We start from the raw sequence: 72,089 nt of genomic DNA on the forward strand, positions 1-72,089 counted from the left end.
AGAAATGACATCTTAATAATATTGAATCTTTCTAGCCATGAATATAAAATCTTTCTTCATTTATTAGAACTTTGATTTTCTTGATCAGAGTTTACAGTTTTTGTGTATACATATATCCTGTACATATTTTGCTATATTTATACATAAATTATTTTATCTTTTTGCTAATGTAAATAAATGTATTGTGTTCTTAATTATAAATTTCAATAGTTTATTGCTGATTTTCAGGGAAACAATGAATATTTTATGTTAATTAATTTATAAGTAAATATAAATAAAATTTGTCAACATAAAATATATATTAAATTAAATAGATTTATATAAGTCAATATGTATTTATTAATACTTTTTAATATTTAATATTAATCTATTAAACTGGCTATTGATTAATAATACATTAATTTTATAGGTTATGTAATTAATATAATAGTATGTTGCATATAATTAATATCAGTTTATATGATTTATTAATATTAATATAACTTAATGCCAATAAATTATATTTTGCAACCTTGCTATAATTGCTTATTAGTTCCAACAATTTTTTGTTATTTCTCATTTCCAATATCTACTTATGAAGTTTATTGCTTGACCACTCCATATCCAAATGAAATCACAAATTCAAAGTGAATAGCAGCATAATTTCCCCCATTCATTTCAAATCAAGTTTGCCACTTTTACTGACAACACTCTCAAATGGGTTTTCACCTTCCATTCTAATTCAAGTTGTCTCTTTCTCTCAGTTAAACTGCTGGCTTTCACATCCACTCCCACTCCTATAAAACTATAGCATCTACCAAGCTCTGCTGGTGGTGGTGGGGTGTGTGTCAGTGGTTCCCAATGTGGGGCATATGTCCCACAGGGGGGCAATTTTATTTTTAAAGGGGGCAATTCAAGAATGAGTTATTAACAGTGAATTTTTTTGCATTTCTTATGGTTCTAGGGGCCTAATATACAGCATATAAATATATATTGTGACATATTTATGCATTTTAGTTCTCTATTATATGTTTTGAAACTTTATTTTCTATTTTTTTATAACTTCATATTATTATTATTATTTTAACAATTTCTTAGTGATTTCTTCCTCAGTACTTCAATTGTCATTTCATTCTTTTATTTTTCTCTTTCATGGATGCCATGTTCTTTGGAAGCTTGTCTAGACCAAGTTAATAGCCTTTTAGGCTTCCTCCATGTGAATAGGAGTTCACATTTTGAATATAAGATTTATATGTCACGGGGGGGGGGGACATCAGGATTTTAGAGATGCTTATGTGAGACGAGACATGGCCAAAAAAAGGTTGGGAACCACTGGTTTAGATTAATGCCAGGTATGAAGGTCACAGATTTCTACCATTTTTACCCAAAGTTCTAGCAGTTTTTACATAAAATAAATACTTCATAATTATTGTTTGTCTTTGGTCAACTTCTAAGGCCCTGATATGGTTATATTTTTGACAATTTTGTCCTGTTTCTACCTCTTTGGGGGGCGGGGTAGGATTTACTGATTTTTAATGGCTACTTTAAAAAATCTTGTCATTCTTGTTCTGCAGTATTAGAATAATTTATATTGATGTGGATTATTTTCGTTAATCCTGTTTTGGATTTTTTGGTCTTTTTGAACCTGAGAATCATTGTGTTTTATTGTTTCTGGAAATTTTTAGCCATTAATGTACTTTTTCTCTTTCTTAGAGATTTAATTGCTTTACTTTTTAGTTTGGGGACCATCTTGATTGAGATATTATCTGCTCTTTCCTGGTATTTTGTTCCGCCTTGATTTTCTATTATTTCCTAGGCTAGGAGTTGACAAATTATGGCCCCTGGACCAAATGTAGTCTGCTGTCTTTTTGTAAGTAAAGTCTTACTGAGAAAACATCCATGCTAATTTGTTTACATTAGTATCTATGGCTGCTTTTGCACTATAATAGCACAGTTGAGCATTTCTAATGGAGACTGTATGTCCCATTAATCCTAAAATATTTTCTATCTGATCTTTTATAGTAAACGTTTGCCCATTCTTATCTTAAACCTCCAATTTGGAGTATGTTCCACCTTCCCCACTACTTTTGTTTCACATTTAAACCCCTCTCTTATATTTACCTCCTCTTTGCCTAAGTGGCCTTCTTTCTTATCACTATTAATCTACCTTCCAGTTCACATATTCACATATTCAGTGTAATTTTATGATACTTGTGATATACTTTTAATTTCTTGAGTATAACAAAGACATAAAAATTATTATGTATTCCTGGTATAAAAATTCTAATTCTAAAATTCTTCAGTTATTGTTTCTCTTGGCTTTTGCTAACGGTGTCTTATTATTTGTGTTCAGTGATTTTTATTTGTGAGCTCATATTCCTTGGAAAGATTTACTTTTATTTTTATGTGAGGTTCAGGTTTAAAATGCATTTTTTTTCAGAGAGGATTTGCAATCTCCTTGTAAGCACCTGGAACACTATCAACTTGATGCCACTTTAAACTCAAAGTTTGCATCTTTTTATTTCTACAGTGGTTACCTGGTAAGGTTGAGCTTAGGCAGATGTTCTCTTTTTCCTATTTCTCTCCATTGAAAGCTGAGACAACCAAATATCTCTATTCACTCCCTATGAAATATGCATTTTTTACACTGATCCTCATTCTTGCTTTTGATCTATGTCTCTAATCTATGCCCCCACTCTGCTCTACTTCTAAGCTTTGTTTCTCCTCCCCTGTGTCTGACCATTGAAACCCAGATTCTGGGTCACAAGGAATAGGCAAATGCCCAAGGGTAAATGCCGGTACTTCTGTGGGTCTGAACTTTTATAAAATTTCTAATCTTTGCAAGAATTCCTTTATTTTTATAACAGTTCAGGTATACATAAAAAGTTAAATGTTTTCTTTTATCGTGCATTTTAGATATCCTGTATTAGAAGGCATTTCATTTAAAGTATAGTGCATTGTATTGTTTAAATGAAAAAACACAGTGTTAATTTAAGCCAATATATCACCTTTCCAAATTTATTTATATTTTCAGGTTGATTCCTAATTATAAAGAGACAGATTATATTTTAATGTAAGCATCTGTATGGAACTGTGAGGAAATGTATTAGAGAAGAATTCTTACATGGAAGTAGAAGACACTATACTTCATCAATCAAAATTTATTTTGTAAACATTTATTGTGACCTGATGTGGTCAGGCTTATATGCTAGCTGCAGTAGGGTATTTAAGAATATAAAGTCATAGTTCTTCATTGCATTATGTAATTACATTTAACATTTCCCAAGGACTCACAATGTGTACTTATTACTCTCAGAGCTTTATGTTCAATTCTCATAACAAATATATGAACTATTTAATTACTATGATTATTTTTAAATGAGAAAACTTGGGTAAAAGAGGTTAAATAATTAGGTAACTGATTCAAACCCTTGCAGTCTAAATGCAGAGCCCATGTCCTTAACTACTATATGATACTATATGATATGATCTATATATATAAAAGCCTAAGCGACTGAACGACCAAACAACCAGTCGACCGGTCACTATGAAGTGCACTGACCACCAGGGGGCAGACGCTCAATGCAGGAGCTTCCCCCTGGTGGTCAGTGTGCTCCCACAGCCAACCTCCCACGGTCCCTCCCCTTGGCTGACCAACCTCCCATGGTCCCTCCCTCTGGCTGGCCAGTCCCAATGACCCCAATTGGGGCCACCGGCCAAACTCCCATGCCCCTCCCTCCAGATGGCTGGCCCCAATGGCCCCGATTGGACCGGTCGGCCATCCTCCTGTGTCCCCTCCCCCGAAACATCCAATCTCCCATATCCCCTCCCTCTGGCCAACCTCCCACAGCCCCAATCGGCCACGATCACTGGCCAGGCCAAGGGACTCCACCCGTGCATGAATTCATGCACTGGGCCTCTAGTATTATATAATACAAGACGACGCTGTACTATATTATTACATGTAAAAAGCTTACAGTCTAGTAGAAAATAATAAATAAAAAGAATAAAGACAACAAAGAAATATTTGCTAAGTGTCATTATAACAGCATAGATAAGAGGATGTGCTGAGATGATCAAGGAAGCTTCATGGCAGATAGGAATTTTAGTTGTACTTAAAGCCAACCTTAACTGTGCTCGTTTAGATACATAAATTATGGTGTCAAATGATGTTTTTTTTTCTCTTTTTATAATAAATTGTTAACCTCATTTAATGGTACACTAAGAAATACACTGAGCCTACTGGAAAGTTTAAACCTTTATTATATCTTTATTATCAAGATGAAAGCATATCTTGCTTCTTTCCCCCTTGCAAACAGGAAAACAACACTTCCCAGAACACCTTGAAGTTACATTATAGCCTTAGAACTAGATTCCTTTCTGAAGAATGTGAGAGAAAGTTATGTTGCTATTTCTGGGCCTGGCCATAAACACCCCAAACAATCATACACACTTTCTCCCTTCCGCTGAGACTGGGGAAGCTACCAGATGAAAGAAACCATATAAAGCAGAACCCCCCAGAGGAGCCACCTGACTTTTATATAACTATGACATGAGCAATAAATAAATCGTTATTGTTTTAGGCTGCTGAGATTTTGAGGTTGCTTGTTATAGCAGTGAGTTTGAATTTCCCTGATGAACAAAATAGATAAGAATGCAGACTAGCAAAATCATTGCACAGTCCGTGATAGGGTATGTCTTAGGGACTTCAGGAGAGTGTGTCTGTAGTCCTCAGAATTTCCTTGGGCCTCAGCATTTCCTAGCTTTTACTCTGTTGGTTCTAGGGCTTTTCAAGAGTGACAATATTATTTATATAACAATCAAAAGAAAATGACCCTTGGTTAAGGACAGCTTTGATAATTGTATACTATTTTAGGGTCAACATTCAGCATAACAACAATATTATTATAATAGCTAATACTTATTAGCAATTTTTGTTCATTTTTATTCTATGTATTTTGTCTTATTTTGTTTAATTTTCAAAAAATATAAGATGGGTATGACTGTTACAAATTAGCAGGAGTTCAATGTGATTTTAACACCACTGAAAAAAATGCTTTGTGCCCCAAATCATTTTTAGATTCTTAGAAAAATATAGTGCATCTTCATATGTGAGGATATAACTTGGCCATATTTTAACAGCACCGATTTTTCCTAAAGTTTTGAGAATCTTTCCTGAAATACTAAAAAAACCCTTTTTCATCGGACATGCGATTTCTAAATGAAGCTCATGCGTTAGATGCTGTATTGATCTGATGGCAAACTGGTATAATTTATCATGGCCCATATGGAATTATGGGAAATTCTCTCTGTTCATACTTTCTGAATTTCATTGCATAACAGACTAATGATAGGGGAGATCTCATTTCAGTCTTTTGTTTCCAACAAGCAAATGCATGTAAATAAGCAATTACTTTTGAAGAAGTGTACTTTCTCCTACACTGTTTAGAGGAATGATTTGTTTATTTCAAACTGTAAACTCTATTTTATGCCTATAAAACAAATTACCTTTTGCAAGAATATGAGAACACATAGTTTTTCTAAGTTAGCTAGTAAAAAATGTCTCTATTGCCATAGTGTATTAAATAGGTTATTAAATTCCATTAACTTAAGCACATGCAAGTGCCCCTGGCTTAACAGGAACATTTCTACAGAAGCTATTTATCCAAAATCAAAATTGTCTTTTCTTGGTAGCCAGGAAACAAAGAGTCATGACCTTACACGAGGCAGGAAAAAATAAATGAACAAAGCTCATTTTCTATAAAACCATGTCATTAAGTCTGTACAATGTGTTGGCATCTCACCCACTGCTTCTCAAGAAAATATAACGGATGCCATTTTATGCACATTAGTTTCCCTGTTCTATTCTTCAGTGGGAGGAGTCTGCTGAATACTCTCAGACAATGACACATGCCCACATCCCATGGTTAACAGCATTATCTTGGGGACTGACCCTCAGTTTCACTATGAACACATCCATCTTTTCTTCTACTTTTAGATTTCTTCTTCAGCTTCTTCACCCACCTCCCCTTCCTTCCCCATATGGCCACCTTTGCTATGGCCAGTGGCCAAGTTTCCCTTCTCTCCTTACATTCCCGTACCAGCTTCTTTCTTTGCCTCATGTATAGAATTCACTGGACTTTCATCTTATCTACATAACTCCTGACTTATCTAAAACGTGATACCAAACATAGCAGGACATTCAAGATGCTAAGCAAAGACTGTCTACACACACAGAGCCACTCAAGTAAGCAGATGGCACAGAGCTTTCAATCAAATACAGCCAAGTCTTGCTATTTGCAGTAGTTATGGTCTATACTGAGTGGCCAGATTATTATGATCTCTGAACGCATAATAATCTGGCCACTCAGTATATATATACTAGAGGTCCGGTGCATGAATTTGTGCATGGTTGGGGTCCGGCCAGCCTGGCCAGGGGGAGGGGACATGGGCAGTTGGCCGGCCTGCCTACTGGTTGAACTCCTGGTAGAGGGGACAATTTGCATATTAGCCTTTTATTATATAAGATATATACTGAGTGGCCAGATTATTATGCGTTCAGAGATCATAATAATCTGGCCACTCAGTGTATAATATCCATGTGAACACTGAATTAGCAGCTACTTGAACCACTGCTCCCAGGGAAAATACAAGGTGCAGTTCATGAAAGCCTCTGGCCACAACATTTTCATCAGCTGATCAATGCATAACCTTGTTTTAGTTATGTTTCTGTTTAAAGACACCTGTCGTATGTGTATTGTTGATACAGTGACATGGAACTTGTGGCCAACAGCTACATAGTCATGCCTGAATGAAGCTTATCTAACACATATTTTTCTCTGTAAGGCCTTTGGTAGCCTTCTTATGCTTAAGACTGCTGGAGAGAACTTTTGCGCTTTGCTCGGGGGTCATTTTAAACAGTGAAGTCAACACACAGCACAAAAGTGTGAAAAACATGGCAGTAAATAGGCCATGAAAAGGACACTCATTTGCAGTATGAGCTGAAACAAGGAGGCAGCGTGTCACCTATTGGACCTCAGTGGGGACTGTGTGTGCATTTTGGACAACTCAAATTCTTCTCCGCTCAGTGTTTGTCTGTGAATGATCGATCGGGAAAGCACCACCAGTATTGATTTTGGGGCTACAAATAGGTTGTAGTGTGTAGGTGAACCTGCAAATATAGAATCCACAAATAACGAGGATTGACTGTATCTCAGTCATAACAATGTTATGGATCAGAATGCTATCAGTGACCAAAAAAGGTTCCAGCTTTAAAAGTTACATTTTCTACTGACTGAGGCAGATGGAAATCAATGACAGCTTAATCCAGCCAACATTTAAATTTTTGTTAAAACCACGTTTAAAAGCCTTAAATTATTTTGTCTCTACAGGGCACTTCCAAGTTCAGTTCATCATAATGGGCATTACATTCCCCTGAAATTTCTGACTTTCAAAAAAATTCCCAGGCCTGCAGAGTTCTAGCCACTAAACACAGAGTTCAGTATTGACTTCTGGGAAGTCCTTAGTTCAAAGGCATGGGGGGAGTGGGGGAGGGGGAAGAGGGGAAGGGAGGATTTTCCCCATGAATCCTGGAAGAAGAGATTCCTATCTTACCATCCAACACCTCGGTTTCCTATGGTTGAGAAATTCCTTTCTTGCTGCTCACTCTTCATTCTGCCTGATAGTTTTATGCAAAATAACAACTCATTGAGCCTTTGCTTCTTGGGTGAGTTTTAGGAGCATCAAGGAAGCCAGGGAGTGGGTGGCTGTGTCAAGGGTGGGCTTAGAGGAGAGCCTGCTTGGTGGCGTCTTCCAAAGGCCTGACTGGGGTTTCAAATGGTGAGGGTTGATTTGGAGCCATGATCCTGTGTTTTCCAGGCCTGGTTTTCTCTTTAGGATTTTCATTGTGCCCCCGTTTCAATGGGAGTTTAAAACCATGTTTCCCAGTCCTTTGTGCTGAAGAATCCTGAAATATTCTCAGAAGGTCAAAGGAGAGCTATGTCTCAGGGACTCCCAGCAGAATTGCACCTGGCACCACCTGTCTGCAGAAACCCCTCAGGCCTGGCTGCTTTAGATCCCAAAATGGAAATAAACTTTCAAAGTGTTTTTCAAGTTGCCTTTGGGTTTTGTTAAATGTAGAAATGGTTCTCTTTTCCTTGACTTTTTTTTTAGTCAAATGAAATGTCACTGTCAATTCTTTCTAGACATAGAATCATGCCATTGGAAGTTGGGGAAAGAAAGCCCGCATGGAACATCTACCCAGATGTTCCGGGAGAAATGCCGGCTTGGTGAAGCCTTTGTTCTGTGGCGGGGCTGCCATGGTTCTCACTCAGCTTAATGACTAAAAACACACTGACCGACAGTCCACACAGAACCACCAAGTACCAATTATTACTGAAGAAGGGAACTGCTTCGCTGAGAGGCGAAGGGCAGAGCATCAAGAGATGAGTTTAAAATTCCTTAAGTAGAGCGCTAAGTTGAGAGTTTCCTGGTCCCTGTAATTGGTTTCTTTTGCTGCAAGAGAAACTTCTTTGAATCCATTTTCTGCAATGTTAAAACAGAGGCAATCAGCAGTCTGTCCCTTCAGGATGTTGGGGGGTTCGTGTGTGTTTGTTGAAGACAATTGCCCAAGAGAAAGTACCTTTCCCGCACCTGGAGGTCCCGTAGGCAGTGTTACACATGCGATGCTACATGTAAAGCCTTTATTATTCACCTCTGCCTGGCTCACTAGCTGTGTGACCTTGGCCAAGTGGCTTGTCCTGCTAAGGCCATGTCTCCTCAACTGCAGATTAGGAGTTTATTACTGAAGTGCATTATTACACTAAATTGTCATAAGGTCTTAATAAGAGAATGGATTTACAGCCTTTCAGTGCTTTGCATTAAAGAAGTGATGATTTCTTATTTCTGCATCACAATCCCATCTTTTGGTCATTCTGCACTTCCGGTGCCTCCCCTCCCTGGCCAGCTGGAGCCCACATCCCAGGGAGGGAGTGTCTGGGATGACAGATGCCTCATGACCAGGAAAACCAGTCCAGGCCCAGGAAAACAGTAAAGCATGAGAGTGGGAAGAAGTTAGCAAAATGCAGTTTCTTTATTACAACTCAACTGGTTTTCAAGTTTCCATTTCTTTTCAGCAAATGTGTTTTCTTCCTCTCCTGGAACTAAGAACATATGTGCTGCCTAGCAGATGATTTCTGCAACTCTTAAAGTCAGGATTGGAGAAGGCTGACTCACATTTTTTTACACCGCACGTGTGAAATCTTTCAAGACTAGTTGGAGGGGGGAAGAGCCATGGGATTTTGGATGACGCTCTCAATTGCTTCAAAATTAAATCGGTAAAAAAGAATCAATCGATTATTTGCTTCTTTTTCTGGCCATTTTAAACTATTTTTTTAAAGCAGCATGAAGAGATGGGTTGAACAAAATGTAACAACATTAAAAGAACAGAAAGAAGGTAACCTGTGTCTAGTGTGTAGTTTTCCAGTCCTCTGAATTACTTGATCTTGCCGCTTCCCTTTGATGTAGGTTTCACCTGTGACAAGGGCAAAAGCTCCTGGGGATTGCATAGCCACCGAGACTTTAAATCGATTCTAAGCACTGAGATTTTTACAGTATACCACGTGACTTGTTTTTAAAAATAAAAGATTCATACAGTTTAGCTTTCATTAGAACTAAAGTAACAAAGTCTGAGAATCTAGAACAATTCCTGCTGCAATAATAGGGTTGAAGAAATGTCTCTTCAGGTATCTCTGTAACTGATCTGTAACAGATCGAGCAGACGACAGGAGTTCTTTCACTAGATATACAGTCCCTAAAGTTCATGCAGAAAACACCAGATCAAGAACTTACCAATGCGATATGTTGTACCAGGTGTCAGAGGTCAAGTCTGACTGTCTATGGATAAGACCCCAACAGGGCACCCACACAGACAGACTCATTCAGTGTCCCTGAGTCATCTTTCAAAGAAAGTATTTTACACCTATAGAAATTAAACAAGTCCAACAAGGGTCCTTTATTGCTCCTAATAGACTTGAGAAAGTATTTCCTTGAAGTGCTTTCTTCATCACACATTCTAGGGAACACTCTTAGCCTGTGTGATCAGTGGTAGTTCTAGAAGCCAGAGGGGGGCTGGGTGGGTGAGGAAATGGAAATGCAAAGAAGCAGCTGCAATCACAGACTGAGGGCAATCTTTGAGAGCAAAGCTCCCCAGCTCACAAAGCAAAAGAGCTCCAATGACTCCTGCCACAGAGGCCGAAGGAGGAGATAGGAACCAGGAACACTAACTACAGGCTAAGTGATAGTTCTGCTTCATTCCAGAGCTCAGTTCAAACCCTGGGCTCACTACCTGATGACTGCGTGACCTTGAGCAAAGCACTTAAACTTTGTGCAGTCCCAGTTCCCTGGGTGTATTTGGGGATAACGACACCTCCTTGTTTCTAGTTGGGAGGATTGAAAGATATCACATACATTGCGGGACACACAGCAGACACTGAATAAATAATTATTATTATTTTGTATCGTTGTGATTATCCACAATCCTACTATTGTTAACTTCACCAATGCTGTAATTTGAAACATATTTATTCCATACATTCTAGGGAACTTCTGCAAAACCTGTTTTTCAAATATTTTATCTAGTTGGGCTTTAAAAAAATTCCTGTATCTCTTCTGCTCTGTTTATCAAAGGCTCTCCATAATGCTTACCCAAGGGTAAATCAATTACACAGGATACTGTTCTGCCTTCTATTATTCTTCTTGAACCACATTCCATGTGGTAATGGGCCAATTTCTTTACTACTTCTTCTCTCCTACTATATTCCATACCCTAACAAGATGCCATTTATGTTTCAACCTTTCTTTGAAAGTAAGTTTTCATCTCTACTGTTTAAAAAAGCTACTTATAGTTGAAAATTCTTTTAGTGCTCTCCAACTCCGATCCACGAAACAAAATAGTAATGGGGGGAATTATTAGTGCTTTTGCCCGAGTCCTCCTGGTGAGCACGATGCCTTTATAATGAAGAATGCATTCATAAACAGTTGACTCTTTGATCGCTGGCTGCTTGTACAAGTCTAAAAAGAAAGGCATTCCAGTCCACACCACACAAAGAGGAGCACGGGTTATTTATGGGAGCCCACTGACTGCTTTAGCCTGGCTCTTTCAAGATCCAAATACACACAGCATTTAGACTGCCAAACCGGCTCCCTCCCCTTGTGGTGTCTAATGGGGCCATAGTGTAGGAATGTCTGATCTCTGGTTTCTCCCTGGGGTGAGAAAGGTAGTTAGTTTGGCAGAGAGACAGATACAACAGTATTTATAGAGACACTAGAAAATCAACTCCATATGTCTACAGAGGGACATCGGAGTAAATCGCCGGGAACTAAGAGGACTCCTGAACTCCCTTCTGAGCCGGTTCAGCTTCTGGCTGAGAGTAAACAGGACCTACTCACCAGCTCTGAGGCTGCACGGACTCCAGCATCCACATGCCCTCTTTCATCTGATGGTGTTCCACTAGCACTGTCCCTTCAACCACAGAGGGAAACATTGTCTTTGGTTCCTTGAATTCAGAAACTGTTTTGCAAGTCTGACTCCCGCCTTATTCATTGAACTTCCTGTGTCACAGCTAGTGTAAGCCTAAAGCCATAAATTCCCTATTCTGAGGTTGTTGAAGCTAAGTTTGATGAGTTCTTAGTGATATTGGATCATGATGTTCTTAGGTGTTCTGCAGTATGGCTGAGTGTTGATTTACATTGCCCATTAAAGCAAAATCAAAGTTGAATAAAGACTGTGCTAGGACAGAATCTATTGCCTTTCCTACTTTCCTCTGGAAACTGTGGTACATATACACAATGGAATACTACGCTGCTGTAAAAAGGAAGGAACTCCTACCATTTGCAACAGCATGGATGGACCTGGAGAGCATTATGCTAAGAGAAATAAGTCAGTTGGAGAAAGATAAATATCACGTGATCTCACTCATTTGTGGAATATAATGAACAACATAAACTGATGAATAAAAACAGATCCAGAGACAGAGAACCATCGATCAGACTGTCAAACCTCAGAGGGAAGGCAGGGGAGGGTGAGGGGGAAGGGGAGAGATCAACCAAAGGACTTGTATGTATGCATATAAGCATAACCAATGGACACAGACACTAGGGGAGTGAGGGCATGAGCATGGGGTAGGGGGGCAATGGGTGGATAAGGACACATATGTAATACCTTAATCAATAAACAAAATTTTTAAAAAAGGAAAAAAAAAAAGACTGTGCTAGGACAAGATCTATCTGCTGTCTTTCCTACTTTCTACTGGATCAAATAGCAAAATTTTACAGAGTGGTGTCAGAATCTGAGGGCTGTATGAGAACCTCTGTAACGGGAGAAAACTCAAAATTGATATCACTTTTATTAGTGTAAAATATCAAACTGATGGATTTACAATCAGAATTTAGGCTAAATGAATACAACTAAAGCCAGGGGACAACTTGGTCATTCCATCATTCCAAACACTCAGGTCCACTTACACAGGATGCTTTGGGCAAAGCAAAAGGGCCTCACTGAAACTGGCAAATTTATTTTGCTACTTTTGGGGGATCCTGACTTTGATCAAAGTCACATTACTGGACAGGCCTAAAAGGGACTCTTGTTTTTTATTCAATCTATTCATTACATAGACACAGCCTCATCAGATACCTATACAGGTCCACGGATTATTTGTCAAAAGTTCAAGTTTTTTGAGCATTCTCTTATTGTTTAGTCATTATGATGACTACAAGCCATAGGCCAGACACAAAGACAGGCCTATAAGTAAATATAAAACACTGCCTGAAAATAACGCATATGTCGATGGCGCTACCTGCAAGCTCAAAGAAAGAAGGGCAAAACAAGAAACAAACACAAACAAATAAATAAATAGTAAAACAGGTGCATATCAGTACAAATAGACATCGGGGGACCTCAGACATTTTATTCTACCGGGTTCAGGGAGGGATATAACAGAAGCCAAGTTGTATAGATAGGTCTTTAGCTCATAACTCATTCACTGTCAAGATGATGAATGCTCATTTTATGATTTAATAAAAGGTAAACATTACCTAAAAAGAACATGAGAAGGAGTACTCACAGTTAAGTAGTGCAGCCTCTGGGGTGATGGAAGGGGCTCTGAATTGAGGCTCGAGCTCTGCCTCCAGGACACAGAGAGCACAGTGCAATCAGTACAAACTCAGGACCTCAGTCTCTCCATCTGAAAAATACAAATAATAATGTCACTGTTTCCACCAAGTGACTGTTAACGGAGTAATTAAAAATTCCTGCTGGTTGAACAAAGAGTGAAAAAATATGTATATGATGTGTATGTAGCACAGAATGCCTTGTGAACACACATACACCTTTGTACAAGATACCCAATATTAGAGGTTTTAACTCCCAGTTTTCCACAAAATACGATTTGGTCACAGCAAAGGAAGGTAAACACACTAAATCGCATTGCCCATGAAAACAAGAGCGAGCGTATGTAGTTGGGGGTGGAAGGAAATCAGGAGGGGCCAGTGAGCAGCAGAGAGGCTGGATGAGAGGCTGACCCACCTCCAGCTCACCTCTCTGCTCCTTTGGCTGGGCACTGACCAGTCAGCCGCGATTGCTGTCCCACTTGAAGAGATTCCTAGACCCCATTAGCCATACCAAATGGGAAATAACCATGAGACTGAAGACGTGAGTTGCCCAACATAAAGATTTTGACATTATGGATGAGGCCAAGAGGCACCTCCTCTGTGGAGAAAGATTCCAAGATCACGGAGAAGACCCATCATATTGAACTTGACATTGCTACTTTTACAGGATTCCAGGGCAGGAGGAATAGGGAAACTGAGCAGGAAAGTTAAAATAAGGCCCAACAGCGTGGGCAATTTGCAGCCAGCTTGTAACTAACAAGCCATTATCTTCCTCAGCCAAGGACACAGAGCAAATGGTTAAAAAAAACCTCTCTAAGGAGAGAATGCAGAAAGGGAGGGGGAAAGGAGAAAGGGGGAAAATGGCCGTTTTACTCCCTAAGCAGAGAAGCCAGCAGTCTCAGGGCTTGGTAAGATAAAGTGCCAGGTGCTTCTCATGACTTCTGGGAAGGCTACAGCAAAGTAAAAAAAAAAAAAGGGGGGGGGGGGGCTTGAGAATTAACCTGTACCAAAATAGTCAGCAGAGGAATTTAGAGGCCTATAGACAGGAGGTTATATAATGCCTCCGACCCCCACCCAAACTGCTCTTCAGATTAGCTGAGAGCCCGTCTGCACTTCATAAGCCAGAGGTATAGGTTTGCTTGCTTCGCTTTTTCAGTAAAGGTGCGTGCTTTTATTGCTTTAATAAATTTGCTTTTCACAACACAGTCAAGGTCTCTCGTATAAATTCATTTATATGAGAAGACAAGGATTGAGGTTGGGAAGAGCCCTCTCCTACTGACGCAGGGGGCTGTCTGGTAACACCTCTCTGGTGTCGGTGAGTGGTGCCTCCTCCTACAGTCAGCAGATGGGCACACTGCCGGAAACTGGAGCGTTTAGCTGATGTCGGTGATTTGAGTGTATACAGAATAGTTCAGACCTTTAGAAAACTTCCCTCAGTGGAAGTAATCAGGGATGGTGAACCTTTTTTTCTGCCAAGGGCCATTTGGATATTTATAACATCAATTCCCTACAAAATTATCAACTTAAAAATTAGCCTGCTATATTTGGTGAAACATTTAATTAACTCATCCCTAATGCCTTGGCAGGGCCAGACCGAGTGATTTCTCAGCCTTTGGGCTAGACATTCCCCGCCCCTGGTTTATATCGACCCTTCTTAAGATCCAGGGAAACACATTTCTAAGTGAAACAAAAATCATGGGTGAAACCATGAAAAAAAAAGTCATATACCACAATTAAAATGCGTCACAAAACACATTAGTGAGTGTTGACCCTAAAATAGCCTAAAATTTGAACTGTGCCACAATTAAAATATATCACGAACGTATTATTGAGTTTGATTCTGACATAGTCACATTATTAAACTTTTAAAATATTGGCTATCTTCCTATAATATTGATTATTTCTTGTGCTGAGTTCAATTAGTTATGAATGCAATTTAGTGAGACTAATCCCCCCAGCTATGCTAATCTATATTCCAGGTTTAATGATGATTCTACGACTACTTCACTGTGAGACTATGCACATTCCTATTTGCTCTGGGTTCTTCCTTCGCTTAATGCTGTGACAACCTTTCCTCCATTCGCCACACTAAGTTAGGCTGGCTATTGAATGACACAAACATTATGAAATGCTGAAAATTGAAAGTCACTATATCATCTCCATGGCACTTTAATAAGGCACTCTACTAAGCCCATTAATATTACTTTTAATCCTAACAACAACTCCCTGAGAAAGCTAAAATCAACTTCTATTACTCAAAAGGAAAGAGAGTCTCCAGATTAAAAATAATATTTCTAGCAAGTAGTAGACTCAGGATTTGAACCCAGATAGTATAACTTTAAGGTCTGGGATCCTTCTGCTTACCTAAATTATCAACCATGCCAAGGAATGATAATTTTACTAAATAAAATATTTTTGGCACAGCTTCTTGATTGTTTTGTTAATAATAAAGGCAATAAATAGCTTATACTGAGTGCAAGGCATTGCTCCCAACATACTAGGTCACGTAATCATCATGACAACCCTCTGAGGGGGGCATTATCAGCCTCATTTTACAGATGAGCAGGCTGAAGCTTACAGAGGTTAAATAACTTGTCCAAGAATCACATTGTAAGTGGCAGAGCCCGATCCCAAACCCATGTCAGCCTCACACCATAGCCCATTCTGCCAATGGCTACTCTGTTTCTGTATGTGTAATAGCTAGTGATTCTGTGTGAATATATTTACTATTTGGGACAAAAAATCCCAAGCTGTTCCACCATCTGCCCCTTTTCCTTGAGTCCCATCATCCAACCACCCATTCTGGACTATCCTGACACCACACCAGCTTCCCAGTCACATCTAGTTCTGAGGTTTACAGCCCTACCTTCCTGCAGGATTGGCCCAATTCCATTCCTGTTCCAAGCATCTGTATTAGTCTTCTCTGCTCCTCTTCCCAAAAATCTTTGCCCCATGGCTGCCATTTCACTCTCTTCTTTTCCCTTTCTACTTGTATTACCAAATATGAGAGAAAAGAAGGGCAATATGTGAATATTATATATGAGAAATCAGGCAAATTGTGTGTGCAAAGAGCAGATAATGAAACAGGAAAGTAATAGACATCCTGAATTATTTGTTGGTCACTGGGTTTTGTTAAGAAGTAATCCTATCTAATAAAAGAATAATATGCAAATTGACAGTACCTCAACTACACCCACAAGCCACGCCCACCAGCCAATCAGGAGTGAGTATGCAAATTAACCCAACCAAGGTGGCTGCGGCCATGGAGTGAGCAGGAGGCTTGGGTTTCCCTGGCAATGGAGGAAGCCAAGCTTTCCACCTGCCCTGGCCTGCCTTGGCCTCTGCTCAAGGCTACAAAGTTTCAATGATAGAAGATAAGTAAATCCCAACAAAAATGGTGGCAGCCACGGAGCTGGAGAGAGCAGGAGGCTTGAGTTGCCCCTGGTGATGGAGGAAGCCAACCTTCTGTAGCCCTCGCCTGCCTTGGCCTCCGCTGAAGGCTACAAAATTTCAATTATAGAAGATAAGTAAATCCCAACAAAAATGGCAGCAGCCACAGAGCGATCAGGAGGCTTGGCTCCACTCAAGGCTACAAAGTTTCAATTATAGAAGATAAATAAATCCCAGATACCAGGGCCTCCACTTGGGTTGCCGGGGGGCGTGGCCAGCCTGCAAACCACCACAGGCCCCTCACCCAGGCTGCCCCATGCCCTAAGGGAACCCCCACCCTGATCTGGGACACCCTTCAGGGCAACCCAGCCAGCCCCCACCCGTGTACCAGGCCTCTATCCTATCTAATCCTCCTATTTAATAAAAGAATAATATGCAAATTGACTGTCACTCCAACACACAAGATGGCTGCCCCCATGTGGTCAAAGATGACTGATCCCATGTGGACACAAGATGGCCGCCACAAGATGGCCAGCAGGGGAGGGCAGTTGGGAGGGACCAGGTCTGTAAGGGAGGGCAGTTGTGGGTGATCAGGCCAGCAGGGGAATGCAGTTGGGAGGGACCAGGCCTGCAAGGGAGGGGAGTTAGGGGTGACCAGGTTGGCAGAGGAGGGAAGTTGGGGGTGACCGGGCCTGCAGGGGAGGGCAGTTAGGGGCAAACAGGCTGGCAGGGGAGCAGTTAGGCATCAAGCAGGCTGGAAGGTGAGTGGTTAGGAGGTGATCAGGCTGGCAGGCAGGCAAGTGGTTAGGGGCAATCAGGATGGCAGGCAGGCTAGCAGTTGGGAGCCAGCAGTCCTGGATTGTGAGAGGGATGTCTGACTGACCGTTTAGGCCTGATCCTACCTGGATCTGTTTAGGCCCAAGTAGGATTGGGCCTAAACTGGCAGTTGGACATCCCTCGAGGGGTCCCAGATTGGAGAGGTGCAGGCTGTGCTGAGGGACACCCCCCTCCCCCCGTGCACAAATTTTGTGCACTGGGCCTCTAGTAATAATAATAATATAATGACAATAACAACAACAATAATATAATCCATTGCTTGGATAGCTTTGTAGAAAAGTTTTCTAGGGTCAAATCCAGTGAATTAAAATTAATTAGGATAGGTAATTAAAAAGTAAATTATACTATATTTTCAAATATATATAATTATATTACTTTTACACAGAATAACTTCTGTTACACTACTAAAAATGGGCAAGTGTAAGTCCTTAAATGAGTACCTTAAAAGTTAAAAAGTAACGGATTATCTTTTTTTTCATTTTAAACAAGAAGTTTATTTAAACAACAAGACACTTGACTTGAAGGGAAAACTATCCAGGATTTATTTTTTAGAGTAATTTATCTCTATTTAAAAACAGATTGCCCTACCTGTAACAGCAATCTGTCTTTAAGTAGGGGTAGGAATAGGGAAACTGAGATTTTAATTCTCAGTTTTCCACAAAATACAATTTAGGCAAAAAAAAAATTATAAAATTGTCCTTGGTTTACAATGATAAATGAAAAGCATTAAAATTCTCCAATCAAACAAGGTATGCAAGAATTTTTATGTTGTTCTTCTTTTGTTACCAGTGAGAGCAAAATAACTTACTGGAATATAAAGATAAGAGCTGAATGAGCATGCCACTAACGGAGAAAGGGTGTGTTTTCACAGAACCAGTATTTTTCCCCATCCCATCTCCATTTGATATCAATCAAAACATACCATTGGCCATTTAGTTAAAAAATGCAAGTGCTTGTGCACGTACATCAGTTACTTTACGTACAATAAAGGACTGGGGAAGGGGAAAATGAAAGAACAGATAAAACTATACTGTAGCAGTCAGAAGTGTTGAAACCAAATTGCAGTTTTCTAACTGAGAATGTCTTCTTGGTCTGGAGGAACAGAGTTCAGGAGTAAAGTAGCAGGCTCCCTTTTTAGTAGACCTCTCCCATCTGCTGCTGGAACACATCAATTCCTCCAGTTCCAACTGTGCAGGTGTGTCTGTTTCATTGATTGGCTGCCGGTCAAATGGGAATCTGATCTGCCTCATGACAAACCCTGTGGCTCACAATGGGCTTTCCTTAGTTTACTAAGTGGTGTGTGCCTCTTAACCTTAAACTGCACCACAGAAGCATCCTAACCTGCCACCTTCAGATTAATATGATCGTTGTTCTCAGTCTTGACTCCTTCCTCGGTCTTGCATAGGCCTTGGTGAGCGCCGGCCAGAGTCTCCTGAGCTGCCGCTTCACAAAAGAGGTACCAGGTCTGCACCAAACTAACACACAGCAGCACCTGGGCGGGGCGGGAGGCAGTGGTGGAGGAGGGAGAGCTAAGTGAATATCTTAAAGGTACTCTTTGTTATCTGAAAATCTTATCTTCAAATAAAATAAAAAGGCCCCTGAAATATTGTGAATATTGCGACACAGTTGGTAAGATTCTGGAAGAGAGAGTTTACTTATAAATGTTAACTTTAAACCAGCTGAACTCCAAATTATTTCAAAATTTAAAGACTTTGAGATAAGAAGGATATAAAAACTACCAAGTCTCAATGAATGAAATTTTACTGTTCCACTACTGCAAGTTACCATTAGTAGTAGAATTATGGAAAACATCCTGTGATTCAAAGTGACATATTAATCATCAAATAGTTATTGTGTACCAATGCAATCTTTATAAGAAAAGCAATCGTGCAAACTTGCCCCTTTTTGCAACAGAATTTTTCCCTCTGGTCCACTGATTACCGATCAAATTTTCTCATTTGAGAAATCCAAACTGGCTGCACAATTAGACAGAATACGGGAATGTAAGATGTGATTTCTCCTAAATGTGAAATATATGATGACATTCAGAGTTAAAGAAATACTATTTTAAAAGTCTAAAGGGCAGAGGTTTTGTTAATTTAGTTTCTATTAAACAAAGCATTTAAACTCTTTGCTAGTCATTGCTGGTTTAATCGGAAGCAAGGGATATGGGAAGCTAAAGAAGTGACATCATCCCCCATAGCATGCATGTGGGATTCCTCAATGCCTGATGCCAACTCTATATAAAGATATGCTTTTACTGAGCTGGATTAAAGAAGCATACAATGCTAGAAATTATTGCAGTATATTAACTATGCTTTACAACAATGTTATGAGCGCTAGGGTAATCTTAATAAATCAGCAGAGGAGACATGGAATTTTTATTAGCCAGAGTCTTCTCATACATTTTTCATCTATATTGAATATGGGGAGAGGAGGTCGTGGGGGTAGCTGTCCAAAATTCAAGGCCCCTGTCCCTTGTTGGGAAATTCTCTCCCATGTACAGGCTCATTGAGTAAACCTGTCCACTCATGCTCCAATCCAAAGGAGCTGAAGGAGTCAGGTCTCCCTCAGGTCTTTTCCTCTCCTTCCACCCATCACTCTCAGCAGTCCTGGAAGCTAGGGTCCTGGCAGGTGACCTGGGCCCCTCTCTAAAGCCCAAGGGAAAGACTCAGAGACAATGGGATAGTTAACATTAGTGGAGGTGGCAAAGGATGGCAGCGGCCTTGCCCCGGTCACATTGCTCCTGCTCCTTCAATGTCAGAGCCCACCTAGCTCTGCCCTTGGTCCTTGGCTCGCCTCAGCTGCTCAAAGTCTGAGCCCTAAGTTTCCTAGCCCAGGTCAGCTTCTGTCTGTTGCAATTAGTATCTCTCCACAGAGCAAACGCACAGCCTTCATCTTGCTCATTAGAATCTTTCTGTTCAAATCAACCAACTGATTAAAACAAAGCAAACACTTCCAAATACACATACAATGATGCACTTTATCTGTATCCTCATTTTAAGGTGCAATGCAATGTTTCTTATCAATTGTTTAATATTAGTAGCCAGAGAAAAGTAAAAAAAAAAAAGGGGGGGGGGGCGGTCAGAATATACCTATGACTATTTCAGTGATAGAGGTATTTGAAGAAATCCTATCTAATAATAGACAAATATGCAAATTGACCACACCTCCGACACACCCACAAGCCACAGCCCACAAGCCACGCCCACCATCCAATCAGAGAAAGTATGCAAATTAACCCAAACCAAGATGGCTACAGCCACAGAGAGCAAGGTTTCCTAGGTAACAGAGGAAGCCAAGGTTTCCACCTGCCCTTGCCAGGCCTAAGCCTCCACTCAAGCTACAAAGTTTCAATTACAGAAGGTAAACAAATTCAAACAAATGGCGGCAGAATGGAGCTTGAGAGAGCAGGCCAGGGTTGCCGCCGGCAACAGGGGAAGCAAAGCTTTCTGCACACCCTGGCCGGGCCCACCCGCTTAAGGCAACAAAGTTTTAATTATAATCCCAACACAAATGGCTGCTGGCCTCGGAGGGAGCCCCAGGCTTGGATCCGCTCCAGGCTACAAAGTTTCAATTGTAAAAGGAAAATATATTCCAGATACCAGGGCCTCCACTTGGGTTTCCAGGGGGCATGGCCAGCCTGCAAACCACCACAGGCTCCTCACTCAGGCCGCCCCACACCCCAAGGGAACCCCCACCTGATCCTGGATGCCCTTCAGGGCAAACCAGCTGGCCCCCACCCCTGTACCAGGCCTCTATCCTATCTAATAAAAGAATAATAAGCAGATTGATCATCACTGCAACACACAATATAGCTGCCCCCATGTGGTCAAAGATCCTGCCCCCATGTGGACACAAGATGGCCACCACAAGATGGCCAGCAGGACAGGGCAGTTGGGAGGCACCCGGCCTGCAAGGGAGGGCAGTTGAGAGGGACCAGGCCTGCAAGGGAGGGCAGTTGGAGGTGATCAGCCCTGCAGGAGAGGGCAGTTAGGGGTGACCAGGCCGGCAGAGGAGGGAAGTTGGGGGCAAACAGGCTGGCAGCAGAGTGGTTAGGGGGTGATCAGGCTGGCATGCAGAAGCGGTTAGGGGCAATCAGGAAGGCAGGCAGGCAAGCAGTTGGGAGCCAGCAGTCCTGGATTGTGAGAGGGATGTCCGACTGCCCGTTTAGGCCTGATCCCTGGGATCGGGCCTAAACGGGCAGTCGGACATCCCTCGAGGGGTCCCAGATTGGAGAGGGTACAGGCTGGGCTAAGGGACAACCCCCCTCTGTGCACGAATTTCATGCACCGGGCCTCTAGTCTATAATAATAAAAGTGTAATATGCTAATTAGACTGGACGTCCTTCCTGATGACCTTCTGGATGAAGCCGAGGCTGCAAGGGAAGCCTGTGTCCCTGTGCCTGCCGGTGGCTAGAGGGAAGCCCGGGGCCTGGGTGCCAGAGGGAAGCCAGTGCCGGCAGCTGGGGGAAGGAAGGCCTACTCTTGCACAAATTTTGTGCATTGGGCCTCTACTCAAATGAGATAGATGCAATATCGCATTTTGGAATGCATATGTAAATATACTGCCTGTTGCACTGTAACTTAGTCAATGTCTACCTTTTCTTTTCCACATATTTCTAGAGTCTAAATAAGGAACCCTAGTCAAACCTTAAATCTTGAACTCCCACTCAGCTCTGAATTGTTTTTAAGTAGCACACATTCCCTATTAGACTCATGCTTGTGTTTTTGCTTACAGAATAAAAGGATTTTCAATGTAATGTGAAAGCCCTCTACTTATTTTTTGTTGATCTACAGGATCATTGAGACCTTTTATAAGGGTCCATTCCCCAGCCAATTCTTCCCTATTGTTCAGAATTATATTCAGAACACACTGTCATGGAATCCTAACTGGCCTTTCAACTGTATCAAACATGGTTGGAAGACTGAAGAGTATGAGCAAACACATTAGGTTTGTCCTAAGGCAAGTTTTCCTCTGGTTGTTGGCCCCTGTGCTTGTCTAAAACACATGGAATCTATACAGGGATCACAGGGCTCTCCTCCCGCCTGCCTCCCATGCCATGCAATTGGCACAGGGAGGAAGAGAGCCGTGGGAAAGAGAAACAGGTTCATGGAAATAAGCTCTCGGGATGGGGGGGAGCGTGGATGTGGGACCACCGATGCCTGAGGTTATAGATTGAGATCAGGTCATCTCTTGTGGTTCTTTTCTGTTTTGAGGTCTGATTTTATTGAATTAACATTTCAAAAAGAAAGGTATTTTAGGATAGGGCCAGACTGCAAAGAACATGAAAGTCGGGAAGTGGATCACAAAGGAAGAAAAGCACCAGGGAAAGTACATTTGTTTGAAGATTTGGGTAAGTTGAAAGCTTTAAAAAAATACTAATGAACTTCCTCATGTTTGAAGGCAAAGAAGAAAAAGTCAATGGAGGGTAAAATTGAGAATAGTTGAAGTTCCTGGGGAGAATTGGCATGGACAATTCTAAAAAGAAAGAAAGAAAGAAAGAAAGAAAGAAAGAAAGAAAGAAAGAAAGAAAGAAAGAAAGAACGAAAGAAAGAAAGAAAGAAAGAGAGAACCACCTACTCCCCTCCTTCTTCCTGGTTTCAGAGAACCATGGACCAAAACAGTCAATGTCCACAAGAGTGGTCACTCCAGGTATAGGCATGGCTTTCCCTCCTCCATCCTCCACCAGTCCCTGTATCACCTTGTTATTATATTGGCACTGGAGGAAGAGAGAGGCAGGAAGAAGAAATAGGGCCCCAGAAACAGGTTCTCTGTAAGAAAACACGTGGCCACTGAGGCCTGTGCCTTTAATCCCCTCCAGAACACCACACAACGCTCAGTGCAGTCCTGTGAAGTCGGTGTACTGGTATCTGGGATTAGATGTAAAGTGTATGTTTGACTTCTGAGGAAGAAAATGAATTTTCACTGTAGAAAATATTTCATATAGAAAATATTATCCAGAAGCCTGCCAGCTTGAGCCTCTCCCTTATAACTACCTACCACAAATTATTTTTGTAATAAAAATGAGCTCCCAGAACAAACTAATTACATGGGAGAACAACTTACACTTTACTGCAATTTCCACAATGTATTTTTTTCATCAAATATGAGTTAGCCAAAGTAATTAGAAAAAATGATTAGCAGAGCTCTTTATTGAATACAGATCCAGGTTGTTAAAAAAAATAAATAAACCATTTCTTTTGAAAATGGTTTTAAATCTACATTTTCTTTCAAGCAATAATCTATTTTCCCTTCAACAGTACCTTTTTGGGGACATGGGGTATTCTGAGAGAATATAACTTTTCTTCTGAAATACGACCAAGTTCTTTTTTCACGATGGAACTTTCTGCAGATTGGTAGAGAAAGTTGTGAAATGTGGCTGCTGCTTCTTCCTAAAAGGGCACTGGAGAACAAAGCACCAAATTCCCAGTACAGCTCATCTATAGGTCAGGGATTCGCTTCTCAATTTGAAAAAGCTTAGACCACTCAGCTGTGCTGTTTCCAATTCTCAAGTTACACCAGACTTCTAAGAAATAACAGTAGGTTGTGAAGGCTTTTGAATCCACTCTTTATACCTTTACATTTTAAAATATTTTGGATGCTTAGCAGTAAACAAGAATAAAATCCTTCTGACTGAAATTGCATTTTCCCATGTGATCTATTTAGATTTAGTTGGAAATTCCACAATCTAAATGCACAAACTAGTTTCACTCTTCATTCTTTTGTATTCTGAACACTCAAGCTTATAGCAAAATTTGACTGTTAAAAAAAATCCCCCCAAAACAACAAAGAGGAAAGTTAAAATTTTCTTTTTGAATGTATTAAATTTTAATTTCATGTGCAAATTGAGGTATAATTGGTTAGAATTACTTCCTATTATTTCATGATTATTTTATTATTTAGATCTTCATGGAAAATGTAGTTTCTAAGCACTTTAGTGTGGCTATTAGCAGTTTCAGCTGATTTTTCCCCTACATTTCCTTGTACAAACATTTATTGTGTGGCTACTTTGTGTCAGAAACTGTGCCAGTTGTTGGGTATACAATGAAAAAGAAAATAGCCTACTATATCCTAAGAAACCAGAAATACCAATCAGAAAGGACATATGCACACTTATGTTCATAGCAGCACAATTTACCATAGCTAAGATTTGGAAACAGCCTAAGTGCCCATCAGCAGATGAGTGGCTTAAAAAACTGTGGTACATCTACACAATGGAATACTATGCCACTATAAAAAAGAAGGAACTTTTACCATTTGCAACAGCATAGATGGAACTGGAGAGCATTATGCTAAGCGAAATAAGCCAGTCGGAAAAAGATAAATATCACATTACCTCACTCATATGTGGAATATAATGATCAACATAATTTGATGAACAAGAATAGATCCAGAGACAAATGGCAAGGGAGGGGGGTGGTTAGAGAGCAACCAAAGGACTTGTATGCATGCATATTAGCATAACCAATGGACACAGACACAGGGGATGTGGGGACTTGCCTGGGCTGGGAATGGCTTTGGGGGGAAGGGTCAAGCGGGGAACAGGGAGACATATGTAAAACTTCGAACAATAAATAAATTAAAAAGAAAAAGAAAATAGCTTGATTCCTGCTTTTATGCTACTATCTAGTGAGGAGAAATTCATCTCCAGAGGTCTGGTCCAATGCTCTCGTTCTCTTGTAGACTGTCTACTTCCTACATAAAACAGCCCCCTCAAATCCGACACCTTTCCAGTCACTCTGAGGCAAGAAGGGAGTAAACACAACTGCAGTCATTTGATTTTACCAGTCCTTGCTCCTGATGAACATGCTATACAGGTAAAGCACTTTCAGGGCTTTGATCTGACAGTGCCTCTGCTTCCCCTAAAGGTAAGAAGAGCTGGTGACGTTCTGCGAGCTTCTGAACACATTCAGAGGCTGGATGTAGGTTAAAGAGGGAGGCATAGGGCTCTTCTATAAAACAGGACACATGCCCTTTGCTAGGGGTTTGCACCAGTCTTGCAATACCAAAAATATTCCCCTCGTTTGTGCCATTAATCACAGCCTCCCAGTGAGACGGACCATTTTATTACTTCTAGTTTACTGCAGAGAAATAAGAATCAAGAGGTTAAGGGACTTTTCCAAAGTCAATAATAGATCTGGAACCAAGATGCACACTCCACCTTATGCTTAACTTTGCCAAAAAATCAGGGTCCAATTTTGCTGTTTAACTAATTAGAAGTTAGGCACATTAGGCAAGAAGGCAGCACCTCATCCATAATAGGCATTATTTCATTTCTGTTTCAATCTAAAAGCTCAATGTTCCTCCAAACTTCTCAACACTTTTATGAGGAAGTGCCTGAATTGTCATTTCAACCTGTATCTATTCCCATGTATAATATGTGTGCAAAATTTCCCTGAAAATATTACTTGGGAACTAATGAAAACTTTAGAAAAAGTGGGAAATGCTCTCTTAATAATGAAGAAGCCAGTTAGCCTGATTTTGTTAAATATATAGACATGCAAACACACACATACACACACACACACACACACACACACACACACACCATAATAAACTGTAATGGAAAGGATAAAGTAGAAAATCAGCATAATCTGAGATTATGAAGATGTCAGGTTCCTTAAACTGTGCTGCTTCCCAAAATGAGTTTATTGTGTTTCTTCTTTCCATTTTATAAATTGACCATTTTTTTTTCTAAAAGCTAATAGAGTGCCAGGGAACTGCCTCTTCTGTTATTTTATCTTTATCCCCAGGGAGACCGTAAGCTCCCTGAGGGTAGGAGCCATCTAATTCCCAGGACAATGCTGGACACATAGCCAGAGATGAACAAAAAAGCTAAAAACTAATGAGTGTGAATCCATCTCTGATGTACCATGCTGCCTTTGTATACTTTTAAATTTTAATAACATGGATTCGTTGCAACGCTTTAAAAGACACAGGAAAGCAAGTTTTCTATTTTACAGCTTAGAGCAGGTGCATTATATAATTTTAAATAATGCATTCTTATTTCAGATGGTGAAACCAGTGAAAGATGGCCATTTCAGATGAGAAAATGAATGGTGAAATACTCCCAGTAAAATTAAGTTTGGTATTGGTTATAAGGGGGAAACTCTAACCTACTCTTAATGCTGCTTTCAGATTTACTAAACATTCCTACAGCTTTAAAGTTTAAATGCCGCCTAAGGGTTTTCTTGAAATTCCTGTACAAGGAAAGGAAAGTTTATGTGGTTTGGATTTGAGTTTAGTGAAGACTGAAATGATGAGTAATGGACACAGTCATACTGCCCCCAGGTGGTGTCATGTTCAACTATGCTCAGAAACTTTTATCAATCTTTGAGTAAAACCCAGAGAGATCTTTGGCTTCCATAGCAACACCTTCAAGCAAGGCTCCTGAGTTTAGACTTATAAATGTAGTCTCCTCTCCCCATCAACTTTCATATATTGTCTCTGTCCTGGGAGGGAAGTAAGCTGCTTCCAAGGGGGATGTTATGATTCCAGTTGAGAGCTCAGCAACCCTGCCAGCCCAGGTGTGAGATGGTGTTGAGCAGTGAGATTGTCCAAGGTCCTAAAATCAGCACAAAGGAAGTTTCCTATCATCAGCCATACCTAATCCCCATGCCTCAAACTCCAACATACCCACACTCCCAACCTGGGTATCATATGGCAGCTCTAATATCATTAAAGTCTTGTCTTGCTTTAATAGTCATGAATTTGTGGCTTAGATACCAGGAAAGACTTTTCAACATGAGGATTTTTCTAGGCCAGAATGGGTTAGGAATACAGCATAGTCATGACTGGGGTAGTATGAAGGGAACTGGTTATGTCACTGAAAGTTCTTACTTTCCCTCTAGGAACCCCCAAATCTCATGAACTGGAGGGAGCAATTGTTAAAACTTGGTGTGTGACCCCATCCATTGGATGGGAGAAGGAGGGCTTTGAATCTCAGAAACATTTATTTGTTCTCCTGAATGCCTAGGAGCCTGGGCTGATATCCAGATACTTAGAAGGCTAAACCCCAACCAGCATTTCTTTTAAAAAGTCTGTCTTACTTTGACTTTCCTAAAGTGTCGCAAACAAGTAGCATCTGGCCTCTGTGTACCCCGCACCTCTTGCTAAATGGCTCCAGGCCCAGCACTAGTGGCAGCCAGTCTCAGTTCAGAGCTTCGCCTCTCCTGGGCAATTCCAGGAGTCATCTGCAGATCGCTTTGTAGCTCATGCCAGGTGGCCCTTGGCAGGACACAGGCGGTGTTGACCTTAGCCTGCACATCCCAAATGGTTCCAGAGACAGCTTCAGACCATGCCGAAGCACCATGCAGCCACCTTCATGAGACTCAAAGACATACTCAGGGGGTACCTGAGCCCTGCTGAAGTGAGTTTGGCTCTGTGTGGGGTCGGTCTCTGCACAGCAGATCCTCCATGGTGGCCAAGGCCAGTCCTTGCATCTGATTTGCCTGAAGTATATTCCTCCCATTGATGTGCCACCAGCAATCAAGACTCAATTACAACTGGAGGGTTCACATAGCCCACACCAGGCTAGGGCAGCACACCCAGCTCAGGTAACCACGGAGGCTGTACCACTGGGCCTTATAGGACACCAATTACATAAGGTTATTCAACCAAGCCTACAAGATGTAGCAGCTCTACCTAATAAATAGAAAAAACACAGGGAGGCAGCCAAAACAAGGAGACAAAGAAACATGTCCCAAATGAAAAAACAGAGTGAAACTCCAGAAAAATAACAAAATAAAATGGAGATAAGCAATGTACCAGATGCAGAGTTCAAAACACAGAGTATAAGGATGGTCAATGATCTCAATGAGAACTTCAACAAAGAGATAGGAAACATAAAAGTGGAAATAGAAAACATAAAAAAGAACCAATTTGAAATGAAGAATTCACTAACTGAAATTAAGAATACATTATAGAGAATCAACAGTAGAGTAGATGAAGCAGAGGAACAAATCAGTGATTTGGAAGGTAAGGAAGCAGAAAACACCCAATTGGAATAGCAAAAAAAAAAAAAAAAAATCAAAAATCAAATCTTAAGGAACCTAATCTTTGTACACAGATGGACCCTTCCTATGCATACCCAGGCTCAGTAGATGCAGCCATAAACAGTGAATAGCATGGTAGCTCCATACAGGTAACCCAAAGCCTGTTACACACAATGTTTGACATTGACTTGTACCTAGACCCTGCCCAGGTGAACCCAGAACCAACACAATGAGTGGTAAACTACAGATTACACCAGATATTGACCCAAGTAATCACACTAGTGGCACACTCCAAGGGAAATTCTGGCTGGCACAGACTCTGCTCGGAACACCTCTGCCTCAGGGGAAGCCCCTGCATAGTGACACATACATAGTGATCCAGGTTTATCCTTATATTCAGCCAGCATGAAGGGTTAATTCCACCCATGAAAGGGCCAACAGCATTCAAGACCCAACTACCACAGGAGGGTGCACATAATACACAAGAAACATTCCTGGAGCAAGCTCAGGTGATCTGAAAGATTTTGTTGCTGAGCCCAACAAGATACATACATCATAAAGCCCTCATAACAAGTTCAGGAGTCATAGCAGTTCTATCTAGTACACAGAGACATAATTGGAAGACAAAAAAATATTCCCCAAATGAAAGAACAATACCCAGAGAAAGAATTAAATGAAATGGAAGCAACCAAGATGCAGAGTTTAAAACAATAGATATAAGGATGATCAAGAACCTTAGGGGAAGAATGGATGATCTCAGAGATAACTTAAACAAAATGATAGTAAGAATTAAAAAGGACATAGAAACCATAAAAAAAGAACCAGTCAGAAATGAAGAATATAATATCTTAAGTAAAAAATATACTAGAAAGAATAAATAGCATGTTATATAAAGAAGAAGATTGTATCAGCAATTTAGAGGTCAAGATAAGATAATTTTTAAAAAAATGAGAAAAGTAAAAAAGAAAAGAGAATTTTAAAAAATAAGAAAAGTTTCAAGGACCTCTGAGACAACATCAAGTGTAATAACATCCACATTACAGGGGTACCAGCAGGTGAAGAAAGTGAGCAAGAGATAGAGAACTTGTTTAAGGAAATAATGCAGAAAAATTCCCTAACCCAGTGAAGAAAAAAGTCACACAAGCTCAGGAAGTATAGAGTCCCATTCAAGATGAACCTAAAGAGACCCTCACCAAGACACATCATAATTAAAATGTCAAAGGATAAAGAGAAAGAATCTTTATAGCAGTAAGAGAAATACAGTTTGTTACCTATAAGGGGCCTCCAATAAGGCTGTCAGATGATATCTCAACAGAAACACTTCAGGTCAGAAGAGAGTGGCATGAAATATTCAAAGTCATGAAAAGCAAGAACCTACAATCAAGACTACTCTATCCAGAAAGGCTATCATTAAAAATTAAAAACAAAATAAAGAGATTCCCAGACGTAAAACAAACAAACAAAAAAGGCTAAAGGAGTTTATTTCCATCAAACCAGTATTGCAAGAAATGGTAAAGGGCCTGCTTTAAGAAGAAGAATAAAAAAAGAAATAATGTGAGAGAGGAACATAGGTATAAAGAATAAAGTATCAATAAATAAGTACCTATCAATAATAACCTTAAAAGTAAATGGATTAAGTGCCCTGATGAAAAGACAAGGGGTTGCTGAATAGAAAACAAAAACAAAAACATGACCCATATATATGCTAGCTAGAAGAAACCCACTGCAGAATGAAAGATACACAAAGACTGAAAGTGAACAGATGGGAAAAATATTCTATGCAAATAAAGACAACACAAAACAAAACAAAAACAACCTGGGAAAGCAATACTTATATCAGACAAAAGAGACTTCAAAACAAAGGCCATAACAAGAGACAAAGAGGGTCACTACATAACACTAATGGGATCAATTCAACAAAAACATATAACCTTTGTAAACATAAATGAACCCAACATAGAAGCATCTAAATATATAAGAAAATCTTGGTGGACTTTAAGGGAGAGATTGACAGCAATACAATTATAGTAGGGGAATTTAACACCCAACTGACATCAATAGATAAATCTTTCACACACAAAATCAACAAGGCAACAGTGACCTTGAATGACACATGGGATTGGATGGATTTAATTGATAATTACAGAACATTTTATCCCAAAGCAGAAGGATATACATTCTTTTCAAGTGTACATGAAACATTCTCAAATATAGACCACATGTTAGGAAATAAAAGGTCTTCATAAATTCAAGAAGATTGAAATCAGATCAACCATCTTTAATGACCAAAATAATATGAAACTAGAAATCAATTACAATTAAAAAATGGGAAAAAATTCAAACACGTGGAGTCTAAATAACATATTATTAAACAATTAATGAATTAAAAATGATATCAAGAGTGAAATAAAAAGTAACCTGGAAACAAATGAAAATGAGAAGACAATAACCCCAAATCTATGGGGCATAGCAAAAGCAGTAATGAAAGGGAAGTTCATAGCATTACAGGCTTACCACAAGAAGCAAGAAAAATCTCAAGTAAACAATTTAACTCCACACCTAAAAGTAAACAATCTAACTCTATAACAGACAAAACTCAGATTAAACTGAAGGAAAGAAATAATAAAGATTAGAATGGAAATAAATGACACAGAGACTAAAAACAAACAAACAAAAAAACAACAAAAGATCAATGAAACCAATAACTGTTTCTTTGAAAAGATAAACAAGATTTACAACCTTTAACCAGACTCATCAAGAAGAAAAGAATACCCATATAGTAAATAAATTCAGAATTGAAAGAGGAGAAGTAACAACGGACACCAGAGAAATACAAAGGATTGTAAGAAAATACTATGAACAACTATGTACCAACAAATTGGACAACCTGAACAAAATGGATAAAATCCTAGAAACATACAATCTTCCAAAACTGAATTTGGAAGAATCACAAAACCTGAATAGACCAGTTACAACTAATGAAATTTAATCAATAATCAAAAATTCCCAGCAAACAAAATTCCTGAACTAGATGACTTGGCAGGAGAATTTTACCAAACATTCAAAGAAGAAATAATACGTATCTTTATCAAACTATTCCAAAAATTCAATAAGAGGAAAGAATCCCAAGCTTTATATTTTTTTTACAAGGCCAGCATTATCCTAATTCCAAAACCAGATAAAGACACTACAAAGAAAGAAAATTACAGGCCAATATCCCTGATGAATATAGATGCTAAAATTCTTTAAAAATATTAGCAAATCAGATCCAGCAATACATTAAAAAGATCATACACCATAACCAAGTGGGATTTAGCCTGGGGGTGCAATATTCACAAGTCAATAAATGTGATAATCACACAAACAAAATGAAGGATAAAAATCACATGATCATATCAATAGATGAAGAAAAAAACCATCAATAAAATCTACCACCCATTTTTTTTATTGATTTTTAAAAATATATATATTTTATTGATTTTTTACAGAGAGGAAGAGAGAGGGATAGAGAGTTAGAAACATTGATGAGAGAAACATCGATCAGCTGCCTCTTGCACACCCCCTACTGGGAATGTGCCCACAACCAAGTTACATGCCCTTGACCAGAATTGAACCTGGGACCCTTGAGTCCGCAGGCTGACGCTCTATCCACTGAGCCAAACCGGTTTCGGCATACCACACATTTTTTTATAAAATCTCTTACAAAATGGGAATAGAGAGATCAGACCTCAACATAATAAAGGCCATGTATGACAAACCCACAGTCAACATCATACTCAATGGCCAAAAACTAAAAGTGTTTCCTTTAAGATCAGAAACATGACAGAAATGTTTGCTTTTACCACTCTTATTCAACATAGTACTGGAAGTACTAGGCATAGCAATCAGACAAAAAATTTAAAAAATAAAAGGCATTCAAGTTGGAAAGGAGCTGAAGTAAAACTTATTATTTGCAGATTACATGATATTACATATAGAAAACCCTGAACATTCCACCAAAAAACTACTAGCTCTAATAAATAAATTCGGCAAAGTAACAGGACACAAAATTAATATTCAGAAATCAGTGACATTTTTATATACCAATAATGAACTATTAGAAAGAGAAAGTAAGTAAACAATCCCATTTACTATTGCAACAAAAAAATAATGTACTTAAGAATAAATCTACCCAAGGAGGTAAAAGACCTATACTTGGAAAATTATAAGATACTGAAGAAAAAAACTGAGAAAGATACAAATAAGAGGAAGCATATACCATATTCGTGGATAGAAAAAATTAATATCATTAAAATGTCCACACTACCTAAAGCTATCTAAAGATTCAATGCAATTCCTATTAAAATACCAATGTCATATTTCCCAGATCAAGAACAAATATTCCAATAATTTATATGGAACTAAAAAAGACCCTGAATAGCTTCAGCAATCTTGAGAAAGAAAAACGAAGTTGGAGGAATCACACTACATGATATCAAGCTACACTACAAGGCCATTTTAATCAAAACAGGATGGAAATGACATAAGATCAATGATCAAAACAGAGAACACAAAAATAAATCCACACCTTTATACTGTCCTAATATTTGACAAATGAGGCAAAAACATAGAATGGGGTAAAGACAGTCTATTCAATAAATGGTGTTGGGAAAACTAAACAGATAATGCAAAAAAAATCAAACTAGACTACCTTCTTACATCATACACAAGAATTAAATCAAAATAGATCGAAGACTTAAACATGTCATGAAACCATAAAATCCTAGAAGAAAACATAGGCTGTAAAATTTTAGACATTTCTTGTAGCAATATTTTTGTTGATATATCTCCTCAGCAAGGAAAAAGTAAACAAATGGGAGTACTTCAAACTAAAAACTTTAGCACAACAACAACAACAAAAAATCATCAACAAAATGAAAAAGGAACCCACTGAATGGAAGAACAAATTTGCCAATGAGAATCTGATAAGGAGTTAATTTCTTAAATATATAAAGAACTTAGGCTACTCAGCATCAAGGAGACAGATAATCCAATTAAAAATGAGCAAAAGACCTGAATAGACACTTCTCCAAAGGGAACTACAGATGGCCAATTGACATGAAAAAATGCTCAACATCAATCATCAGAGAGATGTAAATTAAAACCACAGTGAGATATCACCTTGCAACTGTCGAAATAGCTATCATCAGTACATTAACAACAAGTGCCAGCCAGGGTATGGAGAAAAGGGAACCCTAGTACACTATTAGTGGGCATGCAGACTGGTGCAGCCCCTGTGAAAACAGTATGGAATTTCCTTAAAAAATCAAAATGGAACTGCCATTTGATCAAGTGATCTTACTTCTGGGAATATATTCAAAGAAACCCAAAACACTAATTCAAAAGAATATATGCACCCCTATGTTCATAGGAGCATTATTTACAATAGCCAAGATTTGGAAGCAGCCCAAGTGTCCATCTATAATAATAAAAGCATAATATGCTAATTAGACCAGACATCCTTCCAGATGTCCTTCCGGACAACCTTCCGGATGAAGCTGGACCTGGTGCCGGCAGCCGGGGGAAGGAAGGCAGGCCTATTCTTGCACAAATTTTGTGCATCAGGCCTCTAGTCAGTAAATGAATGGATAAAAAAAGCTGTGGTACATTTACATTATGGAATACTACTTAGATGTTAGAAAGAAAGAAAGAAAGAAAGAAAGAAAGAAAGAAAGAAAGAAAGAAAGAAAGAAAGAAAGAAAGAAAGAAAGAAAGAGAAAGAAAGAAAGAAAGAAAGAAAGAAAGAAAGAAAGAAAGAAAGAAAGAAAGAAAGAAAGAAAGAAAATCTTACCTTTTGTGACAGTATGAATGGACCTGGAGAGTATTATGCTAAATAATATGAGCTGGTCAGAGAAAGACAAATATCATATGATCTCACTTATATGTGAATGCTAATGAACAAAATAAACTGGCAAACAAAATGGAAACAGGCATGGATACATGGATGGAACATGACTGACAGCTAGCTGTCAGAGGGAATGGGGAGGCTGGTTGAAAGAAGATGAAGGGATTAAGCAAATAGGAAATGGACAACAGGGAGGGGTGGAATGGAGATGGAAAGAGATTTTGCTTGGGGCAACGGGCTCATGTTATATTGTGCAGGTGATGTTTTGTTGAGTTGTACACTTGTTTTGTGAACCAATGTCACCCCAAGAAATTCAATAAAAAATAAAAGAAAAAAGAATTTAAAAAATGAGGATAATGTAGGGAGCCTCTGGGACAACTTCAAATATACCAGCATTTCCATCATGGGGGTTCCAGCAGCAGAAGAGAGCAAGGAATTGAAAAACCTGTGTGAAAAAATTATGACTGAAAGCTTCCTTAGCCTGGTGAAGGAAATAGACAAACAAGACCAGGAAGTGCAGAGTCTCAAACAAGATGAACCCAAAGAGGCCCATACCAAGACACATCATAATTAAAATGCCAAAGGTTAAAGTCAAAGAGAGAATCCTAAAAGCAGCAAGAGAAAAGCAGTTAGTTATCCACAAGGGATGCTCCATCTCACAATCTCAAAGCCCATAAAGCTGAAGTTATGGAGTAGAGCAGTTCTGTCATCACGGTTCTTGTGGAAGAAAATGATGAAATGGTCAGCGTGCAGCTGCTCCTCAGTGAACTCAAGAACTGGGAATCTGTCTTTGCTCCCCTCCAACAGAGCACCACCTGGGATCTCCAGGTAGAGGCAACTGCAGATTAGCACCACTCTCCAGTTACCATGTTTGGCATCCATCTGGACTTTGAGAATTCTCCTCTTGTTATTAGACATTAGATCCTCTGCTACATTCAGCCTATCCTATATAATAAAAGCCTAATATGCTAAGTGTCCAGTTGTCCGGTCATCCATTCAACCAATCAAAGCATAATATGCTAATCATATGCTAAGGCTGCTCAACTGCTCACTATGATGTGCACTAACCATCAGGGGGCAGACAGTGGACTGGTCAACCAGATGTGCACTGACCACTAGGGGGTAGATGCTCCAACTGGTAGGTTAGCTTGCTGCTGGGGTCCAGCCAATCAGGACTGAGTGAGACAGGCTGAACATGCCCTGGAGCCCTCCCACATTTCCTCCCAGGCTGGCCAATCTCTGTTGTCCCTCCCTGGCCCTGATCATGCACCAGTGGGTCCTTTGGCCTGGCCTGCGCCCTCTCACTATCTGTTACCCCTCGGGAGATGTTGGAGAGCCAGTTTTGGCCAGATCCCGCTCAACGCAGGAGCTGCCCCCTGGTGGTCAGTGCGCTCCCACAGGGGGAGCTCCGCTCAGCCAGAACCCGGGCTCACAGCTGGCAGGTGCAGTTGTGGTGGCAGGCACTAAGGATGTCCAACTGCCTGAGCAGGCCTAAGCTGTCAGTCGGACATCCCCAGAGGGCTCCTGGACTGCGAGAGGGTGCAGGCCAGGCTGAGATACCCTCCCCCCGAGTACACAAATTTCGTGCACCGGGCCTCTAGTTATTAGAGTAAAATAAATTAGCTGAAAGATTGTGACCCTTCTGACTACTCCTTTGCCCACCTGGGACCTGGGTGAGGGACATCTGAGGAGCACCACTGAGGCCCTGGACCCAGGTTACCAAGTGAGACCCTGGAACTCTTCAGAAAAGACATTGGCTTGATGAGGGGCAGGGTGCGGCTGGCATGGATGGTGGCACTAGGTTTATTCTCTGTCTTCTCTCTGGACAAGTGGTGGCTGTTGAAGATCTGCCTCAGGGAGGATTTCACCATCCTGCTGCTGGAGTCCAAAGTCAGGAAAACCTCTGCTGTGCCTCTCCATGCTGCCTCCACTGCCTCCCCTACTTGCTGTTGGCTTTAAATGCAAATGGATTAAATGCTCCAATCAAAAGCATAGGTGGCTGAAAAGATAATTAAATAGACCCTTACATATGCTGCCTAAAAGAGACTCACTTCAGATGGAGATAAACACAGATTGAAAGTAAAGGATGGAAAAAGGTATTTCATGAAATTGGAAACAAACAAAAAACTGGGGTAGCAATACTTGTACCAGACAAAATAATTTTTTAAAAAATGGCTATAACAAGAGACAAAGAAGGACCAGCAATTCCACTTCTGAGTATTTGTCTGAAGAAACCCAAAACACTAATTCCAAAAGATATATACATCCATATGTTTATTGCAGCATTATTTACAATAGCCAGGATATGGAAGCAACTTAAGTGCCCATCAATAGATAAATGGAAAAAAGAAGTTGTATATATATATATATATATATATATATATATATATATATATATATATATATATATATATATATACCACATATAATGGAATATGATACAGTCATAAAAAAATGAAATCTTGGCATGTGCAATAGCATAGATGAACCTAGAAGGTATTGTGCTGAGTGAAATAGTCAAACAGAGGAAGAAAAATGCCATATGGTTTCATTTATATATGGAATCTAACAAAACAAAATAAATGAACAAGTAGACCAGAACATACAGTTGCCAGGTGGAAAGGGGGTTGAGGGGATTTAGAAGTAAAAATTGGTAATTACGGAATAGTCATGGGATATAAAGTACAGCACAAGGAATATAGTAAAAAATATTGTAGTAATGATGTATGGTGTCAGATGGGTACTAGATTTATCGAGGTGGTCACTTCATAAGTTATATAAATGTCAATCATGGGTTGTACATCTGAAACTAATATAATATTGTATGCCAATTGTAATTTAAAATGAAAATATGTTTCTAAAGCAAAAAAAAAAAAAATTAAATAAATAAAAGTAAAGAGGGCTGTTTTAGACAGGCAAACTCTTGAACTCTGGTGCATTTGAAATGGCTAGATGGCCACCTGATCACCAGAGGTTTGCAAGGACCATAAAGGGATTCCTGAGCCTTGTTATTTATTCAACTTACATAGGTGGGGATGAAAATAAAGCTATCAGAGTGCCTATGTCCATGGGGAAAATTGATCACAAGGAGGTTCTCAAATGACAAATAAATACGGCGAAGTTAAGCTGACATTGCTGATCCCGTTGCCCTGCAGTGTTGATTCAGTTGAATTGGGCTGGTTAAGTGGGTTTACCCTCCCTTCACCGCTCCCCCTCACCCTCCGCCCCTCCCGCCCCCCGTCTTGCACTCCATGTGTGTCCATTCTGGAACTGCAAGCACCAAGGAGTAGGACACCCTGTATCACCTTGCTGCACCCCCCAAACAGACTCTCTGGTCCATTTGTAGGAGTCAATAGGGATGCCCAGCTTGACAGTGAATAATAGGGAACAATGGGACCCCATGATAACTCATTTTCTGACATCAAAGGATCCTCCTAGATCATTGGCTGGGCCATGCTCTTTCTTATTACAATATGAGGGACTCCAAGAACAAGTGATGGAACTTGGTTCTCTTGACCTTTGTTATCTGCCAAATAAACATATCACATATGGACCATCCCTTATCCCAGGGGGTCCTCAACCTCAGATCCTTCCATCTGAATATTCAAAGTGATTTCCTTTAGTTTATCTCCCTTCATCAGCCTCCATCACTTTCCTGTTTCCCTCAGGTCTTATTTGGACCTTTAAGAGATTGCACCTCCTTCTAGATTAGTCACACAGAATATTGATAGATCTACTGAGCATCTCATTTTTATTTCCCTGTTGTTCTGTCAGATCCATTACATTTTTAGTTTCTTTCATTTTTGAATATACTTCTGAATACATATTTGCTAAAACCATTTTCTCAATGAAATTGCAATAAAAACATAAATCCACAGGGTGCACACAACCCAAAGCACTCCAGTTTGTTTCAGTGTTGTGGTTTGGAGAGTTTTCTTTATACTGTTGCAGAGCTCGGAAAATAATTTTATCAGAGGAGTTTCTCATAAAAAGATGGGGTATTTAGAAATCAGGCAACTTGGCTCCATGTCATTGTCTTAATGGACCACAAGGCAATTTACCTCTACTTTCCACCATGAATAGGTTATTTACTTACCAGGATTGTAATAAGTGGGATTCTTGTACTTAAGGACATAAATATAAAGTACTTGATCCTAGTATTCAAATCCCTGTAAAACATACTTTTAAAACTATTCCTCACCATGAATCCTTACGCCCCCAAAAGACTATTTTTTTCTTTCCGATCCTGCTATATATGAGGTTTATTACCAACCTAAAGTGTGTATGCATGCTGCTCCCTCCCTAGAATGCAGTTTCTTATCTCCTTCATACATCCATAACCTGTTCACATTTCCTGGTCCAGCTCAAGTCCAGGACAGTGTGCAGATGTCACCCCCTTGGCTGAACTACAGAACTGACTCCTCACACACACAGCACATGTCTGTCCCTTCCCTTCTCCACCCTTCTGTTTACCTCCTACTTAAACTGTAAGCTTTTATAGGACCTTGCCTTGTACTTATATATTCCCATTAAGCACTGAGCCCAGGGATATGCATATCTTGGGTGCTTAGTAAACAGACAATGGACTGCATAAAAACTAATGTAAGTCAATGTAAACAGGGTTTCAGGAAAATAGCTTCCCAGCACAAAGCTGAGCTGTTTGTGGTTCTAAAAGCTGTTCAGGTAGTCACTGGGTTGCAGGTCCTGATTTTTACTTTTCTGTAGACATGCAGGCTGGGTTTGCAAAGCACAACTAAAAGACCCGAGTATTTTGGTAATCCGATCAACATACACAGCACAACTTGACAACTCTGGTTCTAAACCGAGTTTAAGCAGGGAGAAGGGCTTCCGTTTCTCCCTTTGCTTTCCATGTGCAGACAAAGTCATATTAACTCTTGATTTTCCAGGGGTAGGTTCTCAACTGTATGATCACTTTATCTCATTTGCCTGCAATTTCCTCATTTATAAAAGGAGAGACCTGGAATATTAGATTGTTCTCTAAGATTCCTTCAGCATCCTGCATTCTTATAATATGCCACTTCCATTCTTTCTTCTCTGGTTTTTTAAACCCCTTCATCAGTTTAGTGCCCATTAACACCCATTGCTACCAGGTAAAGAAGGCAGTCATTTTATGTGTTCATCAGGACCTCTTGTAATAATGGAATAGAGCAGCAATTAAAAATAATTAAAAACCCAGTTCCTTAGCTTTTAATTTGATCATGGCTCTGTCATTCTCCTACAGTAACTTAGCTTTTACAAAACTAGTGGTATGTTAAACGGGCATGCCTCCTTTGGGAGAAAAAAAAAACACTCAGAAGAACTAAAGTGCACACTTTTCTTAAACATATTTTTGATAACCTCTTTTTATCAACACTCTCAGATATGACTCATCATTAGAAGACAGAAGTGGTAGCCATAGAAACTGAATTGAAAAATAATATGGATTTTTTTGATTGACTATAAATAAATGAGGTCACTTCATTTAACTTTTTAATTTATTGATTTTAGATAGAGGAAGGGAGAGAGAGAAACATCGATTTGTTGTTCCACCTAGTTATGCATTCTCTGGTTGATTCTTGTATATGCCCTAACTGGGTATCAAACCCACAACCATGGCTTACTGGGAGGATGCTCTAACCAGCTGAGCTACCTGGCCAGGGCCGAGGTCACCCCATTTTTAAAAAAAGGCTATTAATATCTTAATATTAAAGGAGATTCTATTGATAATTACTGAAAATATATGAAAATGATTTCTGAAGGCTTTAATGAAAGAACTAGAAAAGAGAAAGATTTAAACAGAATTTCCCAATAAAAAGATGAAAATTCAGTCCCTTGACTTCTAGTGCGCTTTTTATAGCACCTGTTCAGTAGTCAAATATGTAACATGATTCACTTTTGAGATTAAGAGACAATATATTTAGTCAAATAGTTCTTCTCTCCTCTTTGTATTGCTTATAACCAATGAATTAGTCTCAATAAAGATACTTTTGCAACATGCCCAACTCCTAGTTTTTCTAAATTTCCTTATATATGATGTAATGAGAAGTGTGACATAGGATCAACTTACTTTCACAGCGTGTACTCACTGTTTCTATTGTGTGCCAGTACTAACGGAGGCATCTAACATTCATTTACTGGTTTAGCCCCTGCTACAGTCCTAGCAGGTGGGTGTGACCACCCCTTTCCTGTTGATTAGGAACTGAGGCTCAACAAGGTTGAGTAATGGCAGTGACTCGTGTGTGTGCAACAGAATTAGATCCCCCTGAACCTTAGCGTTGTCTTCTCAGGTCTGTAAGATGAAGAGGGTGTGAGCTACTTGTTAAGTAAGCTACATTTATCTGAAGGTAGATCTGACACCAAGTTTCTTCCTATTTCAGGGCAGGGCCTTCCTGACTAACAATCCCTAATTAAAAATGTAAGAAATACACTTTCAAGTTGATTCATCTCCAATTTCTTTAAACACAGCCTCCTCCAAAAGTAAGTGGGGAAAATTCTCTCCTGAGGGTGAAATTGGGAAGGGAGGTACTTGCAATTATCTCTAGGGAAGAATATGGAGATATTAAAAAGTATTGACATTATAGTAAATTTTATATTCAGAAAAAGGTTTAAAGGTCTATTGTTTTCATAGTACAAATTCTAGAAAGTTGAGCTCTGGAAATTCTTCATGGCTGGTGGATCTTGGACTCCACTGACTGCACGAGAGCTGAGCCAATAGCTGTATTCTGGTTGTGTCTTTGGACAAGTCTCTAGCCCTATCTGTTTTCAAATATGGAAAATGAACCGATTTGGATATTTGATTTCTAAGGCTTTTTCTAATGATAAACTTGTGTGCCTTCATGCCACATCATTTTCTCTAGTAGACCCAAGAAAATAGCTTAAGTTTCAAGGAAAGTTAGTTCTATTTTACTCACACTCACATACACACACACACACACACACACACACACACACACACATACACTGCATCCATTTTCATCTGATGAATATAATTGCAACATTTATGTCTTCCTTACAACTTTGGCATAATATTTAAATTAAATAATTAGTGATGGTTAATACATTGCTTATTTTTGCAAGGCTAGGGTACAATATATTTTGTGGATGCAATCTAAGGTTTCTGCTACAATCACTAGAAGTTGTATTGCTTATGACTTAGATTGTGCTGATATTTCCAGAAGAGTTAATGAAGTAGAAAATGTTTCAGAAATTAAAATAAAAATTAATGGAAATTTTATTTTCATTAATCACATCAGCAAAATCAGTGTTTTATATTAAGCAATTATATAACAAGATTCTAAATTATGTTCCCAAAAATTTCTGTGTAAAATATTTCCATATGGTAAGAGTCTGTAAAATTTTATAACACATTCACAAATCACTGTGACAAAAAGACTGGCTTTAATTTCTTAAAGTCAATTGCATTTTTCCAATATAATTTTATGATTTTATTTCTTCATGTCTTGAAACACATATGCATTCTTAAAAAAATAAAAAACAGATACATAGTCATCAACATAAATAAACAGATTATATAGTTCTCGTGTATACATTTTTTAAACCTAAACTGAAACCTAGAGTGAAGCCTCTACTCTTAGTCAGTATTACAACACTCATGTTATTTCTCTTGAGGTACTTTTTATAGTTTGTGTGCATTTTGTAATGTATGTGGTCTTTGTTTGACTCTCCAACTATAAAGTAGGTTGGTTAAGGAAAACAAAGCCTCTCCAGGTATTCCAAGCAGAAACGGATATAAATAAGTGAGTGCAATGGTTACAAAAATATTGAAAGGGTGGGAAGAGAACAATGAAAGTTTGCCAGTAGCTTTTAGAGAGTTGGGAACTTTCTGGAACCACAGAATATTATTGGTGATCATCAGAGCTGCAGAAAGCACCCAAATCAGTGATTATAGCAACATCTAGAGCTGCTGGAAAATCTCACATCAGCTGAAGCCCAGACACCTGTCCTTGGAGTAACAATTTGGCTTCTATTTTTCAAATTTTGTGAAAATGAATCTCATTGGCAGAATAGAATCTGAAACCCTCCTGACAACGGATTCTCGGAAATGAGTTCTCAGGCTTCCAGCCCTTGTGATAGTGAGTGACCCACGGAAGGGAGTGAGTGCTGCTGGGGTCCTACAGATAATTCACACAAGCTCCAGAAAGGAAGGAGCTAAGCTGCTTTCATTTATCCTCACAGTAATTCACAAGCTTTTTGGCCTCAGGATCCTTTATACTCTATTTTTTTTTTTTTTGAGGATACCAGTGAGAACTTTTGTTTTTGTGGGTCATATCTATCAATATTTACCATAATAGAAATTAAAATTGTGACCATTTAACAGTGTTAATGCATTAATTTATTTTAAAATAGCAATAGTAAAATCATTATATATTAACAGAAATGTGACATTTCTTATGAAAAATGACTATTTTTAAAAATGGAACAAAAAATAGTGAGAATAGTGGCATTCTTTTTACACTTTTGGAAATCTTTTTAATGTTTAGCATAATAGAATATAACTTAATTGTCTTCCATTATGAGAAAATATTAAGGATAAGAGGTATATAGGCAAATAACTTTTCAGTATTATTATGGAAATACTTTGTCCCTTGAGGACCACTTTAAAATTTCTCAGGATTACTTAGTCCCTAGAACATACTTTATCATATCCTTATGTGTTATCATATCCTTAGCCACTATCATCATCATCTGAAACATGACAGATGTATAAAAGATATATGTTGAATGGATTAATGAGTAAAACAACATTTTATTCTTGTATTGTTTTTTACAATGCATGTAGCGAACAATCTGTACTTATTTTCAAAGGAATATTTCCTGTTTCATTCATTCTCGATCCACACTGAGAATTTTGTTGCTGGAAGACGGGAAACAAACATGTGAGGCCACATTTTAGAAGTGACATATTTGATTCAGATCAAATTAAGGCAAAATTGTGAATTGGATGAAGTATTCAGTATTCCCTTGTTCTCTGTCAGAGAATCAGAAAATCCTAATTGAAAGTGACCTGCAAGTTGATCATCCCTCCCAATGCTTGAGGCACACTTTTATGAAGCTTCACTTTCCAAATAGGACAATATGTGCCCCTGAGGGGCACTTGGTAAATTGTCAAGAATATTCAAATCCATGGAATAATCCTGAATATGGACTTTACTTGAAGTTTTCAGGATATCAATATTTAAAATTTAAATATTACATTAAAGCAAAGATGTATCATGGAATGCATTATAAACTGGAGTCTCTCACTTCTTCCTTACTTTCTGCCACGTGACTTGCAGAGCAGTAGAGTAGGTATTGATGTGGGACAAGAGAATGGGGCCAGAAGTGACAGTAACCTCCTTCGGACCTGAGGCTCTATACAGCATCATGTATTTCTGATCACCCCTCTTGTGATCTTCCCAGGTAGATCTTCAGGTAGTCAACCACTGGTTCAGAGAGAGTGAGGAGACTGTAACCCAGCCTAAAGCCATGCCAAGCAAACCCAAAGAACTATAAACAAACAAACAAACAAATACATACTTGCTGTTTTACCCATGAGGTTTTGATTTGGATTGCTATGTGGCAAACTGACTATTATAGGAATTGATACCTGTAAGTAGAATACTAGTAGTAGAAATCTATACAGCATGGACTATGAGATCAGCTGGCAGGCAATAAAAAAATCATTATAGAAGAATAGAAAAATGTATGAACTGGCATACCTCAGATATATTGTGGTTCAGCTTCAGACTACCACAGTAAAGGAAATATTGCAATAAAGCAAGTCACACACATTTTTGGTTTCCCAGTGCATATAAAAGTTTTTTATGCTATATTGTAGTCTATTAAGTGTGAAATTACATTATGTCTAAAAAACCCAATGTGCATACCTTAATTTAAAAATACTTCATTGCTAAAAAATGCTACCCTTTACCTGAGCATTCAGCAAATATTAATCTTTTTGTTCTGGAGGGTCTTTCCTCAATGTTGATGGCTGCTGACATCAAGGTGGGGTTGCTGAAAGCTGGAGTGACCGTGGCAATTTCTTAAAATAAGACAACAGTGACATTTGATACAATAACTGACTCTTCCTTTCATGAATGTTTTTCTCTGTAGCATGTGATGCTGTTCAATAGCAATTTATTCACAGTACAACTTTCTTCAAAACTGAAGTCAATCCTCTCAAGCCCTGCCACTGCTTTACCTACTACATGTATGTAATGTTCTATATCATTTGTTGTTATTTCAACAATCTTCACAGCTTCTTCACCAGCAGTAGATTCCATCTCAAGAAACCACTCTCTTAGCTCATCCCAAAGAAGCAGCTCCTCATCCATTAAAGTTGTATAATGTGATTGTAGCAATTCAGTAAACTCTTCAGGTCCCACTTCTAATTCTAGTTCTCTTGCTGTTGTCACCACATCTGCAGTTACTTTCTCCCCTGAAGTCTTGAACTCCTCAAAGTCATCCATTGGGGTTGGAATCAACTTCTTCCAAACTTCTGCTAATGATATTTTGACTCCTTCCGATGAACCACAAAAGTTCTTATTGCATCTAGAATGGAGAATCCTTTCCAGGAGATTTTCAATATACTTTGCCCAGATCCATCAAAGGAATCACTATGGAAGCTATAGCCTTACAAAAAATGTATTACTTAAATAATAAGACTTAAAAGTCAAAACCACTTCTTGAGCCATAGGATGCAGAATGGATGTTGTGTTAACAGGAATGAAAACAACATTAACCACCATCAGAGTTCTTGGGTGACCAGGTATATTGTCAGTGAGCAGTAACCTTATGAAAGAAATTACTTTTTTTTTTTGAGCAATAGATCTCAACTGTGGATTTAAAGTATTCAGCAAACCATGTGGAAAACAGAAACAGATGTGCTGTCTTCCAGACTTTGTTGTTCCACTTGTAAAGCACAGGCAGAGTAGATTTAGCATAATTCTTAAGGTCCCTTGGATTTTTGGAATGATAAATGAGCATTAGCTTCAACTTATTAAATGAGTATTGGCTCCAACTGTATTAGCCCCTAACAAGAGAGTCAGCCTGTTCTTTGAAGCACTGAAGTCAGGCATTGACTTCTCTTCTCCAGTTATGGAAGTCCTAGATGGTATCTTCTTCCAATATATGGCTATTTCATCTACACTGACACTCTGTTGTTGAGTGTAGCCACCTTCATGAATTATCTTAGCTAGCTCTTCTGGATAACTTGCTACAGCTTCTACATCAGCACTTGCTGCTTCACTTTGCACTTTTACGTTATAGAGATGCCTTCCTTTCTTAAACCTCAGGAACCAACCTCTGCTAGCTTCTAACTTTTCTTCTGCAGCTTCCTTACTTCTATTGGCCTTTATATAATTTAATGTAGTTAGGGCCTTCCTCCAGGTTAGGCTTTGGCTTAAGGGAATGTTATGGCTGGTTTGATCTTCTATCCAGACCACTAAACCTTTCTCCATATCAGCAATAAGGCTGTTTTGTTACATTATCATTTGTGTTCACTGGAGTTGCACCTTTAATTTCCTTCAAGAACATTTCCTTTGCTTTCACAACTTGGCCAATTGTTAGCCTCGAGAGGCCTGGTTTGGCTCATTTGACTTTTGACATGCCTTCCTCACTAAACTTAATCATTTCTAGCTTTTGGTTTAAAATGAGAGACGTGAAACTCTTCCTTTCACTTTAACACTTATAGGCCATTTTAGGATTACTAATGGACCTAATTTCAATATTATTGTTTCATGGAATAGGGAGGCCTGAGGAGAGGGAGAGAGTGAGTGGAATGCTGGTTGGTGGAGCAGTCTGAACACACACAAACATTTATTGATTCAGTTCACCACCTTAAATGTGGCACCACAGAACAATTGCAATAGTAACATCAAATATTATGATCACATATCACCATAACACACATAATAATAATAACAAAGTTTAAAATATTGCAAGAATTACCAAAATGTGACACAGACATAAAGTGATAAAATGCTTTTGAAAACATCGTTCCCACTGATAGACTTGCTTGATGCTGGTTGCCACAAACCTTCAATTTATAATAAAAAAAAAGCAATATCTATGAAGAACTATAAAGCAGAGCACACTAAAATGAGGTATGTCTGTAATTGTCAAACCATATGGAAAGACTGTCCTCTGTGCTAACTCAGAGCATAGAAAATATTTATAATAACTTGTTGGGTGAGAAAGATTTGAGCAAAATATTGAAAAATTAGCTGGTAACCTTGTAAAGTACTATAAAAAAGAAATGCACTCAGAAAAGGCCAGTTTGTAAACCGAATAGAGAGCCCAGAAATTTTGAGACTTGTAGAGTTGAGAAGTGAAAATTTAAAAAAATTAAATTAAAAATAAAGCCTTTGGGACACTGCCTCAGGGGAAGACCTGATCCAGGGCACTGTCATTAAAATACAGCCTCAAGGCAAACACTAACTCAAGACCTAGCTAGTCATACCTTTTAAAAGATATCTGAAATGATTAAAATGGCTCCTATAGAAAGTTTTAACTGGAAAAGTGTTTTTTACATAGATTAAGAGTATGATCCCTCAGGGACCTATTAAATTCAAAGAGCTTACAGTTAAGTCTATGAAGAGATCAATGTCCAAAAAGAATAGAGGGTATGGCTTAGGTATATAGAATTGACTGGAATCAAATACATTATGAACTTGCATAACTTTTGGGATAATTATATTGGCAGAAGGACTGTCAGGCTTAATTAAAAGCCTATGATAGGCTATAAAAAGATGTAAGTACAACCAACAGTTTATAAGCAGGAATTATGCAGAGAAAGTTGCTCACCCATCAGGAAGGACATAATCACCACAAATCTCTTCAGATGTAACCATGAAAGATGATAAAAAAGAAAGGACCTCCTGGCAGGTAGGAGAAAACTATATTGGAGGCAGCTCTGAGGGCACAGATCTGGGTCCAGTCCAGGAACATTCCCTTATCTATGACCTAGCAACATTGTCCCAAAGGATTTCAGAATTACAATGGATTAATGACTGTTATGTGCCTCCCATTTTTGACCTGCCAAATGTTTTGGTATTTAACCTCTCCCTCTTCCAACAGTGTATGTTAGGTATGTAGTGGTGCATGTATGAGCATAGGGGGTAGGCAGACAACTTATCTTTTTAGTTTATAAATCTCAAAACTAAAAGTTGCATTTGGACTTTGGGCCTGATGTTGGGATTAGATGAAGCTTTTGGGAGTCTTAGCATGGAGGTGAATATATTTTATATATGGAGGTGAATAATTGTGATCAATAAGGAAGGTTGTGATTGAATCAGTTTCTTGTCTCAATTCTTTATTTCCTTTGGCATGTGACTTTGTAGTATAGTAGATCAAACAAAATGTATATCTTGGTCCTCTGACTTTTGGCTCAGCTATAAGATATGCTTCCGCCCTCAGAAGGAGATTGGAAGTGATAATTGCTTTACCAGACATGGCCTTTTACACTTCTTTATTCTGCTGTAAGTAGACCAAACGTACCCTGAGGTATTGTGGGCTATCCCATTCCATCTTTAGCCACACAGTCTCCCCCCGCACCCAACACACCCTACCCACAGAAACTCTGAGGGTCTTTCCCTGGACCAACTCAGGACTCAAAGCACCAGTTGGAAAGAAAGGTTATCAGGGAGAGAGACTCAAAATGGGATAAAGTAAAAGTCTACATGTTGAATTGTGGAATTCTCAGATACCTTCCCTAGACCTGCTTCTACAACGCTGGCAGCCAATTAAATTGGATGATTCCACTCTAAGGAATCAGAGAGATAGTCTCCAAATAATACCATCTGTCATTTGTTTGATCAGTCCCCTGATCACCTGACAGTAAGGCTCACCAGTCAGCACAATTAGCCCTCTCAACATAAACTCTCAGTGAAGCCCTTTTCATTGCCCCTATCTCAAATAGGACACACAGCCAAGGTCATCAGACACTGAGTAAGCCTGAAAGAGATAGACCAAGGCAAACACCAACAAGCAAGATCACACTGGAAAATGACAAACTGAAAAGAGTAGAGGAAAACTTGAAATATATTTGACCTTATTATGATTCAAAAAGAAAAAAAAATGTTATAGTCATAAACTAAACACAGGATGCTATAAAAGAGGAATAATCAACAAGTGGTAAATAATTCTTGGAAAATAAAATAAAGTAGCCAACATATTTTAAAAATGTATAGTTAAGGTGGAAAATAAAGTTAAAGAAATCTTCCAGAAAGCAGAGCAAAGAGATGAGGAGTAAAAACAAAGAATTTTTAAAATACATTTTTATTGATTTCAGAGAGGAAGGGAGAGGGAGAGATAGAAACATCAATGATGAGAGAGAGTCATTGATCGGCTGCCTCCTGCATGCTCCACACTGGGGATCGAGCCTGCAATATGGGAATGTGCCCTGACCGAGAATCAAACCATGACTTCCTGGTTCATTGGTTGATGCTCAACCATGGAGCCACACCAGCTGGGCACAAATAATTTAAAAAACAATATATATATAAAATTAGTAGAAATCAGAAAGAAATAACCCAAGTTGAGAACTTTGCAGCAGTCCACCTAGAGACATGATAAATGAGCCAGGAGCAAAGGGCATTGAGAGTAAACCTGTGAGCTAGCTTCCAGTCTAAAATATCAGTTGGGAGAGGACAGGAGAAGAGTGGGGAGAGAGGCAGAGAAGAGAAAGGTAAGCACACCTAACCATCTGAGAGATAGGCAAGAATGCTCCCAACTCCCTCTTGGGAAAACAACAGCAACAACAAAAATGTGTTTTATGTGCTTTCTTGTGTCTTTATTTTATTTTACAATCCATATATATAAAAAGCCAGGGGCCGTCATGACTGAAACAACTGGACGGACAACCGAACAGGCTGCTTGAGGTGACCAGGCCAGCAGGAGGGTTAGTGAAGGATGACCAAATGACTGAACAGCAGGCTGCATGGGGTGACCAGGCCAGCAGGGGGATTACTGAGGGATGACCAAATAACTGAACAGCAGGCTGTGTGGCATGACCAGGCTGGCAGGGGGGGCAGTGAGGGACGACCAGGCCGGTGGGGTGGGGGGCAGTTAGGGGCGATCAGGCCGGCAGGCAGGTGAGCAGTTAGAAGCCAGTGGTCCAGGATTGTGAGAGGGATGTCCGACTGCCGGATGGGGCCCAAACCGGCAGTCGGACATCCCCCGAGGGTTCCCGATTGGAGAGGGTGCAGGCTGGGTTGAGGGGAGACCCCCCCCCACTGTGCACGAATTTTATGCACTAGGCCTCTTGTGTGTGTGTGTGTGTGTGTGTGTGTGTGTGTGTGTGTGTGTGTGTATAAAAGCCTAAGTGATCAGCCGACTGTTTGACCAGTAGCTATGATGTGAACTGACCACCAGGGGGCAGGTGCTCAACGCACAGACATGGAAACATGGAATAGGCTGATGAATCTCAGAGGAAAGGGGGAGGGGGGAGGGCAGGAAGAGCTTAACCAAAGATCTTACATGCATACTAGAGGCCTGGTGCACAGATTCGTGCACCGGTGGAGTCTCTCAGCCTGGCCTGCGGGGATTGGGCTGAATCCATGCAGCAGGCCTCTGACATCCCCCAAGGGGTCCCAGATTGCGAGAGGGCACAGGCCAGGCTGAGGGACCCCACTGGTGCATGAATCCATGCACTGGGCCTCTAGTAAAATGATAAGCAAGTATCTTAGATCAGAAAAAAGAGTCCACATATGAAATTTTATTACAATATATTTTCCCTGAAGAAAGGCAAGAAGAGAAAAAGAATTTAAAGGGGGCATAAAATGTGGGATTGTTTGTGCCCTGGGAATCCAACCTTAAAATATAAATTATATCAGAGTGAGAATGAAGGATTTTACTATCAGATCTGTCACCCACTGGGACTGGCGATGCAGACTCTGGCATGTCATGTCACCTCTTTGGGACTCAGTGAGAACTCCTGCAAAATTACTTCTAAGATTCCACTAAAATCTCAAATCCATAAATCTGAGGAGTGTTGGACAGAGTGACATTTCTTCTCCTCTTCTGTTTTCTATGGTTCAAAGTGATTTTCCATGAGAGCAATTTAATCAAGACTTACAGTCATTCATTTCAAATATGCCTTTGAGGACAGAGGTCTCTATCTCTCGGTTCTTTGAGGTGCCAGGTATTTGGAAACATGAGGCTTTCTATCCAAGTGCCTTGCTCATATTGGTAGCCAGGTAACAAGCATGTAGAAAAACCTAAATAAAGCACATTGAAATGCCTCTCCCTACCATAACTCAACAGGGCCACCAGAGAGAAATGGTGGCTAGAACATGATGGTAGTCCAGTGGCCTCATAAGAGGATGTTAAAACTTGGTTTTAAAAGGACTTAATTCATTAAAGTATAGGAAATATACTATACCTATTTATAGTGATCTCATCTTTAGTTTGCATTTTCTATATATGTGTTAAAGTGCATATTGTGCATTAGTATATTATATCTGTGTACATTACATATATGTGGTATGAATATTTCCAGTAATATTAGGAGTCTATTAATTCTATAGCTAATCCATTAATTCTCCATAATGTAGTGCTTCAAAAGCAAACTTACAGATATATAGGAACGGGACAGGTATATATAAAGGTCTGACATGAATTCAACATGAAATATTCACTTCACATAAGAAATTCCATTTTAGTTTAGGCTAATTAATCAGAATAACTTCAAACCAGTATCAGAAAAGATACCCACACTTTTTTTTTCCTATTCAAAGCAATAATTGTCTCACAATAGAAGAAGAAGTGAGCAATAAATCTGGAAACATTTAGGAGGTTTTCTTCCCTTGAAGGAGGTTAGGCTAAAGGTTAAAGGAGGACAAGTTGCAGCATCAACTCTTCCAAAATACAGACTTGACTTGAGAGTTTGCAGAATATTGAGGACATCTCGAATACTAAGCTTGGCTTTCAGACTCAGGACATTTCCATTCTTCACCTGAAATCACCATGATGATGCTCATTGCCATTTTATGAGCAGAATGTGTCATCCTATTCCTTTATTGGTTTTGGAACAAGCAGTCATGTTTAAGGAAAATGTTTGAAAAACGAGCAGTGAAAGAGAAACTCAGTGGGTATTGTGATAATGGAATTTATTCTACAATTACTAGGAGTCCACCTGGTTTTCTGAAGGATAAGAAATAGGGCGTGTTATTTTTAAGGAGTAGCTTGTGTGCATCTAATGACCGCAGACAAGGTCTCAATGGTAGTAACTGCTCCTGAAGTTCTCTTTTCAAATTAGAGGGCTGCTGAGTGAACAATTTGAGCTGCTCCTCCTGGTCTACTTGGTCTCTTCCAAATTACCTGGTGTCTGCATTAAATTAAAAGGAAACATCATTGGGAGTGGCTATTAATATAGAAAATAACATTAACTTTACACTGTGGCCCCAGAGAGCTGGGCAATGAAATCTTTTACAAGTGTTCATTAATTTTTCATTTTATATAACACTGGTGAGGGCTTTAAAACATATAAAAATGGAGTAGATTTTCATTTCCAACTGTTTTACTTTTTGGGAAGCTGGGTAACCTTAGTAAGTTTCTGTCAGTCCTAACCCTTGCCTTTATTTTACTTATTTTCCTCTTCATTTTAACAATGGACCATTAGAGTGAGACAGAAAAAGCAATGAATGAAACTAGTGAACATTCTAAAAACTACGGTTGGAAGATGGTACTTATTTCATTAAAGAAAAAAAATGTGACAAACTTTGAAACCATTTCAAAATGTGATTTTCTTCTTTCAACTAAATACAAATTATTTTCAAACTTTGGGTCATGAATCAGCCTATGGCACTAAGAAGGACCTAATCCTAGAGGCAACATTTTTTTCAAGGGTACTCATCACTCAGATACACACATTTAGATATAAAATTACACATGAAAAAAGATCTCTGTCAGCAGAAAAGCTCATAGACTAAAAGCCATATCAACGTTATCTTTTAGCTATTATTCTACTGAGAAAATAAATGGTGTCTCAGTGGTTAGCTCTCTGACTTCAAATGACTTTGTCCCTGGACTCCTTTTGTACAAATTAAACCCCCACACAGAGTCTTGATTTAAATAAAGTAAAGCATTTTTTCATCTTGAAACATCTAGAGTTTCCTTTGACCTGGTCAGTGGGACATAACCTTGTCTTCACTGGGACTCTCTGCCCCCAACCTGCCCACCAGCAGCCATTGGCACTTCAGGATCCAGCATGTCTTTGGTAACCATAGGCTTTGGACTCTTTCCTTCCAAATTTCCTCCACAAGCATCTTCAGTCTTCAAAATCTGTATTGAAAAATTTCCCCCTCTAATTTCTACATCATATAGAAGAGTGCTGAGCATACATGAGATACTCATTAAATATGCACTGATTGAGTATTGAGGAACATTATCTTGTATACAAAATATTATGTGAGTCTAAGTCAAGAGGGAGAATTCTGGCATAGATGTATGTGACATCTGCCTAGAAGTAGCTGTGCCTTTGTGAACAAATTATCATATTTTAACATGTCTAAGTTGTCATTAACAATTGAACAGTTGCAGTTCATTTGAGAATAAACCACTTATAATCTTGTAGAGGAAGAATTTTCCAGATAAGCTGCTACTCAGTGAACTCCCACTCTTAGTGACAAGAAGAGGGGCAGTCTCGAGTGATAAAGAAAGATCTTAAATTTTAGCCCAGTGTTGTCACCAGCTGCTTGGGTGACTGTGGATGGATTGCTTTATCTCTCTGAGACTCAATTCAATCCTTTATCTAAAAATGAATGAATCCAATTGGTTGATCTCGATAGTTCTCACATCAAGTGGGGTGACTCTGAATTCATTTTGGATCTGTAGATAATGGGGTCAAACAATGGGCACAGGCTACAGATGGAAGCAGGTGAGTTTCACAGGTGAGTTTATAGAAACTGCGTGGTTAGCCCTCATAAGTTGTCCAAAAAATGGGTGCAAAGAATCAAAAAGGGAATTGGGCACAGGATTCTAAGAATCACATGGAACCATCTCTGTTTCCAGATAACTTATAACAGGGATCCATTGTGATATTTTCAATAATGAAGGAAAGCAAGAGGAACAAAAGTCCCTTACTCCAAGAACTCCAATACAATGGAAGTATGTTGTTCAGTGGTTATATGGGAGTTTGCACCAGTGAGGCTCTGAGTACAAATAATCGTTGGTGTCTCAAAGTTAGCTCAAAGTAGTTGACCTTCATGCTTCCTCCCACCAATAGCACCTTCCACGGAAGTCACTTCTAGCTGGGTAAATGACTTGTGTTCCCTTTTGTGAGTTCCTTTTGACTCATACAAAGAAGTTAAGGAAGCATTGGCTTGTGCATTTTCCAGAACCAAGGAAGTGCTTCATTTTTACCTCTTATTTTCAAAGGAACTTTCTGTATTTCTAATTTCATTTTGGGGTAGAAAGTAAAAGCTGGAAGAAACTGCTGTGGGGACAGCAGGTTGAAATCTTAATTTCAGATACTTGCTTTTTATAAAATGTGTCCAGCCTACCAGTCAAGCATCTCCCTGAGACTAGATCTCACTTCCAGTTGGAAAAGAATGTGGGGAGCCAGACAAGAGGAGTGAGGGTATGGTGAAATCAGCTGGCAAAGGAAGTTTGGGGGGCCAGTGGCTTCCATGGAGTTTCTTAATTGAAAATGCACGTTTTCCATGTAGGGAAAAGGGGCACTGGAAAGCCATCACCCCAGCTCCTTTACTTTTGCATATATCAGCTATATGACTCACTGATCCAGGAAAGGCATGTTTTCTGCAATGTGCTTGGGATAATTAAATTAAAACTCTGAGGTTAACTGCTAAGGAGAAAGAAATAGCACAGATACACCCAGAAATCATGAAAGGAGCCAGAAGTTTTCTACATTTACATTATAGCCAAAGAGGAAATGCCTGACCATAGGAGGGAAGGATAATGTTTAAAATTATGAATATTCTTTCAAATTATAAAGTGGGAAGAGAAAAGCAATATATACTGGATCCCTGATGCATGGTAGGCAGTGTACTAGGTGTTTCATATAGCAGGAATGGTAGTTATCCTATATAATAAAAGCCCAGCGACTGAACGGTGGAACGACCAGAATGACTGGTCGACTAGTCACTATGATGCGCACTGACCACCAGGGGGCAGACGCTCAACGGTCAGTGTGCTCCTACAGTGGGAGCCCCACTCGGCTGACCAGGATGAGCAGCTGCTCCCGCAGCGGGAGCAGTTGCTCAGAGGGTGGGTCCACAGCTGCTCAGATGACTGGGATGAGCTGCGCTCCCACGGTGAGCCGATCCCTGCAGGCTATGCCCCTCGCCAGTGCATGAATCTCATGCACTGGGCCTCTAGTAGTAGTAATAATTAAAAAAATAGTGCATGTATTTTTTAGCATGTAGTATGACCCAAGTTCGATTTCATGTGCTTTATACATGTTATCTTACTTAATCTTCACAAACCTTTTGTATTAATAACTTCATTTGTAGGAGAAAAATCTGACAATTAGAGAGGCTAGCTGTTTATCCAATATCACACAATTGATAAGAGAAGGAACTAGGATTTGATTTTTGGTATAAAGAAGTACAAAGCCCAGGTCCCTGATCTCTATATCAGACTATATATTTAATAGTTAATAGCATACCATTCCTATAGGCAAGGAAACTAAAATTTGGGGTTTTGTAATTTCTCCAAGATTAGCATTTTAGGAATTGTTGGATGCAGACTTCAAACCCAGTCCTTCAAAACACATGTTTTTACTCCTCTACCCAAAATAAAACTTTCATTATGCAATATGAGATGCCTTATAATAATGAGATGCCTTACAGCTAAGTGTCAAGCCTTTAAATCTGTTTTTTAATCTGGAGTATACACATGATTGATGTGAATGTGTCTTTCTTTTGGTCAATGAATTTACCCACATTGTCTTCTATATTAGTCACATCCCTTTTTGTTTTCACCTTTAAAAAACTGATTATGTATTTAGAGGCCATTTGATAAACATATGATTCTAGGATTGTTCAAGAGAGTTGAACATGCAATGCCAGTGGGAATTTCGCTTCATATCCTTCCAGAGGTAAAATGAGATATTTTTCCAAAGCATACAATACTTTCTTTCTTGACCAGAAGTTGGGTGTGAATTCTAAGACTCGATAGAAGCAAATAGACTTGCAATATGAACCACAGCTTCCCATCATGACCTCTGGCAGCCTGGGATAAGGATGAACCTTTGCACAAGGAAGCAGTGTGCTGATTTGAACTATATTCAGGAAGTAATGAATTTGATAACTGATCTTTCTTTTTAATCTGGATATATACATATATTTGTTCTCCTAATTCATGATGCCATTTTATAGTTTCACCATGAACCCTCTGTGAGGCTGGGAACCATTTTAGCAATGGGCACTAGGTTGCCTTAGAACTTTAGATTCAGGTAGATCTGGCTTTGAATCCTAGTTCTACTATTTATAAATAGCATGACTTTGGGGATATTACTTAATCTTTTTAGTCTTAGTTTCCTAATCTGCAAAATAGGTTGCTTTAAGGGTTAAATCGGATAATATATGTAGATAAGAGTAAGCGCTCAATAAATGATAGCTATGATTAAATGATGAAGATAAACTTCTTCAATAATTCACTTTTCCCTCCCTAAGAGCTATTTTCTCTTATTCTTAATTCTCTGTGTACCTAAATAACAAGAATGTAAAAAATTGTTAAATCATCAGCACCAGCTGACAAATGATATCACAATTTTACAGTGGATAGCAAAAAATCAGAGACATTTGCTTTTCAAATTGAGCCTTTTCAATTCCAACAGTCTTGATATTGACAAATGTGTGTGAAAGCTAGAGTGTAACAAAAAGTTATGTGATAATTTTCTCATGAAATGTAGTGTAAATTCTCTCACAAGGAATGAAATTTTTGTTTAACAAAAAGTCATAAAAACTTGTTAGCCATCAATCAACATTGATTTTAGAATATTTAAGAGGTGATGCTGCAAGACAATTCAATTAGAGAAAGAATAGTGTTTTTTAATAAATCGTGTTGGATTAACTGGATATTCACAAGAAAAAATAAATTTGAACTTTTTTTATACCATAAGTAAAAATTAATTTAAAATGGATCATAAACCTAAATATAAGAGTGAAAACTATAAAACACTAAGAGGAAAACATAAAAGTAAATCTCTGTGACCATGAATTAAACCTTCTTTGATAAAACACGAAAAACACAAATGAAAAAAAAAAGATAAATTGGAGTTAAAAAAAATTAAAAACTTTTGTACTGCAAGTGATTCTATTAAGAAAATTAAGAGACAACACACAGAATAGGAGTAAATATTTGAAAATCAAATATTTGATAACGGACGTGTATCCAGAATATATTAAGAACTCTTACAACTTAGTAGCAAAAGATAAATAATAAAATTGAAAAATGAGCAATTTTGATTTACCCAAAATATATAAAACTAATTGATAAATACATGACAAGATGTTCAACATGCATTATGGAAGTTCAAATAAAACCACAATGAGATCTCATTTCATACACATTAAGATGGCTATAAATAGATAATAAGTGCTGATGAGGATATGGAAAAAGTAGAACACTCATGCATTGTGATGAGAATGTAAAATGGTGCAGCCACTTTGGAAAACAATTTGGCAGTTCCTCAAAGAATTTCTCTGTGACCCAGAAATTCCACTCTTGCATATGTACCCAAGAGAAATGAAAAGATACAACCACAAAAAACTTGTATACAGATTTTAATACATCATTATTCATAATAGCAAAAAAGTGGAAACAATCCATCAACTGATAAACAGATAAATAAAATTTGACATATCTGTATGATGGAATATAATTTGGCAATAAAAAAGAATAAAGTGTTGATACATGCTGCAAGATGGCTGAATCTTGAATGCACAACACTAAGTGAAAGAATCCTGTCATAAAGGATCACACATTGCATAATTCCATTTATAGGAAATGTCCAGAATAGGCAAATTCTTAGGATGGAAAGTAGATCAGTAGTTGATTAGGGCTGGGAGGTTGGTTGGTAATAAAGAGTGACTGATAATGGCTACAGAGTTTCCTTTGAGGAGGACAAAATATTGATTGTGGTGACAGATGCACAACTCTGTGAATACACTGAAAACCAATGACTTGTACACGTTAAATGAGTGAATTGTAGGATATGTAAATTCTATCTCAATAAAGCTGTTAAAAAAACAAAGAAGGTAGTGCTTCGGTGCTTTCCAGAAGCCAAATTACCTGAGCCAAGTGTACATGAGCCAAGAAATGAAAGGAAATAAGCCATATCTCTTAGAGGGCCTTCCCTATTAAGCATAGTATACCTATCAACATCATTCATTGTTAAACAGCTCATTGGTATTCTTATCTATAGATGCATCATCAAATGTTTAGCTACTTTGCTCATCATGAAGGATACAGAATGTTTCCAGCCTTAAGTTTGATGTTGCAATCTTACCCAATAATAGACAAACATGTAAATTGACCGTACCTCTGCTACGCCACAGCCAATCAGAGTGAGTATGCAAATTCACCCAACAAAGATGGTGGTTAATTTGCATACATAGGCGCCCAGTGGCCTGGGTCCCGGGAACATTCTCAGCACCCAGGTCACTTTGAGGTAGGCCCCACATGGGCCCTGAGCAGCCTGGGAAGGGCCTGAGCCAGGGAGGCCCTGGGCAGGGCTGAGCCTTCGATCGGAGCCGAGGGGGCCCCTGCCCAGGCTTAAAGCCTCAGCCAGAGGCTTTAGGCCTGGGCAGGGGCGGAGCCAGCAATCAGAGGGAGTTGGGCAAGTGTGGAGCTGACTATCAGAGGGAGCTGGGGGGCCCCAGCCCAGGCCTAAAGCTTTGGCCAGAAGCTTTAGGCCTGGGCAGGGTTGGATCCAGAAATCAGAGGGAGCTGGAGGTCCCCTTCCCAGGCCTAAAGCTTCGGCCAGAGGTTTTAGGCCTGGGCACGGGCCGAGCCGGCGATCGGTGTGAACTACAGAGGAAACACCTTTTCTGACCGCTCATTGGCTAAGCTTCCTGTATGCCACTGGTAATATTCTTAGTAACTTGGGTAATAAGAATCCAAAAAGGTGATCTAGGATTTTTCCACCACACTCCTGGAGAAAAAAACGAAGGTCCGCTGCTGGAGGGCTAAGAAATGTCATATCCTGCCCTAGCAGGTTTGGCTCAGTGAATAGAGCCTTGGCCTGCCGACCGCAGGGTCCGGGTTCGATTCTGATCAAGGGCATGTACCTAGGTTGCAGGCTCCTCCCTGGCTGGGGCCCAGGTCAGGGCTCATGTAGGAGGCAACCAATAAAAGTGTTCCTCTCTCTGTCTTTCCCTTTCTCTTCCACATTCTTTAAAAATCAATGGAAACATATCCTCAGGTGAGGATAAAAAAAAAGAAAGAAAGAAAGAAATGTCATATCCTATGAAAGTCACATCTTGAAAATGCCTAAAGAAAGTTGTCATTTTTTCATGGTGAAGGGACTGGAGTTCATGTTGATGAAAACACCTTGGCGGCTGCGGTGACTGGCAGTGGCTGCAGCAGCGGGGTGATGGGGCTGGTGCCTTCCCCTGATCAGCCCGGTCGCCTCCCACAAAGGGAGGCCAGACTGTGGTTTAGGCCTGCTCCCAATGCCATCAGTAAGACATCCCCTGAGGGCTCCCAGTATGTGAGAGGGGGCAGGCTGGGCTGAGGGACCCCCCCACCCCAGTGCACAAATTTTGTGCACTGGGCCCCTAGTATATACATAGTCATATATATGTATATTTTATACATACATATATACTTTGGTATACTTTTGGGAATGTCTCTTTGTGGGAATATCCTTAGATAAGTTATTTGAAGGGAAGTATGGTGCCAAATTGTCGCCAAAAATTGCACCAGTTTACATTACTACCAGCAGTGGAGAAAAACATCTATTTTCCCACATCTTTGTCAATACTATCTAGAATTCTAATAAGTGAAATTGAATACAGTTTTTAAAAAATAAAATTTCTTTAGCTATGAAGAAGTCTAAGCATCATTCCATTTATTTATTGACCATTTATATTTCTTTTCTTTGAACTCCTTATTTTTTAATTCATTTATGGAAAAAATAAAAATTTATGCTTTCATTGATGTATATGTTGCAAATGTCTCCTTTTCTTGTCAATTGTTTACTATAAATTGCCGTAATTTTCTAAAACTTTATACTGTCAATTTTGTTAATATTTTTATTTATGGCTTTGGGTTTTGTATTATCTTAAAAAGGGTTTTCCCAACTTCAAGATTAGAAATAAACAAACTTAACCTTTCTTTTTATACTTTGTGGCATTACTTTTTATATTTAAAACTTTGATATAGTAGTATATAGAATTTGTTTTGATATAACGAATAGTATGAAGACTCTAGTACAGCTTATATTTGAGTCATACTATCCCAAATATAGCTTTTATATTTAGTAAAAATTTGTATGTAAGTTTTTATGCATATGGTAAAAGGCAAAACTAAGTTTTGTTTGTTTAGATTTATAAAATTGAACCATCCTTGCAATTCTAGAATTAATCTCATTTTATTGTGGTGAGTGATTTCTTTTTGTACTGTTGACTTATATTTAGTGAGCTTACAATTCACATTTTGCATTCATCTAAATAAACACGAGTGGTCTGCAGATCGTGTGTGTGTGTGTGTGTGTGTGTGTGTGTGTGTGTGTGTGTGTGTTTCTATTACCAGCAGTCTTTTGGTTCTTGGCCTTGCAAGAAGAATATGGAAGTTTCTATCCTTTCTTATGCTATAGAAAAGTTTATAGAGCATACTAAATTACATCTTACTTAAATGTTTGAAAGAACACCTCCTGTGAGTTCATCAAAACCAGTGTTGATGGTTGTGTGTGTTTGGAGGAAAAGGAGATGTTTTGATAATATAAATTTCTTCTGTGTTTATTGGTCTATTTAGATTTTTCTCTCTCCTTTGGTCAATTTTGTTAGCATCTATTTTTCTAGAAAAACTTTAACTTGCCTCTCAAATTTATTTGTGGAGTCATGTATATTACTCTTTGATTACTTATTTATTTCTCTGTATTCATTATTTTTCTTTTTCCATTTCTAACCGTGAATTATATACTCTTCATTTTCTTAAACTAGTCAATGGTTTATCCTTCTATTTTTTCATTTTCTTTTTAAAGAAGCTACTCTTAGGTTTACTTATTAACTAGAGGCCCAATGCATGAAATTCATGCAAGGGGCTCCGAGGGCCGAGGCAGCAGCCCTGGCTGCCACCCCGGCCCTCACAGCAGCAGCCCTGGCTTCATCCAGAAGGTCATCCAGAAGGACGTCTGGTCTAATTAGCATATTATGCTTTTATTATTATAGATTCTATTATTTACTGTTAGTTTATTTATAGTTGTTCTTTATTTCTTAAATTGAAAAAATTCATTTATTTCCTTTGATTTAGGTGTATAAGCAGTAAGGATTATAAAGTTAGTCTTGTTTTATATTATGTTTTTTATGATTATTTTCTACTTGTTTTATAATTTGTTTTCATTTTTTGAAGTTGTTTTTTTTAAGGGGGTTTTATATAGTTCCAAGTGGTTGTTATTTGAAAAACTTAATAATTCTGTGCTTGTCAAATTTAATTGCATAGAAATAAATTTTGTGAAAGCCTCAGTTTGGCAACTTCATTGATATTTAGTTTTAATATAAAGGGGTCATCTGCCAAATCAAGACTATACACTCTTTGAAGGTGTACATGGCTTGCCTACTGATAAGAATAAAACTGCTCTTGATGAATTCATAATGTTCAAGTTACTGCCTGCCCACAGAGGATAAATTATATAACTATGATTCATTATATAAGATTCTTATTACATTATTCTTTCTTTGGGATGAAGAGTTATGGAGGTCTCTGCCAGTCCTAATCATGAATCGATAGTCTGCATCCTTGTTATATTTCTCTGGAAGATTGGTCTAGGGAGGAATGGAGCTTGGGTAAACAGCAAAGAGAAGGGACAAGAAAACCTTTTCTATTCTATTGCTTCCAACATCTGCCTCGTGGTTAGCAAGAATGGAGGCTACAGACAGTGAGGTATGGTAGCAGAACAGTCTGTCGTAAGCTAAAGTTTGGCTGTTACTCCTCAAGAAAGCAGAGTAGGCTCAAAGGGGGTCTGACTGACCATAGTCCACTTTGGCAGGTTTTATGGATACACTGGCAGTATTTCTTTTCCCCATCCGCTCTTTTATGAGACTTTCCCAAACACCTCAGTCTCACAGACTGTGGAGCTTCATTACCCACCCACCCCATCTTTGAGATTCATTTCAATTCCATAAACAATGCTTATAGCATTTGTTCCGATTCTTTGGACCTCCCCAGAGATGTTGCTCAGGGAGCCTTGTTACCCCTGAGTCAGCATCAGCAACATAATTTGCAGGTCCCAGTGCAAAATGAACACGTGGGGCCCTCTTCAAAAATCAAGAATCTGGAATGGAAATCGCACAACATTAAACTAGGAGCGGGCCTTCCTAAGCACAGGGCTCTGTGAGACTGCTCAGACCATACTCCCAGGCAGCCAGCTCTGCCACCCATGGCCTCCCCAACAGTATCATTGTCCCAGGAGCAATGTGGCTAAAACAACCAGATAGACTCATGGCATGTCAAGAATGAGCCATCAAATCAGTGTCAATTACAGGAACACAGTTACCCTCCATTTCTGAAATTGAATGGGCATCTTTTAAGAATATTAAGGTAACAGGATGGACAATTCTTCAGAGACCCTTTGGGCATAAAGCAGGATGTTTTCTTCCCATGTATCCTTAGCCTCATATGCTAGACACCACACCCTATGTAACTTCAATCACTTGAGAAAGCTGCATTGCCCCCCACACCGTGCTGAAAATGTTTACCTGCTGTGTATTTCAACAGCTCGTTTACTGCAGCCACCTTTGCTCCCCTCCACTTCCCCTGTTTCCAAAGACCTGGTAAGCACCTTTCGATGGCAATGTTGTGAATTTCTGATATGATCGTGATTGTGCTCATGTGTAGTGGAATTTCAGCCACTTATTCCTCAGTGGGTTCTTAGGTACTTTCACACACAGCTATAGACCCAGACCCTAAGGTGGAAACAGGGAATCACCCAAAACACAAAGTCCTTTATTCACAATTACTAAACTAACCTCTACTCTGCTGCCATTGACTGACGTAGGAGCAAGAAGCCTGAAGGGCACGTGCTGATGAGACCATGCACAGGTGGGTATGAGGCATACATCAGTGTAGCTGTCAGGATCTAAGGTCACACTTTCCCAGAGGACTCATGCACAGGCTTTTTCCTAGATGGGGCACTGTCATAATGGACATAAGGTTTTCTCTGAGGTAATCAAGTTAAAATGAGGTCATCAGGGTGGGCTCTAATCCAATATGACTGGTGTCCTTTCAAGAAGGGAAAATTTGGACACAGACAGATCTAAGACAATGCAAAGAGACTCAGAGAGAAGATGGCCAAGGGGAGAGGCCTGGAACAGACCGTTCAGTCCCAGCCCTTTGAAGAATCCAACCCTTCTGACACCATGATTTCATACTTCTAGCCTCTAGATCTAGGAGACAACAAATTTCTGTTGCGTACCGGTAAGCCATCCAGTCAGTGATACTTTGTTATAGCAGCCTGAGCAAACTCAACACCATCTTAGCTCAGCTGCTGTCAATTTATTGTCCCATTAAAAAATAAGAATCATAGGAGTTAGTTTTGAGATAGTTTATAGATGAAATAACACACGAGAAAGTGTGCTTTTATCATCAAACCTGCAGTACACACAGAGAACCAGTGACAACTATGAATGCAACACTTGCCAAATAATTTGTCTTAATTATAGAAGCTGTCATGAAATGTGTTGCTATATAATCTTCCTACTTATAATGTTTGAAAGTTTCTGTTTCAACCTGCTCTCAACCCATGACACTATTGGCTGATAGTGTCACAAAAATGTTTCTCAGTGCCGTTTCAAATAGTATTTTTAGATAACATGGTCCTCAAAAGTTGAAAATAACAAAGAAAGTAAAAGATGGAATAATTGCTAGGTTAAAGATGGAGCAAAGGCACAAAGATAAACTAAAATGCATTAACATGATATTTTATAGAAATTGTACTTTTATGGGGCTCTACAAAAGTCCTTAGTGGCCCATGAAAATTCTTACCTTTAAGAGTTTTATGCAATTCCACAGAATGCCTTTCCAATGCAAATTCTAATATTCCCTAGAGGCTTTGTTAAAATCTTACAGTTTTTAAAATCCATCAAAATATAATTTGAACATTCTTAATGAGTTATGTTTATGTTTTAGTGGCTTTGATTTTTCTAAGAACATCAAGATTTCTCTTTTAAATAAAATATGCTTTAAATTATATGCCTTTAGATATAGTTGCTCAAAGATACAGCTGTCAAATACTATTTGATATTATAAAATAAATAATGCAAGAATAATTATGGGAAATATCAGATAAACTATCAAGCTGTTAGCTCATATCCATCTGTGTGTGTTTTTTTTTTAATGGATTATTTTGAACTATAAGAATAAATACTTCCCCCCTGCATCGCTGCCCGCCATCTGGTCCTGTGAACCCACGACCACTGGCCTACCGCTATGGACAAATCTCCCCTGCACTGGCGTGCACCATGTCTGGTTCGTCCAGCATCACAGCTATGAAGAAAGTGGTTCAACAGCTCCAGCTGGAGGCCGGGCTCAACCGCGTGAAGGTTTCCCAGGCAGCTGCAGATTTGAAACAGTTCTGTCTGCAGAATGCTCAACGTGACCCCCTGCTGACTGGAGTATCTTCAAGTACCAATCCCTTCAGACCCCAGAAAGTTTGTTCCTTTTTGTAGTAAAATGAATTTTGAAGGTGTTCTAAATCACTGTTCTTGAACTAGTGACTATTCAGAGAGCTAAAACTGAAGCCTGTACAAAAAGCTTACCCTATAACATGTGCCGTACCATACAAACTTCTGCTTTTGTCAGTCCTTAACATCTATCTCTCTGAATTTTCATGAATTTCTATTTCATAAGAATGATTACTTTATATACACTAGCAGCAGCATACAAATAAAATACTTAGTATAAAAAGGAAAAAAAAAAGAATAAAGACTTAGTGAATCCAAACCAGGTCAGAGTTGGATCCCAGAACTGTAATGGTTATTTGCTTTGCTTTGTTTAAATTTCTTAAGTGAAATGTTAGTTCCATTTATTTACCTCCCCTTGGCTGTCTAGGATACTATTCAACTATGAAACAAAATAGAATCAGAAGAAGCAGAAATATTGTGCTCCACTATTTCCTTTTCTACACAAATATTCTTTTATTTCTGGAATGAAAAGAGTGCTCTCCAACTTTATTAAAGGAAGAACATACTCCTTTAGTTAACCAAACTGGAGATCCATAAGAGGGAGAAAAAGTGGGGCTTTTCATTTTCTTTAAATTGCAAGCAATTGCAAGCAAGAAGAAGATATTTGGGATTATTATAAGAAAAGTTGAATGAATGGCAGAAAGAGACATGTAGATAGCTGTGAAGATCTATAGTCTCCAAATATGTGACAATAGTCAGCACTTCAGATGCTGTATATCAAGGTATATGTAGGAGACATCTCTTGTTTGGTCTTACCAAGCCTTTTCCTTCTTTCCATAGCAGAACCCCTCTTCCTGTAGAGACCCACCCTAACACACAATATCAGGTCTACGGTTCTAGAGAGCTGCTAGCATAGAACACCTCTTCCCGGCCCCAGGAGTGAATGGATGTGCTACCAACCAGGTCACTGAGGGCTCTTCTCTAGGTATTTTGAATACCTGGTAGCATCTAAAGAGACTGTGATGACAACCACTGTATAAGAAAAATTTCAGAAAGTGCCTGCCTGAGAAAGTAAAACTAATACCCAAAGTAAAAGAGAGATGAAAGATGTGGGGGGAAAAACCTTGATTTTTGCGCTATCTCTGGAATCTGTTCCTTGCTTTCATTCCCTTCCCCATTAGTCCAGTTCCGCAGGCTTTCATTTTCCCCTCACCTAGATTGCTCTCACCCACCGATAAATCATTATTGCTAAAATCATCCGAGGTTATGCTATTGGTGTGACAATATGCATGCCCCAACTTATTGGTATGATATTCAAGGCCATCTTCCCTTCTAGCCACCTGCCTCTATAGTCACCACAGTCCCTCATGGTTGCTCTATTAGACTTGTCACCACCCCTCAACAGTGCCCCCTGCTTTTGGCCATGTGCTTACCTTTGCATATCTTAATTCTGCTTATCCTTAAAAGTCCATTTTGAATCTTTGGAGATTTCCTCAGTCTCACTACAAAGAATGAATGGCCTTCTTATCTGTACCCCACAGTATTTCTTTCCTTTTTTTTTTATGTTAGGTTAGTTGCAAATATCCTTTTTTTCTCCAAGCATAGTAAGTTATTTCATGCATTCATTCAACAAGTACTTGGCATCTCTCTGTGTGGGGTACTGCTCTGGATACTGGGGATACAGCAATCAACCCCCTCCTCAGGGAGGTTTGTGAGTTTGTTTTTGTAGGACCTGAAACTTAATTATATCACTAAGTGTGCAAATAAACTTCAATGATAGAGACATGAAACAAATACAGAGTATTCAAAAAGAGTGCAGGAGCTAGCGAAGTGAAGCCGGGAGAGCTGCACAGGCGGAAGCAGATGTGTAAAGGCTATAGGGCAGGAGTGGGCAGAGCTCCTCTGATAAAATGACAGAGGAGTGAGACTGGAGAATGGTGCAGCTAGAAAGGGAACGTGGGGATGCTGGCCAGTCTGTGAGGGAAGCTCACAGGGCTCTGGAAGGTCTGAGGTGAATTTGAACATTATGCTGAGGGCAGCTGGGTACTGGGAAGAATTGTCGGGTGTGGGGGGGGCAACATGATGAGCTTAACATTTTAAAGGACAGACTGCTGTTTAAAGGAAGGGGAGAGGTCTGGGCAGGCCTGTGAGAAGCTGGGGTGGTGATACAGGCCTGAGACAGTGGTGGCAACTGGCAGGCAGTGTAGTGGAGTGGCAGTCCTTAGAGAAGTCCACAGGATTTGGTAACTGATTAGATGGGGTTAGTAGGCGCATTGAGGTCCCTGCTGCACACATCTCTTCTAATGCAGTGAGGTAAATAGCCTACTGCCTCATATATACTATGTCTCCATGATGTGTATTGGATTGAACTATTGTAATGTACCCATAACTTACCAAGGATACTGAGCAATTCATATGATCCTATCTAATAAAAGAGTAATATGCAAATTGACCATCACTCCAAACACAAGATGGCTGCCCCTGTGTGGACACAAGATGGCCACCACAAGATGGCTGGCAGGAGAGGGCAGTTGCGGGGGCACCAGGCCTGCAGGGGAGGGCAGTTAGGGGTGACCAAGGCCAGCAGAGGAGGGCAGTTAGGGGTGACCAGGCCAGCAGAGGAGGGCAGTTGGGGAAACCAGTCCTGCAGGGGAGGGCAGTTAGGGGTGACTGGGCTGACAGGGGAGGGCAGTTGGGGGGGGCAAGGCCAGCAGGGGAGGGCAGTTGTGGGGGACTAGGCCTGCAGGAGAGAGCAGTTAGGGGTGACCAGGCTGGCAGGGGAGGGCAGTTAGGAGTGACCAGGCCAGCAGGGAAGGGCAGTTAGGGGTGACCAGGCCTGCAGGGGAGGACAGTTAGGGGCAACCAGGTTGGCAGGGGAGGGCAGTTAGGGGTGACCAGGCTGGCAGGGGAGGGCAGTTAGGGGCAATCGGGCTGGCAGGGGAGCAGTTAGGCGTCGATCAGCCTGGCAAGGGAGTGGTTAGGGGGTGATCAGGCTGGCAGGCAGAAGCAGTTAGGGGCAATTGGGCAGGCAGGCAGGCGAGCAGTTGGGAGAGGATTGTGAGAGGGATGTTTGACTGCCCGTTTAGACCTGATCCCAGTGGGTGGATGGTGAGGCTGTGGTGGGCACAGAGGCAGGTCGGGATCAGGCCTAAATGGGCAGTCGGACATCCCTCAAGAGGTCCCAGATTGGAGAGGGTGTAGGCTGGGCTGAGGGACACACACCCCCGTGCACGAATTTCATGCACCGGGCCTCTAGTCTATATATATATAAACCCTAATATGCAAATAGACTGAACAGAGGAACAACTGAACAACCAAACAACCGGTTGCTATGACATGTGCTGATCACCAGGGGGTGCACATGGAACATGACGGATATCAGTGGTGGGTGCTGGCAACAGGCTGCAGAATGCAGAACATTTTGAACGTCGGCCTCAGTGGGATGGTGGAGCAGGTAAGCGGGGGTGCCAGACCAAGGCAGGGTGCTGGTCGCTGTCATCTGGGTGAGCCTCTGGTGATTACTGAAAATTCTTTGCTTCTGTGCACCATGGTCCTGCCCGACGTTCGCACCCACTGCTGGTGCCGGCCCCAATCGCTCCACTCTGTCAGCAGTTAGGGGATCCAGGGCCACAGTGTGAGGGGCCAGGCAGGGGTGCAGAGGATGCGCCAAGACCTGCCCCTGTGCCCACCGCAGCCTCTCCACCCACAGTTCCTTTCAAGGTGCACGAATTCGTGCATTGGACCCCTTGTATACAATAATACAACAATGCTGAAACAAATGTGTGTTTGTGTGTGTGTGTGTGTGTGTGTGTGTGTGTGTGTGTGTGTGTACTGCATAATTTTAGGTCTTAAATTTGGAATAAGAATCTATCAAAAGATATAAGCACAAAAAGTTATCATATAAAACCACTCTCACTTAACCCAGACTCGTACATTTTTATAAGTGGTGTTAGAAAGAAGATTAAAACAGGGCTATTAAGAGGGTTCATAAGTTGTAGGTCCCTTGTGGATTCACTTCACAAAATGACTCTGAGAGTTATTTGTTTCACTGAGACTGTCCTTTTGCCTGGAGGTTTGGAAAACATTTTCATATGACTGTGACTGCTCTCTGTAGTCAATATAGCTAATCATCTTAATGCTTCAGCTAGCGAGTACTTCCCTCTTTCAGCAGTTCCTCCAAATTCACTGATGCCAGATCTAATCTAAGGCTTTAGGCCTTTCACATCTTCTCTTATTGTTCCTATCCATTTAACTGCTCATCTGAAAGTAGAACTTCTCTGCATCCCTTAAGATTTCTGTGATAGATGAATTGAAAGGAAATGAGGAACGATTCTTAACAATTTGGACTAACAACAGAATAATGGGTAGACAATTTAAAAGTATTATAGTTAAGCTCTCCATTAGCAAAAACCAAATATATGATAACATCTCTAAGCAATTGTATTATCTAGTTAACTTGTCATTGGGTGGGTGATGATTTGACTCCTTAATCTTCATTTTATCACCCACAGCCTCCCATGGGGTAAACAACTTCCCCATTATACAGACTAATGGACACTGGACAGTCCATCCCAAAATGTTATTTCCTTAAAGATTAGGGAAATGGCAAGTGCCTGTTCTATAGAAGGAAAGAATCTAAGACAATATAAATGGTAGATGAGGAGCCTTTCGATGGCTAAAGGAAATATTAGGCCAGTGGTCATATTAGGCCAGTGGTCAGTGGTCCCCAGGCCAGATTGCCCCTTCTCTGAGAGAAGACACCCCTTGGAAATATCCTGTCAGTAATGTGGAGTGAAAAGATGATGTGTATTTGTTGAGGTCCTACCATGGGCACTTTATGACATTACTAGAGGCCTGGCGCACGAAATTCAAATGCGGGTATGGTTCCTAGGCCTGGCCTGAGATCAGGGCCATATTCCCCGGCTGCCAGCAGCCGGCCCTACCCCCCCACTGCCACCAACCCCCAGTTCCCCATTCTCCATCGAGCATAGAAGCCTGCCGGCCGGGGGTAAGGGACCGAGAGGTTGGCTGGCAGGCCCCGATTAGGTGATCAGGGCCTGCAGGCTGGGGGCAGCTCCTGTATTGAGCATCTGCCCTCTGGTGGTCAGTGTGCGTCATAGTGACCGGTTGTTCCACCATTCAGTCCATTTGCATATTATCCTTTTATAATTATATAGAGTACTTGGGTTTGAACTCATACTCTGCAGCTCACCAGCTGTGTGACCTTGGGCAAACTGCTTAATCACTTAGTATTTCAGTTCTGTCTTTTGTAAAATAGGGATAATAATGTTCTCCACTTTAATCAGGTAGTTGTATAGATTAAATGGGTTAATATACATAATGGTTATCAAAAGAACCTGGCACAGTAAGTCCTATGTAAAAATCCTGCCAATAAGCCTATGTAAGTTTAGTTGCTATTGTTGTCATTATTATTATCTTCATTATATGGATGGACAAACTAAATTAAGTAACTTAATCAAGGTACAATGTTAGAAGTGGCAAAGCCAGGATTCAAACTCAGCTCTTTCTCACTGCAAAGTATATATTATTTCTATTATTTTCCTCCCTCCCTCAAGGAATAGTTTAAATCTAGGCCCTACCATTTATCAGCTTTGAGACCTTGGGCCTGTTACTCGAACTCTCAGTTTTCTCATCTGTAAACTAAAATAATATTATCTCATAAATTTGCTGTGATGTTTAAATAAAATGACATGTCGAGTTCAAAGCACAAAGCAGGTGATCAGTACATGTTCATTTTCCCTTCCTTTTCATTGAGGCTCTTGAGCCAGTGGCCAAGACTCATAAGAATTTTCCTGCCTGCTTGGTACATCTGCTTTATTCTTTCTTGCAACGGACTTATTAGAGGAAGAAAGCTCCAGATGATTTTAAATACAAAACAAAACAGCCTCAAAATCAAAATATTATCTTGCTTAGTGGATGTAGAAAATGAAAAACACTTCAAAGAACTGACATCATCACACAAATGCATTTTCATTTGGATAAAATTGACCTAAATCAGGAGAGTGCTAGTTTCATAGCAAGAGAAGAATCTCATCTAGAAATTGTAATACTCATAATGTTGTAACAGTTGTTTAAAGAAAACTCAGAGCCTACTGGAAATTAACTGATTTTTGCACTAAAGGCTCTCCACTAAGTAATTCAGAAGTTAGCTATGAAGTGCTTTCATCACTCCTAATACAATTGACTATTAGGCCATTCAGTTAATCAATAACAACAAAAATAATACCTAACATTTATTATGTACTTATTCTGTGCCAGGTATATTAAATGTTTTATGTACATTATCATGTTTGATCTGCACAATAGCCACATTAGGTAGAAACTATTATTATTTCAGTTAATTTATACGTAAGGAAACCTAATTTTCCCAAGCTTGGCTAAGAAGGAGATGGGGCTGGGTAGATAGAGACACCTAATACTTCTCTGAATTGGTTCTACCCTGCTTCCTGGCAACATGGGAAGACTATACTCGCCAGACCCTAGTAGTTAGGCAAAGCCATAAAACTCTTCTAGCTAAGGAAGCATGGATGGAAATGATGGTGACATTTGGATGCCAAGGCATTCTAATGCTAATGTGTCAATTTCATACTAACCTTTCCCCTTGCCTTGGCAAATTGGGAAGTCACATGTTTAGATAGCAATGTCTCAAGTTAGAAGGAGCCTCAATTCCTGAGACACTGGATAAAAGAGAATCATTATTGACTGGCATCAAATTTTACATAAAATATATATAAATAAGTTTACAATATATTAAACCACTGATTTTTCAAGATTAATTTGTTCCTGTAGCATAACTAAGTACCATTCTAACTAAACACTGTGTTGTTTTATTGGGCAGACTCCAGAACCCAAATTCCTAACAATGTTTGCTAAGAACCCAGCCCTAAAGTTAGTCTTTTAATAATATTTAAGATGCCACTGAAAAGAATTATAGAATGTTTCAAATGTCTTCTCTCAGAAAGTAGACAAGAAGTGACATTTATATAACCACTTGTTTGAAATCCCTGACATTTGTGTTGTTGCTTTCTTCACGTTTGTGAATAAAGGCAGTCACATGACTTGGAGATGCTACTAATACTCAGCAATGTTTCTATGTCATTGAGACAAGTTCTCTGCTTGAAATGATGGCTAGTCATAGTAAGAGAGCTGAAACGAAACATATTAGAAAACTGAGGCAGAAAATGAAGGAATTGTAAATGGAAAATCTAAAGCTGAGACTCACATTTTCCAAATCCTAGTAACTTGTTCTTACATGGGAGAAAATGGCCAAGAAGAGTGCTGGAGAGCCTTGGTAATACTGCCATGATAGAAGAACTCTTGAGTCACCAGGTGACTCTACGTATTTAGAACTGCCCTGTTTGTAGCAATCAGTCAGAGACAATTTCTCTCAGCTGTGGACATTATTAGAGGCCCCCATGGTTTCAAGAACAGACCACAATAGGGCTGCCTTTCACAGACTTGAAGTTCACTATGTTCCTACCTTTGTGAGACATCTGCTGCGCACACAAAGATGAAGGGGAAACAGAATGGTCTAGAGCACTTGGGTGGTGATAATTATAGCAGGAATGTAAAATAAGAGGACAAAAACATTTCCAACTCAAAAAAATGTGTGGTTCTATGAGCAAGGGCAAATGAAGTCTCCAGAAGAAGGCAAAGCTAGCTAACAGGTAATGCAGGATAAGTGCTGCAGATGCAGATGGCATTGGCTGGACACAAGCCCAATCTTCCATCAGTTAGTCTCTGCTTATTACAGAAGTTGGCACAATTCTTCTGTAATAATTGTTGAGCAATTATTCTCTCGGCACAAGGATGATAACCCCCATATTTCCTAGGAGAAAATCAGCTTTTTTTTTTTTTTTTTGGATGGCACATGAAACCTTCCAGCCCTTTAAGCTGTATTGATTAAATGTACATATAATCCACAAAATGACTCTTTGGTGTCTTAAGAATGTGAACACAATCTCTTATATGCTTAGCTTGGTCCCGGTCTACATCACATGGGAAAGT

At 39.5% G+C, this 72,089-nt stretch overlaps 1 protein-coding gene and 2 pseudogenes across 1 annotated transcript; 1 reads left to right on the top strand and 2 right to left on the bottom strand.

The window, feature by feature from the left end:
* Positions 1-34,887: 34,887 nt before the first annotated feature.
* LOC129151079 (ornithine decarboxylase antizyme 1-like) lies at positions 34,888-36,125 on the bottom strand (annotated as a pseudogene).
* An 8,078-nt stretch (positions 36,126-44,203) lies between these two features.
* Positions 44,204-45,951, bottom strand: LOC103292651 (tigger transposable element-derived protein 1-like; annotated as a pseudogene).
* A 17,948-nt stretch (positions 45,952-63,899) lies between these two features.
* LOC103292609 (guanine nucleotide-binding protein G(I)/G(S)/G(O) subunit gamma-5-like) lies at positions 63,900-64,127 on the top strand. The gene has a single exon (XM_054722672.1). It carries the CDS (start codon positions 63,900-63,902, stop codon positions 64,104-64,106), a length of 207 nt encoding a protein of 68 aa, XP_054578647.1. The 3' UTR covers positions 64,107-64,127.
* The last annotated feature ends 7,962 nt before the right edge of the window (positions 64,128-72,089 follow it).

The sequence above is a fragment of the Eptesicus fuscus genome, chromosome 2 (genome assembly GCF_027574615.1).
Source record: "Eptesicus fuscus isolate TK198812 chromosome 2, DD_ASM_mEF_20220401, whole genome shotgun sequence".
Classification (NCBI taxonomy): domain Eukaryota; kingdom Metazoa; phylum Chordata; class Mammalia; order Chiroptera; family Vespertilionidae; genus Eptesicus; species Eptesicus fuscus.

What these genes read in the sequence shown, in the direction of transcription:
- LOC103292609 (XM_054722672.1), top strand. Translation starts at nt 63,900, where the DNA reads ATGTCTGGTTCGTCCAGCATCACAGCTATGAAGAAAGTGGTTCAACAG.